The 72,089-nt window shown below is 42.6% G+C and overlaps 2 protein-coding genes, 1 long non-coding RNA gene and 4 other non-coding genes across 7 annotated transcripts in view; 2 read left to right on the plus strand and 5 right to left on the minus strand.

Annotated features, from left to right (window-relative positions):
- Positions 1–12,889: 12,889 nt before the first annotated feature.
- On the minus strand, positions 12,890–14,021 carry LOC129603766 (uncharacterized). Its single transcript, XR_008693970.1, has 2 exons — positions 13,383–14,021; positions 12,890–13,285 (listed from the first exon to the last, which is right to left on the minus strand). It is a non-coding gene; the product is annotated as an uncharacterized LOC129603766 (long non-coding RNA).
- Positions 14,022–30,247: 16,226 nt separating this feature from the next.
- Positions 30,248–30,387, minus strand: LOC114850840 (U4 spliceosomal RNA). Its single transcript, XR_003784908.1, has one exon. It is a non-coding gene; the product is annotated as a U4 spliceosomal RNA (small nuclear RNA).
- Positions 30,388–31,597: 1,210 nt separating this feature from the next.
- On the minus strand, positions 31,598–31,738 carry LOC114850838 (U4 spliceosomal RNA). The gene has a single exon (XR_003784906.1). It is a non-coding gene; the product is annotated as a U4 spliceosomal RNA (small nuclear RNA).
- A 1,278-nt stretch (positions 31,739–33,016) lies between these two features.
- LOC114850839 (U4 spliceosomal RNA) lies at positions 33,017–33,157 on the minus strand. Its single transcript, XR_003784907.1, has one exon. It is a non-coding gene; the product is annotated as a U4 spliceosomal RNA (small nuclear RNA).
- Positions 33,158–46,191: 13,034 nt separating this feature from the next.
- On the plus strand, positions 46,192–52,433 carry LOC129603765 (NACHT, LRR and PYD domains-containing protein 12-like). The gene is made up of 5 exons (XM_055506742.1): positions 46,192–47,196; positions 47,525–47,695; positions 50,628–50,801; positions 51,638–51,791; positions 52,419–52,433. Exons 1-5 carry the CDS (start codon positions 46,241–46,243, stop codon positions 52,431–52,433), a joined length of 1,470 nt encoding a protein of 489 aa, XP_055362717.1. The 5' UTR covers positions 46,192–46,240.
- A 6,747-nt stretch (positions 52,434–59,180) lies between these two features.
- Positions 59,181–59,322, minus strand: LOC114850841 (U4 spliceosomal RNA). The gene has a single exon (XR_003784909.1). It is a non-coding gene; the product is annotated as a U4 spliceosomal RNA (small nuclear RNA).
- A 5,932-nt stretch (positions 59,323–65,254) lies between these two features.
- The window catches only part of LOC114850813 (zinc finger protein OZF-like), a 9,396-nt gene continuing 2,561 nt past the window's right edge, over positions 65,255–72,089 (plus strand). The window contains 2 exon segments of the mRNA XM_055506743.1: positions 65,255–65,771; positions 70,035–72,089. The exon segment at positions 70,035–72,089 is cut by the window's right edge and continues 2,561 nt beyond it. Coding sequence (XP_055362718.1) covers positions 65,505–65,771; positions 70,035–71,189 — 1,422 coding nt within the window. The 5' untranslated portion in view covers positions 65,255–65,504 and the 3' untranslated portion in view covers positions 71,190–72,089.

The following is a 72,089-nucleotide window of genomic DNA, read 5'->3' on the forward strand; positions in this document are numbered from 1 at the left end:
GTCCAGGTCATACACAAAAAGGCTCGGCAAAAGTACAGGCAGGGAACAGGCAAAAACTCACGGTCAGATAGTTAGTCCAGGTTCTTTCACGGGCAGGATACACGGCGCAAGGCAAAACAGGAACAGGCACGAGGAGCACGGACACGGAACACGACAACACGGGAAACACGGGACGCACAGGAAACACGTAACACTCAGGAAACTAGGACTCTCCAGAAACACGAACACTCAGGGAACTCAGGAAACTAGGGGACGCTCAACTCAACAATCTGGCAAGTGACTACGGGAACAGGAGGTGACTAAATACACAGGTGAGTGATTAACTGATTACAGACAGGTGTGGTGAATGAACTAGGGAGTGAGCACTGAACTGGCAACAGGAAGTCTACAAAATAAAACAGGAAGTAGTGTTACAACAGGACATGGCGTGAAACATGACAAGCAGGACATGGCGTGAAACAGGAAACAACTAGAAACAAAAACACAGATCATGACATATTACACATTCATTTATCAGCAAAGGCAGTGATATACAGTACATATATGCCAACAACTTACTTTATGTCCATAAAAGATTAGAAAGCTGTCCTGTAAATAATTAGTTTTCTCAAACAGCTTCAGCAACAAACTTCCAAAAGCCCAAAACAAAACTAAAAGAAAGAACTAGAAAAAATTACCTTTTTGAAGCAAAATTTATTCAAAGACTCTTAATCATTTAACAACAGGTGCTACAGTAAAGGAGATACAATGTGATACAATTTGTTTTCTCGAAAAAATTTCAATTTATTTAATTAGAATTTCTCGAATAATACAATATTATAAAGTATTATAAGAATCTTTAAGCAGCTGCTTTATGTGGCGAGAGAAGGTACTGCATGGAGCTGAACAAATCGTTCACAGAGATGACTCGTTCCTCCCAGGTCATATAAAAGATTAGTTCATATTGAACAAATCGTTTACAAAGGACACATCACTACTACTCGTGGTTGGCTGTGGTGCCCTGCTTTATCAGAAGATTGGGAAATCTGGGGCCGGCTCATTGGCACGTCCACCGGCTGTGGAGTTACAAATGCCCCTGGGTCCAGGGATACTCTGACGGAATTACATCAGAAGACAGCACAGATTGATGGACTGAGCAGTAAGATCTCAGCCCATTCAGAGGAGGACAGGAGTTAAATGAATAACACCTGCAGACAGACTGAACATTGGTTGTATGGTGACAGCCCTGTGTGCCAGGATTGTTAAAAATGTTACTAGAATTTGGTTGTGTATTATTCTGTCCCTTCTCCGCTAGTTCAACAGCTGTACCTCTATCTCCTTTCCCCTATTGTGTCTCCCTTCACTGTTGGACTGACCTGGAAACATCTGGGACACCCTCGGTCATACAGTACTAGAAAACAGATTAGAGCAGACGACAGCAGGAGACAGATAAAACACTGTGATCAAGCTGCTGTCTGCAGAAAGAGAAACATGCTCACATGCTGTGAGGTTGGAGACAGAACAAACTGTTTTATATGAATCACTATAGGAAAAAATTATTTTACAATGAATGGCTTAAAATAAAAATAGAAACACTGTATCTGTCTGATGTTTACACTGTCACTGAAACATTCAGTCCGATCACTGAGGATCCAATCTGCTCAGAACCTGTGAACGAGCCTTTGCTCTGCTCCTCCACCTCCTGGCTCAGTTATCAGGTGATGTCAGTGAGTTCACTTCCTGTCTCAGTCTGTTCATTGTTACTGAGCTGCTCTAACATCAGTCTGCTTCTCACTGATGACGCCCTGATCCAGAGTCCAGTCCTGCCTCACTCGACTCAACCAGCTGCCTTTAAACAACAAACCCAGTTTGAACCCAGTTCCACCTCAGCCGGTCTCTGACTCCACACACATCAATAACACTGCTGCAACATTCAGTGTTATTCACACTGTGAACTGGGTTTTCACAGCTTGTCCTGCTTCCTGCTGGTTCTTACAAACAGCGGTTCTGTTTCCTTCATGCTCAGTTCACCATTGACATTAAAACACTGTTTAAACCATCACTTAATTACTCCAAATCAGACAGTTTCTCTCACTACAATCACTAAAATGTATCTCCAGCAACGAAATCCCAGCTTTCAGTCAATCATGGAAGATGATGTCTCTTATTTTGAAAATCTGCCCCTGTTTTGTTATGGGAAAAAATGTCTCTTCCTTAGTTCTATGCAGTTATTATATGATTTATGACTTATGTCCTGCAATTAATATCTTATGTTTTGTCTTACTGTATGCATTTGACATTTCACCTAGATTGTTTAATGGTTGTCTCTGCCTGAGAGACTCTCAACTCTAGCTCCCAAACCCAAGGTCAGGGAGTTGTGTCTCTGTCTGTTGAGACTTGGTGCTCCTTTCTCACAGATAGTTGGACGTCAGCGATTCAGGTGTGAGAATGTAAATATCTTCACACACACTGCGACAGGGAGGAGATGGTGCATGTAATTTGATTGGGTTAGAAAGACATTCCACCCTAGTCGGACAGAGAAGCTAAAAGGCAGAAGCAACTTGAGGATCGTGGGCTCTTTGCATCACACCTCCGTGATGTGTGCACTGATCTCCCCAGCTGGTTTTTGATTTGTTGATGTGCACGATCAACATCCATGCTTTTTATTTGCTTTCCCCATTATTTTTATTTTCTTTATTATTTCAATAAATCGCACAAAAGGACAACTCTCTCTCATCTACTTCTTTATGGAAAATTTCCACCACAGAAATTGGCGTTGTCGGCAGGATCCGCTGCAGGTCGTCTGGACTAGGGTCGCTCAGCCTCCAAACCTCTACAGCAGTTCTGAGTGGGAGGACTGCTCACCCGTCTGGATCGCCTCTGACGAGATCCAACGAACTCAAAATCCAACCTCTACTCTGCCCGGTGAGAGAGATTCCGTTTTGTTGCGACTTATTGAGGAGGAAAAAAAAAAAGAAAACGGGTTTGAAATTGGTTTCATTACTTGGCTCTGATCATTTGGTTTAGGGAAAGTAAGGCAAAAAACAATTAATTATAAAACATCCCCAACTAGACTGAAACAGCGACAAAAGAAAATATAATAATTAGGACCAAACAAATTTTTTTAAATTAAAAAAAAAATTTAATATTCGGGTAAAAAATGAATTAGGTCAAAGTCTGCCCTGGTGGCCGAGACGGTGGTTGCTAAGGGTTGGCTCGTGGGACCGAGCTTGTTTTGTCTGTACTGAGGATACAGACCAGTGTGCAGATCTGAGCGCAGTCCAAAGGGAGTGGACAAGGAAATAAAAGACGGCTTCTGAAACACGGAGCGCGTTTGCAGGGGGAAGTGGTTTTGAGATACGAGGGACCCGGGTCTTAGAGGGGCCTGACGGTGAGGGACCACTTCCGAGAACCCTGTCGCTGATCTGAGCGGTTCCCTTTCTACGGAGACGTCCGTGGAAGAGAAATTTCGAAAAAAGGTTCCGGCCGGAACACAAAAAGTCTAAGGCAGAAAACCGCCGGGACTCTGAAAGATGGGTTCGGGGCGATCTAAGTCTCCACCACCAGACTGCAGCATTACAAAATTAATGAGACGTAAATATGGTGATGAGTGCGTGTCATGTCTTCACGACTGGACAAAACATTATGGGTTTCAAGAAGGTGGTTCACTCAGTGTGAAGGACATACGCGCTTTAAAAGGAAAATTAGAAGAAAAGGAGAAACAGCTCCGTAAAAGAAAAACAATTAAAGTTAAAACTTTAGAGGAAATTGAATTAAATAATAGATGCCTTGAAATTTGGGTTAAAGAATCCGAACACAGGGAAAGATTAAAATGCCAAAAAGAACTAGGAGGGAGATAAGGATGAGAGTGGTGACGTAGCTGGCAGAAAAGATAACAACTCTGTGGAAGCTTGCACACCGCCACCATACACACATACACACACACAACATGATGAGAAACAGAGCGCTCCCACTGTTTCTGCTTTGTATCCTTTTGCAGAGCTGAGCGCGATCAAGGTGAATCCCGACCTGGACTCCTTCTACGCCAGCAGGAGGGCCGGGCAGGGTGGACAGCAGGACCAACAGCCTGACCAACAACAACAACCTGATCCACAGCAACAGCCTGCCCCATATCAACAGCCTGGCCAACCTCTGTCATCAGGAGCTGCAACATCGGCTGCAGAGCAGTCAGAGCATGTGGAGGACAGTGTAAATGTCACACCAACTCGTGGAATGGATGCACAGACGTTCTGGACCAATTCACCTGTCGGCTTCATTCCTACATCATCCACTGCCACAAGCTGTGCCCCTGCACCAACCACCACTACGAGTGCTGCCTCTGCAACTACCAGCGTTCGTACCTGTTAGGGAAATTGTTAGTTCCCTTTGTAAATCTTAAATAAAGCAGACACAATCAGTTGAGACCTTCTTCAGGATTTTACTTGCAAGGAGTGAGCAGTTTACAGCAAAGGCAACTTCCTCTCACTGAAGAGAAGACAAGGATTCAGCTCATAATATGTATTGCATTCTGGGAGGTGCATCGTCACACAGTACGTAGGAAATATTCTCTGCACAAAGCAAGCATTGGGCTCATCAGATAAGGATGCTACACACTGGTACTCCCTATTTCTTGCAGAGCAGAAGGTAGGAAACTTCAAGGCTATAGCACAGCTAACAAGGCTTCAGCAAAATATGTTTCAATGATTAAATGCAGTACTTTTCCAACATTTCCCTCCTGTTTAACATTGAAACATTCATTAAACAAACATGCATACATCAGAACAGCACAACGTCTTTTGATTTTGAGTGCAGTCATCATAAATCATGAAATAAATGTTAGAACATCGGAGGTAGGGTCAAAAGCACAGAAGCACAATATTTACAGCTTAGCGTCCATTTCCGTCGACATCGTGGAGGTTCACTTTACAGTTATCAAGCTTTAAAGGTGTATAGTGTATTTGTTGAGAGTGCATGACTGCGCACACCCTGAGAAGGCCTTGATTCACCAGCCTGATGATCATGGCCCTCAAACAGGGAATTACGCACAACACAATCAGCATCAGAACCAAAAGAATCAGTAGAATCGGTCCAAAAATCTTCATCAGAATGTCAGTCCATGTGCCAGACCTAAACCAATCAAACCAGGATTTGTCCTTCATTACGTCAGCCGCCTGCACATTGGATATGTGCTGTAGGTCACGGAGTGTCTGTTGAGTCATTCAGTAATTTATGGTTTCAGCTCTTAGCATGTTTGTTCCTACCCCCAACCTTGGAAATAGGGATAGTGCCACTTTCTGGCCTGTAGTCCAGAGCTTTTTGTCTATGGGAACGTCTGATCCCCAGATCCGATCACTTTCCTTCAGGTTGATCTCTCGCTTCCGTAGTCGTCCCTTGGAAGTCGTCTGCTGTGGTGTTATCACGTAGGAGCCATCTGAAACATAAACAGGAGCACAGTATCCTACCCAATTGGGTGGAAGATGCCCATAGATTGTGTGTCCACAAACATAGTTGATATCAGACTGTGGGAGGGCCCCCATGAAATCAGGGCCATCATAATAAGAGACACACTGAACCAGTAAAGTTAAGAGTGCTCTGTCTTGGTAACAATACCACAAATTAGTGTGATACTGGCTAGGAGGTCTCTCCTCATCCTCCATGAGGTCAGGGAGTGGCTTAGCATCAATCAACAGTACAAGGGCAGTTAGTACAACTGCCGTGGCTGGACAGTGTCCCCTCATAGTATCTCCTTATGAGAATGTCCCCCTAAGAGAGAGAAGGTACCGCTGGTTTCTTCACTGCCGTTGAGACGACCAGTGCTCTAAATGCTGCTGACCCCCTTTGTAGGCAGTCTTTTCCCCTCCCTCGGTTGGGTTTTTTCTCACGGACAATACTACTCGGTTGCCTGTACCTGTTGTCTTTTGCAGTGTGTGTTGTTTATCCAGCTAGAGATGCCTTTGACTTTGCAGGCTGTACTGTAGGTGTTGTCAGCGTCACTCTGTGTGGGCCTCCCATCGGGGTGAGGTCCAGTTCTTGCGCTTTATGACTCTGGTGAACACCCAGTCACCAACCTGCAGTGGGCAAGGCACATCTTGAAAAGCATTTTCAGAAAAACATTTCTTGTGATGTTTTAACACCTTTGACATATGGAAGACATTGGAAAGGTTGTTGAATTGGTTTGTCAAATATTTCCTTAAGGGTTATATTTAGCGCATGTGATACATCGGGAACAAAATTTTTTAGAATAATTTGTAAATCCATAAGCAGTATAGTATTTGTTTATTATCCATACCATTCCCCCCGTTGTGACATGGCAAGGCCCATGGCTCAATATTGCTGCTCCTTTATAGAGGGGTGTTGGTAGGACAGGTTCCCCTCGTCAAACATAATAATAACTTTTCAGCAGTTTGTCCTTTGAGTCCATTTTTCTTTTCAATTTTGAGAGTGCAGTGCATCAAATGGCTATTTTTGCTGGTAGTTGTACTGCTTTTAACAAATTTCTTATTAAATCACCTGCATTATAGTCTTTCCCGTTGATGTCATCATGTCTGTACTTTCCCATTGACTGGTAAATAAATGAATAGTTCATTGTGCGTATCTGCTATCAGTATAGATGGTAACTATCTGACCTGAGTTTGCATGTCTCAGTCAGTGCAATTATTCCTGCTGCTTGTGTTCTGTAGTGTGGGGGAAGCGGTTCTGCTTTCAAGGTCTCACTATCAGTCAGAACCACACAGCCACTCTGCGTTTTTCTAGTTTCAGACTTTGTGCTTGGTCCATCCACAAAGACAAATACAGAACCAGGTATTGGGTTGTCCTGTAAATCTGGTCTAGGTTCTCTACTTTTAAAAACTCTATTTTGGTCAATTTTTGTCCACTTTGTTCTAAATATTTAAGTTCTTTCTTCAACAGTTGCAGTTTGTTTTTACTGACCTTGTGACTGTTCTCTGGCCGAAATGAAAGAAGTGCTACAGTATCTTTACTGCATAATTCTTTAGTCTGTGACGCCACCAGAACATCATCTACGTACAGTAATATCTGACTACTGTGTGGGGGTGTAAATTTAGCAAGATTTGCTGGCATACACTGAGAACCTAGTCGGGCTTTTACAATAACCTTATTGTAGCCTGGTGTACGTGCATTGCTGACCTTTGTAAGTAAGTAAGCGCAAACCAAAATTGTGAACCTGGGGGAACTGGGATGCTACAAAAGGCATTACTAACATCTATAACTGAGAAGATCTGCTTATCTGGGTGTAAATTATTCAACAGAATGTAGGGATCAGGTACCACAACTTCTTAACAGGGAGTCTATGACAAGTGCTATTCCTTGTTCTGCATCAGGTCTGAGTGTATTTGTCATGATCTGGCTTTGTGTTTCTAGTTGTTTCCTGCTTTATTTTGGTAGTCTCCTGGTTTCTGTGTCTGCTCAAGCTTCACTTCCGGTGCATGTCCTGTCACAGCTGTCCCTGCTTCACCTGGTCATTACCCACACCTGCACTCTGTTAGTCATCAAGTCACTGTGTATTTAACCACCACCTGTGTCCTTAGTTCCCTGCCAGATTGTCGTGTTTCTTCAGAGTTCCGAGTTCCGTTTGTGTTTCCTGAATATCCCGAGTTTCATTAGTGTCCCGTGTTTCCTGAGAGTCCTGAGTTTCGTTCGTGTTTGTTGTTCCTGTTTTGCCTTGTGTATCCTGCCTGACCCTGGACTAACTACTGACCGTGAGTTTGCCTGATCCCTGCCTGTATTTTTGCCGTGACCCTTCCGTGTATGACCTGGACCGTCTGACCGTGCCTTGGATAATAAATCTCTTTTGCTCATAATCCTGCCTTCGTGCTGTGCATGTGGGTCCGCCGCCTGCCCGAGCCCGTGACAGAACAATCTGGCCAAACTTGGACCCAGCCAGCACTTAGCCTCCGGTCAGGTCAGTGACTGTTTTTCCTTGTTTTTTTACGGCGAATATAACTCTCCCGCGGAAGTATGGAGTTTACCTGCGCCGAGCTACCCAGCGACCTACATGTTTATTTCAAGATCCTCGCGGAGGATTACCGACGGGCTAGTAACCCGGAGGACCAGCGCAGCGCCGTGGAGGTGGCGATATTGACGCTGGAGGACGATGACACCGCGTTAGATCACCCCAGTGTTCATCGCCTCTATGAGCGACTGTGCGCGAAGTCTGACGAGCTAAGCGACGCGCTCTGCACCACGCCAGCGCCGGTCGCACCGCCGATGGTTTCGGTTTCCTCCTCCCCGCCCCGTCGGACCGTCGTGCCTGCACCAACCTGCCCAGCTCCATGGTTGTTCCCCTGGGAGGATTTCCTGCTCTCACGCGGTCCCCAGTCTCCAGTCCAGCCGCGTGCTGTTCAGTCTCCAGTCCAGCCGCGCGCTGTTCAGTCTCCAGTCCAGCCGCGCGCTGTTCAGTCTCCAGTCCAGCCGCGCGCTGTTCAGTCTCCAGTCCAGCCGCGCGCTGCCCAGTCTCCAGTCCAGCCGCGCGCTGCCCAGTCTCCAGCTCAGTCGTGTTTTGCCCAGTCTCCAGCTCAGTCGTGTTTTGCCCAGTCTCCAGCTCAGTCGTGTTTTGCCCAGTCCCCAGCTCAGTCGTGTTTTGCCCAGTCCCCAGCTCAGTCGTGTTTTGCCCAGTCCCCAGCTCAGCCGTGTGTTGCCCAGTCCCCAGTTCAGCCGTGTGTTGCTCAGTCTCCAGTCCAGCCGAGCCCTGTTCAGTCTCCAGTTCAGTCGAGCCCTGTTCGGTCTCCAGTTCAGTCGAGCCCTGTTCGGTCTCCAGTTCAGTCGAGCCCTGTTCGGTCCCCAGTTCAGTCGAGCCCTGTTCGGTCCCCAGTTCAGTCGAGCCCTGTTCGGTCCCCAGTTCAGTCGAGCCCTGTTCGGTCCCCAGTTCAGTCGAGCCCTGTTCGGTCCCCAGTTCAGTCGAGCCCTGTTCGGTCCCCAGTTCAGTCGAGCCCTGTTCAGTCCCCAGTTCAGTCGAGCCCTGTTCGGGTTCCCGTTCAGTCGAGCCCTGTTCAGGTTCCCGTTCAGTCGAGCCCTGTTCAGGTTCCCGTTCAGTCGAGCCCTGTTCAGGTTCCCGTTCAGTCGAGCCCTGTTCAGGTTTCAGCCCAGTCGAGCCCTGTTCAGGTTTCAGCCCAGTCGAGCCCAGTCCAGGTTTCAGCCCAGTCGAGCCCAGTCCAGGTCTCAGTCCAGTCGAGCCCAGTCCAGGTCTCAGTCCAGTCGAGCCCCGCTCCAGTCGAGCCCAGTCCAGGTTTCAGTCCAGCCCAGTCGAGCCCAGTTCAGGCCCCAGCCCAGTCGAGCCCAGTTCAGGCCCCAGCCCAGTCGAGCCCAGTTCAGGCCCCAGTCCAGTCGGGCTCAGCCCAGTCGGGCTCAGCCCAGTCGAGCTCAGCCCAGTCGGGCTCAGCCCAGTCGAGCTCAGCCCAGTCGAGCTCAGCCCAGTCGAGCTCAGCCCAGTCGAGCTCAGCCCAGTCGAGGCCAGCCCAGTCGAGGCCAGCCCAGTCGAGGCCAGCCCAGTCGAGGCCAGTTCAGGCTCCCGTTCAGTCCGGTCACGCTCAGGTCCAGTCGAGTCACGTCCCAGTCCAGTCCAGTCACGCTCAGTCCTTGTCCCAGTCAGAGGGCACCGTCCGTCTGACATCTGTTAGTTCCACCCAATCAGGCCCGACGTCTACTCCGTTGAGCTTGGCAGCTGTAAGCGGTCATGCCGGCTCCGGAGGAGACGCCGTCCCAGTTCCTGTCGACCCATTAGGGGTCGTTCTTGTTCCCGTCGGCGCTAGTAAGGACGCCGTCCCAGTTCCCGTCGGCCATGTTGCGGCCGTCCCAGTTCCCGTCGGCCATGTTGCGGCCGTTCCAGTCCCTGTCGGCCATGTTGCGGCCGTTCCAGTCCCTGTCGGCCCGTTAGGGGTCGTTCTTGTTCCTGTCGACCAAGTAGAGGTCGTTCCTGTTCCTGTCGGCCAAGTAGAGGTCGTTCCCGTCCCTGTCGGCCATGTTGAGGTCGTTCCAGTTCCCGTCCCTGTCGGCCATGTTGAGGTCGTTCCAGTTCCTGTCCCTGTCGGCCAAGTTGAGGTCGTTCCAGTTCCTGTCCCTGTCGGCCAAGTTGAGGTCGTTCCAGTTCCTGTCCCTGTCGGCCAAGTTGAGGTCGTTCCAGTTCCTGTCCCTGTCGGCCAAGTTGAGGTCGTTCCAGTTCCTGTCCCTGTCGGCCAAGTTGAGGTCGTTCCAGTTCCTGTCCCTGTCGGCCAAGTTGAGGTCGTTCCAGTTCCTGTCCCTGTCGGCCAAGTTGAGGGCGTTCCCGTCGGCCAAGTTGAGGGCGTTCCTGTCTCTGGTTCCGTTCCCGTCGGCCAAGTAGAGGTCGCCCCAGGCCCCGTTCCTGTCGGCCCTGTAGCGGTCGTTCCAGTCCCCGTTCCTGTCGGCCCGAGAGAGGTCGTTCCAGTCCCTGTCACCCTCGGAGCCGCAGCGCCCGCCGGCCTCCAGGAGGAGGCAGCGCCTGCTGCAGTTCCTGCGCACCTCCAGGAGGAGGTCGCGTCTGCTGCAGTTCCTGCGCACCTCCAGGAGGAGGTCGCGCCCGTCGCAGTCCCGGCGGACCTCCAGGAGGGGGTCGCGCCCGTCGCAGTCCCGGCGGACCTCCAGGAGGGGGTCGCGCCCGTCGTAGTTCCTGTCGACCCCCAGGAGGGGGTCGTTCCCGTCGTAGTTCCTGTCGACCCCCAGGAGGGGGTCGTTCCTGTCGCAGCTCCGGCCGCACCTGCATCTGTTTCCCGTCGCGGTGGTCCAAGGAGGACGCCGCTGGTTCCTGTCTCTCGCCGCGGTGGTCCAAGGAGGACGCCGCTGGTTCCTGTCTCTCGTCGCGGTGGTCCAAGGAGGACGCCGCTGGTTCATGTTTCTCGTCGCGGTGGTCCAAGGAGGACGCCGCTGGTTCATGTTTCTCGTCGCGGCGGTCCAAGGAGGACGCCGCTGGTTCCTGCCTCGTCCTTGGCTCGGCTGTCGGACTGGTGGCCTCGCCCTCGGCGCATCCTGCTGCTTGGATGGCGCTGCCTCCTGCGGCACCGTCCACCTCGACTCCTCAGCCTCCTGGATCAGCGTCCGCCAGGAGGACATCGCCGTTGGGGGGGATCCCCGTGGACGCTGGCCCAGCCCAAGGGCACTGGGTGTGCCCCTCTGCCTCAGCGGCGGCTGAGCAGGAGCTCGCCGCGCCTTCACCCTCCGTGAGGGAATCCCTGGACTGGTTTTCCTGTTCATGGACTTTTGTGTTGTCGTGTGGACTCTTGTTTTGGCCCTCCTCCGGTCCTCCCTCCACCCACCCTGCTCGTTTGCCTTGAGGGGTTGGGATTCGGTCCCTCCTCCTGGGACCACCCTCCGCCCGCCCTGGTTTGGGGGGGGGGCTTCCGTGGGCGCCGTGGAAGGCGCCATAGGGGGGGGGGGGGGGTACTGTCATGATCTGGCTTTGTGTTTCTAGTTGTTTCCTGCTTTATTTTGGTAGTCTCCTGGTTTCTGTGTCTGCTCAAGCTTCACTTCCGGTTCATGTCCTGTCACAGCTGTCCCTGCTTCACCTGGTCATTACCCACACCTGCACTCTGTTAGTCATCAAGTCACTGTGTATTTAACCACCACCTGTGTCCTTAGTTCCCTGCCAGATTGTCGTGTTTCTTCAGAGTTCCGAGTTCCGTTTGTGTTTCCTGAATATCCCGAGTTTCATTAGTGTCCCGTGTTTCCTGAGAGTCCTGAGTTTCGTTCGTGTTTGTTGTTCCTGTTTTGCCTTGTGTATCCTGCCTGACCCTGGACTAACTACTGACCGTGAGTTTGCCTGATCCCTGCCTGTATTTTTGCCGTGACCCTTCCGTGTATGACCTGGACCGTCTGACCGTGCCTTGGATAATAAATCTCTTTTGCTCATAATCCTGCCTTCGTGCTGTGCATGTGGGTCCGCCGCCTGCCCGAGCCCGTGACAGTATTAGTCTAATATTGTCTCTGACATGACTTATAAAGTTTTTTTTTTTCTACATTGGAAAAACATTGTCAAATCATTTCTGAATCTAAGCGTTACAAGCATTCTTCATTGCAGTTAGCTGTGATCATTTCTGAATCTAAGCATAGCAAGCATTCTTCATTGCTGTTAGCTGTGACATCAGCAGTGAGTGCGTCTGCGTGCGTGTGTGTGTGTATCTTCATTGTGGAGTGTGTGAGTGCATTCACCTCCCTCCTCAGTGTTATCTACACTGGTACTGGAACCCCACCAGCCTCTCTCCCATCACTTTGCCCCATCAGAATCATTCTGTGGACAGTCAGCTGGTCTGTGGCCTAAGCCGTGCAGTGCTGCTTTTGCTTCATTTCATTGATTTGTATTCAATATCTGAACATAGACTGTTAGTTTCATACATCACATAAAGTATTTTAACAATAAGGAATTATAACAGAATGTTAATATTCGTGCACCACTTCCACAACGTTCCATCTAATTAATCAATGAGCTTGTTCTTTCCTATGTTTTAATTGACGCATGCCTTTATATTTATATTTAAGCACATCAATTATATTATTATTGTTCTATTATAGGTTATTTTTTATATTAATATAAAACAGTTATTAAATTATATCTATTATATAGTTTCTATGATATTTCTATCATTTTATTAATATTTTTTATGTCTTCACTTAATTTGTTCCATACTTATACACCCCTTTAGTGTTTATTTTTAATTCAAAATTTTGTTGTGCATATAGCATGAATTTTTATGCTTTATTATATTCCCCATCTCTTTCTTTAAACAGTTTCAGTTATCACAGTTATTTTATCCATCAATTTTTTACACAATTCTACTTTTTTAAATTTCCATCAAATCCAAATTTCTTTTTCCACTGTGGTAAGTTATATATATATTATTATAGTCGACTAAGAATGTCTTTTAGACATGTATTTGGAATCACCTTCAAGGTTTTCACCCTTAGTGTTCTTTAATTTGCTTCACTACGAGGATTGAGATCAACGATCAGTCACAGCGTTCACAGAGATCATCGACTGTGCCAAGCTTCTACAGGAACTAGTTTCCTGCGGACACAGCTGTCTCAGTAAACCAACCTCTCAATTTTGATCTCAATCAGACACACAACACAAAAGGTCTCTGAGACTTCCTCTAAGAAGTTAAAATTCACTTAGAGACTGACAAACAATAACACTTATTTATAGTCTGATTTACTCCAGCTGATCAGAGTTTACGTTGACACCGTCAGGTTTCCACTCTGCCGCTGCTTCAATCAGACAAACTATCATTAATCTATTTTACGAGGACCCCGTCCTCTTTTACCTCGTGACCTCGTCACGGAACTTTTCTGAAGACCCAGTCTTCTTTTACCTCGTGAGCCACTCACGGAATTCTTATGAGGACCCGGTCCTCTTTTACCTCGTGACCTCGTCACGGAACTTTTCTGAAGACCCAGTCTTCTTTTACCTCGTGAGCCACTCACGGAATTTAAGATACCTTAGGATTTACTCTTTTCATACTCGCCTGATCTGTGTCCTGGCCCTGGTTCAGGATCCCGTCACCTCGCCTCGTCGGACCACCAGCCGACGTCTGACCTGGGCAGGAATTCACCTCCCAGGATTTTCTGCAGGTTCCAAACCTGGCTGTGCACAGACTTCAGTCGCCGACTCGATGTCCCTGCAAAGAGAGGATCTTGGGATCCCGGACGAGCCCCCAATTATGTTAGGGAAATTGTTAGTTCCCTTTGTAAATCTTAAATAAAGCAGACACAATCAGTTGAGACCTTCTTCAGGATTTTACTTGCAAGGAGTGAGCAGTTTACAGCAAAGGCAACTTCCTCTCACCGAAGAGAAGACAGGGATTCAGCTCATAATATGTATTGCATTCTGGGAGGTGCATAGTCACACAGTACGTAGGAAATATTCTCTGCACAAAGCAAGCATTGGGCTCATCAGATAAGGATGCTACACACTGGTACTCCCTATTTCTTACAGAGCAGAAGGGAGGAAACTTCAAGGCTATAGCACAGCTAACAAGGCTTCAGCAAAATATGTTTCAATGATTAAATGCAGTACTTTTCCAACAGTACCCTAAGGAGCAACACACCAGTAGCTCCAGAAATCAGCTTGCCCATGGTGGAAGTGGCCGGCCCTGAAGGAAGCATGTTAGTGCACAGACCATGGACTAGCGCTGACATACTGTAGCTGACTTTGCTCAAAATCTCCCAGACATCACTGAATCAGGAAAGACATTCGGTGCCAACCTTCTGGCTTTCTGCCAGGAGTACAGACCCACTGGAGCTGAGATTCGTCGCATCCTGGCCAAACGTCTTGCACCTTGTGAATACCAGAAGCTGGCTAGACAATTGCCTAATGTGACACTTGCTCTCAAACACAAAGACTGGACAAACAACTTAAATGATGGATTCGTTACCGCAGTGAGGACGCTTGTTGCCCACCTCAAAACTGCGTTCCCTGACAAAGTCTGTATGATTAAAGTCACCACATGCAAACAACAACCAGAGGAATCAGTTGATGACTTTGTTCACCGCCTCACCACCGCATACAGCACTCACGGAGGAGTTCATCCTCCCCCTGAAGGAGTGGGAGGACTCATCTGTTCAACATACGAGAGTCACCTGTGTGAACTGGTGATGAAAGGCTTACTCCCTGAAGTTTTTGACGCCGTGAAGCAGTCATACATCGGATGGAAAGAAGAAGCGCGTCTGTCTGACCTCACAAGACACGCACGCCATGCTTATGACACTCTCCAGCAGAGGAAGATGGCAAAGAAGGAAAAACAACAGGGCGAATTGTATCTGCCATCCTTGGAGATGTTCTCTGCAATGCATAACAACAACAGAGGAGCGAGCAGGTTTCGCGGGCGAGGACGATTCCTAACTGCGCCGTCTTGGAGGCTCCGCTTAGAGCTCTGATGCAGACGTCTTCTGCATCCACCACCCGCCTCATGTGGACATCTGAGGCTGAACAGGCGTTCACTGACCTCAAACTTGGATGACAGTGGATGAGAAATCAGGTTGTATGACCTCTGTCCTTTTACAGGATCACGGAGGGCGTCCGCGCCCTGTAGCCTATTTCTCTGCTAAGCTTGATCCAGTCGCTGCGGGGCTCCCACGATGCCTCCGAGCAGTGGCTGCGGCAGAGAAAGCCGTGCTGGCATCATTGTTGGCTATTCTGATGTCACCCTGCTGGTTCCTCATGCCGTGTCTTTGATCCTTTTGGAACAAAAAACATCACATCTTTCTACAGCCCGATGGCTTAGATACAACACCATCTTACTGGAAATGCCAAACATCACTGTCAAAAGGTGCAATGTGCTTAACCCAGCCACTTTGTTTCCAGGCCCTGACGATGGCGAGCCTCACAACTGTGTTTCGGTCTTGAACCAGGTCTGCACTCCGCGCCCAAATCTGTCGGATGTGCCAATTCCTAACTGTGACCTCGTTCTCTTTGTTGATGGCTCCGCCTCTAGACACCCTGCTTCGGGCCACTGTCAGGTTGGATATGCAGTCTGCACCTCTCATACTGTTTTACAGTCTGGCGCTTTGCCAGGACATTACTCTGCGTTGATCGCACTGACCGAAGCCTGTAAATTGGCTGAAGGGAAGTCTGTTACTATCTACACAGACTCCAGATACGCTTTTGGCATCACACATGACTTTGGTGCTCTGCTGGAAATGCACGCGCTGACGCTGCTGCAAAGGCAGCTGCCCGACTTCCCCTTCCCTTTGTTCCCTGCCTCTTATCCTCCACCTCTACCCAACCTCCCTCTCCTCCCTCTGCTCTCCCTGACCGACTTAAATCATATTTTAAAAAATGTCACTGAGTTAAATATTTTGTACAGTGGACCTGACCATTGTAATGATTAATAGTGCACACAAGTGTGATGTTGTTAATTTACATGTACAATGTAGAAAGTGAGGTCATTGTGCTAGTGGGTGGCACTGACGTTCAGCCTGCCAAATTCAGTCTCGCAATACACACAGATTTTTTTAATTATATCAAAATAAATGTTCATCATCATGCAAATTTGACCAATTGCACTATATATAAACCCACTGCAACCAAGCTGAGGATTCAGCTGAGGATTCAGACGACTCCTGCTTGGACCACAACAACAGAACCCAGGAACCCACCACTCACCAACAAGAGCCCCACATTACAGTACGTGTTATTTCTAAACAGTCCTGTTAGACTGGCAGAGAGCCACGCAGCTACACACTGCGCCTTATATACACAGTGTAGTAAAACACAGCAAGAGATTAAGATTCAAATATGTTCAAAGCTATTATTTGTTTTTTTATCTTAATAATTGTCTTGTTTTTATTCAGGAAATCATGAGAATGAAATTTACCTGCCTGCTTCTGATCCTGTTTCTCTCCGAAACTCTCTCTGCTCAGATGATGTCTCGGTTAAGCTTCCGCGAGAAACAACTAATCAGTGGAGGAAAGTTCGGAACATGTGAAAAGCGCATGGGGCCCATCAATCGTGAATTCAGCGGATGTAAACCCACCAATACCTTCATGATGGATCCCTCTAATACAGTCATGAGTCTCTGTCTGCGGCGTGGGGAACAAGATACAATATCACCTGAAGGGTACAATCTGTACAATCTGAAACTCTGTAATAAGCCACAGGGCACTTATCCTGACTGTACCTATGATCTTAAATCAATTTACAATAAGAGAATCGAAGTTGGGTGCCAAAATGGGAAGCCAGATCATTATATAAGACATCTTAATTAGGTCTAAGCTTCTCCTTATGTGTACTAGAGCTGCCTTTTCAATAGATGCAACTCCGTTCCTAGTACAGGTATTTTTTTAGGCTTCCATTATATTTGATTTTCTTTCTTTATATATGTGTAATGATGGTGTATGTGAACATTAATGGATTAATAAGGACAAACAGAGAAAGAAACACGACCAGAAAAACTGAAAAGTCAGATTCGACACTTGGAGAAAAGCTGTGGACCTGTAGGAGAATTCAGGCTGTTTTCTGTACACAGCCACTGTTTGCATCAAAACCTGAGAAGAAATAAATACCTTTTATTGTGACCTATTCTTGTATTGTTATCTTACCATACACTTGTATTACTCTGCTTTGTTCTTCTGCATCAGCTAAATAAAGTTTTCAGGTTTTGATCTTTGATTAACTTTATAAACTCAATAAGTATAAAGTACTGGAAGAGTCAGAGTGTAGTTACAAACATCACAAAGGTAATAGTCACTGTTCGAAGAACAAAGAAGTTTCTGTCATAGCTTTGAATCAGGAATACCTGTGTGTGTGACCCTTCTCTTATCTCTTCCTGTTTCCCCTATTCAACCTGTCCGTCCAGCACTGTTTCTATTCAAACTGGACCAAACACATGTCACCAATCAGGAGGAGTCTACTACACCCTTATTTCACCTACAGTAGATAAAAAGACTCCTCCTGAAAAAGCCAAACTGTCCAACACAACAACACATGGGCAGGACAGAGGAAAACAAAAAAGAGTAGATCTATGTAACATAGACCAATTCTCTGTATCGTCTCTGGGCCTGTGATTTACAGTATATCAGTAGCACTCACACTGTAAACCAAACAAGCAATGATCTGATTATTCAAAACAGCTGTGTTTTATCTGTTTCTGTAGTCCGTTAGCAATAACTGGTATGTGTGTTTATATCCTCAATTAGTGGCTATCAACATGTCAATCAGGAATTTCTAAACAATATATAATAAACAACAGTATCTATATTTAGTGAGTAAAACAAACTAGGCTGAAGCGATAGCTTCTTGTTTTGGCTTCCTGTGTGTTCACACTTAGACATGTACTGTAGGGGTATGAAGCAGAGTGATGTTTTGATAATTAAGGTACTTTTTTAATAACAAATGTGGTTGATAATGCGTACTACTTAAAGTGTCACTGTGCCAAAACAATGTCCATAAAAATACAAGATCAAAAGCAAATATCAAATAAAAGCAAACAACAAAACCAAAACAAGCAAATACAGATATGCAAAAAAAACTTGAAGGGTTTTGTCAGTAGCATAAACTTGGACACAGTCATTAGCCTACAAGATGAACAGGTCTGTCACCTTTGCATGAGGACTGTTTAATTAGTTTTATAGGCCTGCGCAGAAAGAGTTCAAGAAATTACTCAGACTTGTACATAAGCATCATGACATTCATACAATGTTTCTCAGAATAACTTATCTCACACTTCCTTTAGTTAATTAGTTCTTAGAACAGAGAAGTTGGTCTTTGTGTAGAACTAAAAGACAGAAGTCACAGCTGCCTGCTGCATCTGATAAGGCTTTACACAACTTCTTTCATTATGTTACCACATTTTACAGAATCGTGTTCTTGGATTAAATGACATGAGACAGAAACATTCAGGATGTCAACAAACTCCTGAGTTAAGGCTGAAGCTAATGAAGGAATGAACTCTGCCTATGATGCCCCTGGTTGCACTACGGTGGCCCTCGGGTCTATTCTGGGTGTGTGTGTCCAAGGTTGAGTAGAATAGCTGCAGAGCGAGTTGGAATAAGTGAGAATATGTGCATGGTGTGTATGTGGATAGGCTCACACACTGTTTGGTGGATGTTTGTGTGAGTGTAATGGGTATGGGGCTGTCTGTTTTTGTGCGCGTCTGTGGATGTAGTACAGTGGGGGTATGGGTGGCCCTGCTGCCTGGATGGTATCTGACCTATCAACAGCCTGATCTCTGACCCTATGGGTGTTGACTGCAGCTCTCCTTGGAGGGTTAAATAGTGGCCTCTCTGTGATTCACAGCATCAGTGGCTTGCTAGCTCAATAGGCAGAGCCTTATTTTGCAGGTCCCCAGTCCGATCCCCACCCTTTGCATCAAATGTGCCCTTGAGTAAGGGCACCTTTGCTGCCATGTATGTACATTACTTGAAATGACAAAAACAAATTAAAAACACAATGCGATTACTGAATTTCTTCTTGCTTGTCACTGGCACCTGGTCACTACTCAATGTACATGCCACCTGTGAAAGTGATATCATCCCTCTGGTGAATAATGCTGCAATAAAAACTTGTTACTTGTTGTACTTGTTATTTAAAACACAATACGAAACAATAGCTGATTATGTCCAGTGAATTAAATGTTTTTACAGTACAATTAACCAATTGAATGATTACTGTAACTGTTCCCGTGTACATAGTTAGATCAGTGAGCCAGTGGGTGGTAAAGACACTTTCTTTTTTATAATGAAAGTGTTTTGCTTTTTGCATTTGTCAGGATTATTTTGAATCCTCTTTCATAAAATCACACACAGGTCAAAATTCATGTTCTCTTTGATGTGTTGTCCGATGAAATTCTGGCATCTTACGTACTTAGTTTCATTTCCAGAGAGTACAGCAAAACTAAATGTTTTATACAGCACAATTAACCAATTTAATGATTAACTGTAGGCATTCACAGCTGTGGTTAGAAAGTGAGTCACTGAGCCAGTGGGTGGTAAAGACACTGAAGTCCTGCCTACAAGGGCCACTCTTGCAACATACACTTGCAAAGTACTGCACAATATATAAACCCACTGAAACCAAGCTGAAGATTCAGACTTTGACCAACTCCTGCCTCAACCACAACAGCTGAACCAGCAACCAACCACTCACCAACAAGGGCAACACGGTACGTGTTATTTCTAAACGGTTTAGAATTGAGTACTAAAATTATTATTTTTCTTTTTTACTTTTCAGAATCTAAATGTAATCCTTTTGCCACCCGGCTCGTTGTGGAAAAGGGAATAACTAATAGGTGTTATGGCCCCTTAAACATTTAAACATTTAATGGGCGTACCCAGTCAAACATACAAATAATATTTTTAACCACAACAGTTAATCTCACTATGAACTGAGAGTCTCATTCAGGCCTGCGTTGGCACGCGTTGGAGCTCATTCCCATTGAAAATATCTCCTTCTTGTTAGTCTGAATAAGTTGTATTCAGTCTTACCACCCAGAACTCCACTGCCCTGTCGTCCTCCACGCAGGGGGAGCGGTGAATGCACGCCGACAACTCCGTCTGCTTCTTTTCTGCACACAGGAAGGTTGCTCGGACACGAGGATGCTAGTGCTAACATTAGCAAAACTCATTCCGTCGTCCCTAAAAACTCAGCCTAATTCACTCCCTTTCAGCGCGGGTCGTTTTCCCACTTCCCCGGCAAACTTCAACATGAACAAGTCAACATGAAGTGCGGGTACTGGGTTACGAGTACTGACTATGAAATAATGCAACCATTAGCCACCTTCTCTACATAGATGACATACATAGATGACAGTTGTTTGCCAAGAGTGAACAACATATTGACTCGCTAATACATACCACCAGAATATACAGCCAAGACATTGGAATGTCATTGGAACTGAATAAGTGTGGACGGATGGTAACAAGGAGAGGAAGGTCAGGGGATAAAACTACCAGAAGGCACGATACCTTGAAATAACTTGAAATCCCACAGGCAAATGGTAACCATGTAGAGGCCACAAGGCAAACAGCAACCACCAAGTACCTCCAAAAGGGTAAGGCAAATCCTGAGAAGTCAGCTGAATGGGAAGAACAAAGTCCGGCCGACCAATACCTACTACCCCTGAAGGGTTTCCCCCCAAATTCAGCACCCTGAGACTGTACACTAAGGAAGGAAGCCGAGGATTAGTGAGCGTCATATCCACTATCCAGCATGAAACAACTATGATACATCTATAAATCAGGAAGGTGGCTCCAACAAATGATGTGTTCAGTGAATACCTCAGGCAGCAGAAACCAGAGGAGGGGAAGGTAGAGGAGGAACCCTCACGAAAGGACAAATCTGCACGATATGTACCACAGGCAGATAAAAGAAGTGGCTGATATCAAAATATACCAGACGTGGCTAGACAAAGCTGGACTGAAAGACAGCACAGAACAACTAATCCTAGCAGCATAAGGAGAAGGCTCTGAGAACCAGATCAATAGGTGCAGGCCATGCAAAAATGCCCCTGAAACAATTCAGCACATAACAGCAGGATGCAAGATGCTAGCAGACAGGGCATACATGGAACGCGATAACCAAGTGGCCGGTATAGTATACAGGAACATCTGTCCTGAGTACAGGCTGGAAGTCCCAGAGTCAAATGGGACACACCTCCAAAGGTGGTTAAGAATGACAGAGCTAAGATCCTGTGGGACTTTCAGATACAGACTGACAAGCTGGTAATAGCCAACCAATTCGACATGGTAGTGGTGGACAAACAGGAGTACAAGACTGTACTGATGAATGTAGCAATACCAGGTGATTAGGTGAGGAGTGAGGAGCAGCAAATGTTTTCTTATGTTGGTCTGGTCCGTTCATCAAATGTTAAACTGGTTTTACCACCCTTGCTTTAAATAAATGTTTAATGTCATGTAATGTAAACAGATAATCAGGTGTGGCTCATCCACACTATTTAATGAAGTTACAGGGACCAGGCTTCAGCTTCATAGACTTTCCTTCACTGAAGACATCTTCACCATCTCTAACCTCAGACAAAACGCTGTCACCTGAACCAAAGCTGGTGCATTAAAAGACCTTGTTCACATCCTCAGTAAAAGAAGGTAAGAGGACAGACAGTTTAGAGTGGTCTAAATTTTCTGTCTAGATATATGAAAACTGGTAAAATGTGATCAACGTCAAGATGTTCGTTATTAATTTGGTTATATATAAGGCTCATTTGTATTTGAACTTGGAAAGAAACAACATTATGAATTAAACTATTTCTAACTATTTCAGTCACCACTGCTGCTCTAAACTCATATTAAAAATGAATGGTCTTGTTTTTTTTCGTCTTTCAGTTAAAGATGAAGATTCAATTTGCTTTTCTGTTTGTGCTGCTTGTTGCCTTTGAGCCCAGTGATGCTCTGACCTTTAATGACAAGCATGTCATCGACAACCTGGACCCAAAAGATTGTACTACAGTGATGAACAATAGAAAAATCAAAGAATACAATAAATGCAAGGCAATAAACACCTTCATTCTGACAGATTCCACCACTGTCCAGAACCTCTGTACTATGAATGGAAAAGTAACAAGTTATAATACTTTTACAGTTGTTATCTGTAAACACGACAAAATAAGCCCAGCTACTGCATGTGTTTATAAAGGTGAAAAACCAATCAAGCAGAAAATTGTAATTGATTGTAAAGCTGGTAAACCTGCCCACTTGTTTGGTACAGTGTAAATTATCTGTGCTAGTTATATGTACAAACAATCTTATATGTACATTTAGAAGCCTGTTGTCAATCACCAAACACTGAAGTTTGTTAATCCTGCCAAACTCACAATAAACTCAGCATGATCAACTTAGAGCTTCTGAGAATTAATTCCATTTAACTTTTGAAGGAAAAGTACACTGATTATCAATAAGAGTCGGGTAGTTTTTAAGAAAGTCAGGCTGCTGGACCGGTACTTCTAGGTCTTCCATTGTTCTTCCATTGTTTTTCCTTGTTTACCGGCACCTGCAGCAGAGAGCTGGCGTCCAGCAGAAATGCATCATGTCTCTGCGCTGAAAGAAGCACAACTGCATCTAACAGACAAACGCTCACACGTTGCTTTACAGCTCCTGTAAACTGTCCCCTGGTAGGGTCTCCCTGCTGTCGACTGCCTCGCTTCCAACTCATTGCGGGCGCCTTTCGGCTGTGACAGCTTCGTCCACTCTGCGTACTGTAACTCGTCTGGGCTGCACTCTGGATCATACAAGTAACCCTGAATATCAGACTGTTCTAATACTATAGAACTCGCTGTCTTCAAAATAGTCCAGACCAGGTCGGCTGGCCATTAAATATCAGTGCTGTAGGTGTATGCACTGGCGGCCGTTCGGTTTCGTTCCAGCGGGCTGGCTCCGCCCCTCTCAGTCTGACCAATCCTGGGGCAGGTACAGAGGAAACCAGGAAGCACTAGTTGTAGTTTTGGAGCAAACCATTATACAGGTAGAACCTGTGATGGCCTTTTGGTTCATGTAGCTGGTTCACCACCACTATAAGTTCAGTTCAGATAAAACTCCTAGACTTACCCCAAGGACAGTGCACCTTTCAATCCCCACATACACGTTTGTTGATTAAACCAACATTACAAACTAATTTGTAATTATTTAAAAAAAAAAAAGTGTGTTCCCGCTCACCACAGTAAATTATCTTCCATTTCACTCTATCCTGGTTTCTGAGTTTGAGAGTCTGGGTGAGAAAGGCTCGGAGCGAGGCTCTCAAGAGTTATAACTATGTTTAGGTTTAGAGTGAGTGGGTGGCGGCTGTAGAGAACATGCAGAGAGGCGTGTCCTAGGCTCCACTCTTAGTTGTCACGAGATAGGGAAACTAAGCAACAGGTGACAAATGGCAGAATCTGCATTAGATTCATGTGAAATATTACAAATGCTAAGAAGGGTGAACTCTTAACTTCAGAGCTGATAAAAAAGAAAACCAGACCCGAAAACCGGCAGCATAAAGACAACTTAATTAATCTCAATAATCTAACTTGTTTCTTAGCTAAGATACTGGTAAGGGTCGTCCAGGACAGCAGGAGTCTGAGCCTTATACCGCTGTTATCGTACACATTTACATTTATACTTTTCTAAGCAGGAATTCAGCATCAGGAAGTCATCAAGTCAGACTGGTTCACACCAATCTGTCCAATCAACAGCATCATGCAAATTGTGTTCAAAGTATGTCTCTTTACTTTAGTGTGCGTGTGCATGTGTGTGCGTGTGTGTGTTCAATGCAAAGCAATTTGAAAAATGTCACACTTCTCTTAGTTAATGAGTCAGTTCTACTTAGCAGATTACAAGTTTTTAGTTATATTGTATGCCTGATAAACATTAACATTCGAACCCAGTACTACACCTGGGGCCCGTTTCAAGAAGGTGGTTTTGTGGAAACTCTGAGTTTGTTACCCCGAAATGAGGAAAACTCTGAGTTTTCGGTTTTAGAAAGCGGGGTTCCTTAAACCCGTAAAGCGGGGTAAGTTTAAACCCGTTTCAAGAAGCGAGGTAATCGAAACTCAGAGTCAGTTACTATGGCAACTTACTCTGTGAACCTAACCTGGTCGCGAGCAGGTTTTATTCGGGAAACCCAGAGTTTCCTTCCGCCCCTTTTTAAAGTGAACAGTGTTTAAATACCTTGTTTAATCTTTCAGTTCATTCATAGATTTCACCTGTTTCCTTCGCACAGAGACCAAAATGTCCGTTTCTAGAGGATCCTGTAGATGAGGACGATGTATTAATTCACACGGCATTGAATTTACGCCGCGAGAGGATTTTAACGCCACAAGTTAATTTTCTGTGATATCGCCGTGCATATTTATTTTAGCGGTACAGTTTTTCTCTAGACTCCATACATATGTCAATAATCTTATCCACCCATACGTCAAACACATCACCCATCGTGGCCGTGCTTTTACATCCGAACAGATTCTTTGTGTTGCTGTTACGGACGAGGGTCAAACCGGACTGAACAAGATTCTAAAACGCGCTCCTTGAGCGGGGAGGCAAACTACAATGGCCACCAAACTGAACTGGGAGGACCCAAATGCACGACCCAGAGACAGGACTGACGACAAGTGGTTTAATAATAAAAAGAACATATAGACTGAGGACAATACAAACTAAGGACGCTGCGTATGCAGGATAAACCAGAAAACCAAACATGCACACTAACACCTAAAACTCACAGATAAACTAAAAATCGCTGCAGAGCAGGAAACTAAATAACTATCCTAAACACAAAACATGCAAACAACAGTATCAAACGTAATCAGCAAACAAACACACAAACCTGGACAGGACACGATGGCACGGTAACAAGTGACGAGTAACAAGTATGAGTAACACATAACGAGTAGTGAGTAACAAGTACGAGTAATGCACCAACAAAGACTGTGCACAAACTGAAACCTTAAATACAAGACAAGACAGGTGAACCCAATCAAACTATTACAGGAAACACAAGACAGGAAACAAGGACACAAAACCAAAAGGGTGAAGCCAGGCTGCCCCTGGTGGCGTGGAAGCCGAGTCACAACAGAGCCCCCCTCTCAAAGCCGGCTCCCAGACGGCGAACTTGCACGAACCAGACGAGCCGGGCGGGCGGAGGGAGGCAAGGAGGAGGGCCAAACGAAAAGACAAAAACACAGACAGAAACGAGACCCCAACATGACAACCAGACAGTAGACACTCCAAACAAAAATAACCCATAACATCACAAACACTTGTATGATCAAAACACAACCCCACTAACGTAACTCCCAAAAGTAACCAAGTCCAAAACAAACTGAGGAGTCCTCCACCAGTCTCATGGTGGGTGCCAACGAGGCAGGGTCCAACCCAGCAGCCGCTGGGAGTCGACTGGCACTCCTGGTGCCCCTGAACACGGGCCCAGCTCCCTGGGTGGGCGTCGACGGTAGAGGCAGGGCCAGCATTGCAGCGGGAAGTTATGGCGGCAAGGTTACCAGTCTGGTGGCCTAGCCCCCATGAGGCCCAAGGCCACTCGTGGACCACCGCGACGACGAACGGGAACCAGCGGCGTCCTCCTTGGACCACCGCGACGACGAACGGGAACCAGCGGCGTCCTCCTTGGACCACCGCGACGACGAACGGGAACCAGCGGCGTCCTCCTTGGACCACCGCGACGAACGGGAACCAACGGCGTCCCCCTTGGATCACCGCGACGAAACGTGGCCTCCACTGGACCACCAGGAACCTCAAGGGTCAAACGTGGCTTGGCGACAGGAACCGTACGAGGTGCTGCCCTCGGGGAAACAAGAAGCAGCCCCACCCTCAGAGAAGCGCCCTTCTTGGAGGGCAGACGTGGAGCCGGAACCGGAGACGAAACCAGACGTGGAGCCGGAACCGGAGACGAAGCCAGACGTGGAGCCGGAACCGGAGCCAGAGACGAAACCAGACGTGGACGTGGAGCCGGAACCGGAGACGAAGCCAGATGTGGAGCCGGAACCGGAGACGAAGCCAGATGTGGAGCCGGAACCGGAGACAAAGCCAGACGTGGAGCCGGAACCGGAGACGAAACCAGACGTGGAGCCGGAACCGGAGACGAAACCAGACGTGGAGCCGGAACCGGAGACGAAGCTAGACGTGGAGCCGGAACCGGAGACGAAACCAGACGTGGAGCCGGAATAGTGTGTAGTGCATGCAAATTTCAATGCATGCACTACACACTCACAGGAGCACTTCTATGCAGCACTAAAGTAATGAGAACTTTCTTTTAGGAGAGATTGACGACTTTCTGCTGGAGATAGGGGTTAGTGCCAGCCCACACTACTGACCTCTCACTCAGAACCTGAAGCAGGCCCCCAGCAGCGCTTTAACGTGTCACTCAACAAGAGCCCGGGTGGAAATGACCATAGGCCTGTTGAAAGCATGTCTTCAGTGTCTACATCACCTTAGAGGCCTGTGACATTAATGTGGCATGTGTTGTTCTCCGAAATATTGCAATTGTTAAAGGGGAGCAACAGCCTGCCCTACAAATACAAGACCCCGAGGAGACTCCTTCCATTATGGTAATCTGCAGAGTGGATGGACAGTCAGATGTGATTTGCCATAAGATCAGCCATCACCACCACCAATAAAAGAAACTGAATAAAGGCAAATCATAATTTATTTGGTTTTCTTCATTTCCTACAAATACAAAGGCAATTGTAAGATTTTATGATTCTTCCAATAATTCATACAATTCACCTTTAACTATACACTCATCTCCAGCTTGTGTTTGGGAATTTCAATTTCTAGATCTGGCTATTCAATCTTGTGGTACAAGTATAATATTTCCTTGAGATTAAGTTTATACAACTCTGTAACCGGTAACTTAAAATACAGAAGATTTATAGTTACAAGACATAGTTCCTCATTACTCTTACAGAATTGAACTCTGGCATTTACTGAACATCACTGACTGTGTGCATCTGTGCAGCAGAATGTGACGGACCTCCTTCTGCTGTTCTTCCACACTCTGGGGCAGAGGGGAGATAATAAAGTCACTATACTTGGAGATAAAGTTACATCATTTAGGCTACGCAACACAAACATCAGAAATCATGTGCTGTGTATAAACTGTATTAATATTACACTTTATAATACTGCTTATCATAATTTAAGCTTTATTTTGTATGATACTCACAACATCCTGGGTTTCTGTTGTGACAGGAGGATTCATATATTACCATCACAATCTGTTAAGACCAACAAAGAACCCAACCCAGAATCTAAGAAATGCATATATCAAAAGTAGCCTGTGTAAAAAATCAAATACATAGGTAGACCTCTTACATTTTACACATGCACTTGTATCCTGGGGAGTGACTGGTTCTGATGACTCCCTCCAGGAATTCCTTCAGCCTCTGCTTTCCAGTGTTCATGCTGAGGGCCATCTCCTCTGCATGCGTCAGTGATGGAGATGCAGGTCCTCCACCAGTTGTTCTAGTCTCTGCCTTCTTTCTGTTGGCTGAGAAGAAGTCAAATGTTTAACTGTGTGAAAACATTACAGCCATGTTGAAAATGCTGCTGCACTGCTATACTCTGCATGCTATTTAGTTATTTAATAAGTCAAATGTTGTAAAGTCAGGTAGTCTACACCCATGACATGATGGTGCCTTATACCTGTTTGAATTATGTTTTTACATTCTATTTTTAGCCACGTTCTTTTTATACCTATGCACCTACATAAAAATTGAAATTAAATTCTTATATTATTATATGTGTTTTGGGTAACTTTTAAAAACCTAATTAGATTAATGTAATAATTGCTCTCCATAAAACGTATTGGATTATTGAATTATCATTACTTTACAAATCCCACATCAACCTCAACAGGAATTTTAAAAATGCATAGACATAACACTGCACTTTTAATTCATACAAACATTGGTATTTATGCAATTGCTGAAGAAACTTCTTAGATGAGTGAACAATTACTTTACAAGTCCTTACTTTACGAGTTAAATATAACAACAATACTAAAATTATTTAGTAATTAGTTACGCTGAACACTGTATGATTAAAATGTAAACTTACGCATTGACTCGAGCAGCTATTTTCTTCTAAGCTAATTCTTTCTCTTTCGCCGCTGCAGCCGTGTTGCTTTTTCTACGGAATATAGACTCGTAGTCGCTATATGCTTGACGTATCATATCCATTTCCGGACGTCTTTTGTTGTCCTGTTGCCATGGTGACTCGTAATATCTTCGTAATATCACTCCATTGATCAGGGCTTTGTATCGTCGCGGCGCACGCGCCTAACTCTGAGTCAGACAACTCAGAGTTGATTAAACCAACTCTTTTCAGCTGTTCTGGAACCGAAAACTCCAGGTTTGCAAACTCAGAGTAAATCAACTCAGAGTTTCATTTTAACTCAGAGTTTGTTAAACCTCCTTCTTGAAACGGGCCCCTGGTGTTAAGCATGTAGGGGTGACACGTAAAGGTGTATAACTACTATGAGAGAGAACAATGTTGAAAACAATCTAGTTTTAAAAAAACGTTTGTATGTTTTGTTTTTGAATTTAAATCTTCCTTTTTAGGACCAAAGGGGGGAAATGTTGTGTAATAATTCATAGTTTATCAAGTAATTACTACTGATTTTTAAGGAGACAATGTTACAGAATTATATGGCACCTAATGTACTACGACAGCACCCACTCTGGCACGTGTGGATAATAACACTAACTGGGTCACGTCTGTACGGAGGAGACCCTGTTATGCAACAGAAGTGTAGTACCACCAACACCATTAAATCTACAGTGTGTTTTACTGACCTAGAAAAGGCAGGTGGGAGGAGTGCAGCTTCTGCTGCAAGCACCTGACCTACAGTAACCTGACCTTGAGAAAGTGATGGTTTGGAGGGGAGCTGCCCCGCCCTGGGAGAAAAAGACAGAGCAACAAGTGTCTTCACTTTGTCTGGGATTATGATCGGGTAAAAATATAATACAATAATGGCCAAAAACACCCTAAAAGGTCAAGATGATGATCTAATCGTCTAATAGTCCGGGGAGCTGAAGCCCACTCAGCTGATGTTGTTACCAAAAATTCTCAGTCTGTCTTCTGTCACTTTTCTGTGGAATAAACGCTTTGTCAACCCGGGATCTGTAATACATAATTGTATTAATAATAATTAATTAATTATTACATATACATAATACAATACAATACAATAATACAATACATAATTGTATTGTTAATACATTCTGTAATAATTTTGGGATCTTACTTTGGACTTAGTTTATTTTCCACACTTTGGGAGTTTATCTTTTCACCTCTTTGGGAAGTTACAAATTTTCTGGATCCTTACTGTGTATTTTTTGTTCATTTTTCTTCTTTTTGGTATTTATCATTTAATCTCTGGAATTTATATATTTTAGAATTCTATCATCTCAATAAAAAATAATTCACACCTATTGGATTTATAAAAAGCTCAGTCAGATTGGTATACAAAATTTAAAGGCTTTAGTGTCGGACACGACAACTCAAGCATCTGCCCCAAAACGAGCACCGTCACTAAATGGGTTTCAGACAGATTTGTTCAACACTGTTACTTTCCACAACTTGCTTAACACATTTATCAATGCTTGTCTGATATAATCACTTTAGTTGATCGCACATAAAATGGCAGAGTAAAACTCTTGAAATAATGCAGATCAGGGAACAGCCACATCCCAAAGGGGGCGCTGCTGCCTTCCTTTTACACAGGAAACAGACACAAACGGTTTTCAGGTTTCTAAAGAACGCATTAATGACACAATCCTCAATCTTGTAAAGCAAGTTTTGACCTTGAGTGAATCATTGTAAACCTGTAAAACTGATTAAAGCTGAATTTAAAGTTTTAAAAACAACTTAAAAATGTACTGAGGGTCAAACTTGAACATTTACACTTCTCTGTGCTTTTGTTTAGAATCAGTATGAATTGTAAAGAACACATGGAGAGTATTCAGTAGATCAAATTGAGACAACTTCTCTCTTACTGCTATCAAAGAATTGTTCCCCCTAGATCAAATATGTTATTTTGGTTAAGAGAGGAATGGTGATAAAATATGATAGTGATCATCATTGTGCCAAATTAATAGTGAAAAAGACTGTTCAGTCATCATAACTGTAAAAGGTGACTCTGGAGGACCCACCAGCCACAAACCTCACCACATGTCACTGGGCTGACCCTCACTGTGCTTTCAGAAAATCAAAGAAGGTTTCATTCTCTAAAAGGTTTAGAAACAAAGTGGATGATGCACAACGTGTCTTGAACTCACATAGTTTTATGTTAAAACACAAAGACGGGTCTCCGTAGAGACCAACAAAATTGCCATAGCTGACTATATTTCAAGTCATCAAGGCAGGGTATTGGGTAAAGTTTTCAACTAGCAATAATCGCGCCTCGGATAAACCTCATAGGCTACAATACTGCCACTGCGCAAGAATGATGCACAGACGTTAGAGAGGAGGCGCCTCTAACATCTGCACACCCCACTGTCAGGGTTCACAGTGTACCTAGCCACACCTTTTTCAGCTCTACATGCACTTGATAGAAACAATTGTAGTTTGTTCTGAATGTAATAAAATCTGAATTTGTATTACTGCCACACTTTGAATTTGCTAGAACTGTATATAATATTGAAGTAGAATACATGAATTGAGAATGCATGAAATTCCACTTTTATTTAACTCCGCCCACAACAGTGACCTGCCATCAGGGAGGCTGGGCCTCTTCTGCCTGACAAATACAATAATATATCTACAATATCATTCAATAGAAATCCATGTATGTCCAGTGATCAGTATTTTATATGTATTTAATCTACAATATCACTAATTCTTGAGAATTTCTTGAGTACAAATCACTGAATTTGTGCATTTCCTGATTTAATAGAGGGAGAGACCACCAGTGCGTCAATAAAAACTCGAGCCTCTGCCCCACAAACCGTCACTAAATGGGTTTCAGACAGATTTGTTCAACACTGTTACTTTCCACAACTTCCTTAACACATTTATCAATGCTTGTCTGATATAATCACTTTAGTTGATCGCACATAAAATGGCAGAGTAAGACTCTTGAAATAATGCAGATCAGGGACCAGCCACATCCTGCTGCTGCCTTCCTTTTACACAGGAAACAGACACAAACGGTTTTCAGGGTTCTAAAGAACGCATTAATGACACAATCCTCAATCTTGTAAAGCAAGTTTTGACCTTGAGTGAATCATTGTAAACCTGTAAAACTGATTAAAGCTGAATTTAAAGTTTTAAAAACAACTTAAAAATGTACTGAGGGTCAAACTTGAACATTTACACTTTTCTATGCTTTTGTTTAGAATCAGTATGAATTGTGAAGAATTGTTCCCCCTAGATCAAATATGTTATTTTGGTTAAGAGAGGAATGGTGATAAAATATTATAGTGATCATCATTGTGTCAAATTAATAGTGAAAAAGACTGTTCAGTCACCATAACTGTAAAAGGTGACTCTGGAGGACCCACCAGCCACAAACCTCACCACATGTCACTGGGCTGACCCTCACTATGCTATCCGAAAATCAAAGAAGGCTTCATTCTCTGAAAGGTTTAGAAACAAAGTGGGTGATGTACAATGTGTCTTGAACTCACATAGTTTTATGTTAGAACACAAAGTCGGGTCTCCGTAGAGACCAACAAAAATTGCCATAGCTGACTATATTTCAAGTCATCAAGGCGGGGTATTGGGTAAAGTTTTCAACTAGCAATAATCGCGCCTCGGATAAACCTCATAGGCTACAATACTGCCACTGCGCAAGAATGATGCACAGACGTTAGAGAGGAGGGGCCTCTAACATCTGCACACCCCACTGTCAGGGTTCACAGTGCACCTAGCCACACCTTTTTCAGCTCTACATGCACTTGATAGTAACAATTGTAGTTTGTTCTGAATGTAATAAAATCTGAATTTGTATTACTGCCACACTTTGAATTTGCTAGAACTGTATATAATATTGAAGTAGAATACATGAATTGAGAATGCATCAAATTCCACTTTTATTTAACTCCGCCCACAACAGTGACCTGCCATCAGGGAGGCTTGGCCTCTTCTGCCTGACAAATACAATAATATATCTACAATATCATTCAATAGAAATCCATGTATGTCCAGTGATCAGTATTTTATATGTATTTAATCTACAATATCACTAATTCTTGAGAATTTCTTGAGTACAAATCACTGAATTTGTGCATTTCCTGATTTAATAGAGGGAGAAACCACCAGTGCGTCAAGAAAAACTCGAGCCTCTGCCCCACAAACCGTCACTAAATGGGTTTCAGACAGATTCGTTCAACACTGTTACTTTCCACAACTTGCCTAACACATTTATCAATGCTTGTCTGATATAATCACTTCAGTTGATTGCACATAAAATGGCAGAGTAAAACTCTTGAAATAATGCAGATCAGGGACCAGCCACATCCCAAAGGGGGCGCTGCTGCCTTCTTTTTACACAGGAAACAGACACAAACGGTTTTCAGGTTTCTAAAGAACGCATTAATGACACAATCCTCAATCTTGTAAAGCAAGTTTTGACCTTGAGTGAATCATTGTAAACCTGTAAAACTGATTAAAGCTGAATTTAAAGTTTTAAAAACAACTTAAAAATGTACTGAGGGTCAAACTTGAACATTTACACTTCTCTATGCTTTTGTTTAGAATCAGTATGAATTGTGAAGAACACATGGAGTATTCAGTAGATCAAATTGAGACAACTTGTCTCTTACTGCTATGAAAGAATTGTTCCCCCTAGATCAAATATGTTATTTTGGTTAAGAGAGGAATGGTGATAAAATATGATAGTGATCATCATTGTGCCAAATTAATAGTGAAAAAGACTGTTCAGTCATCATAACTGTAAAAGGTGACTCTGGAGGACCCACCAGCCACAAACCTCACCACATCTCACTGGGCTGACCCTCACTGTGCTATCAGAAAATCAAAGAAGGCTTAATTCTCTAAAAGGTTTAGAAACAAAGTGGATGATGCACAATGTATCTTCAACTCACATAGTTTTATGTTAGAACACGAAGACGGGTCTCCGTGGAGTCCAACAAAAATTGCCATAGCTGACTATATTTCAAGTCATCAAGGCGGGGTATTGGGTAAAGTTTTCAATTAGCAATAATCGCGCCTCGGATAAACCTCATAGGCTACAATACTGCCATTGCGCAAGAATGATGCACAGGCGTTAGAGAGGAGGGGCCTCTAACATCTGCACACCCCACTGTCAGGGTTCACAGTGTACCTAGCCACACCTTTTTCAGCTCTACATGCACTTGATAGTAAGAATTGTAGGTTGTTCTGAATGTAATAAAATCTGAATTTGTATTACTGCCACACTTTGAATTTGCTAGAACTGTATATAATAATGAAGTAGAATACATGAATTGAGAATGCATGAAATTCCACTTTTATTTAACTCCACCCACAACAGTGACCGGCCATCAGGGAGGCTGGGCCTCTTCTGCCTGACAAATACAATAATATATCTACAATATCATTCAATAGAAATCCATGTGTGTCCAGTGATCAATGTTATATATCTGCCCCCCCATAGTAGACACCATGTGTAGTGGTTAGGGGTGGGTGGATCCACCCTAATATAGATAATATCGATACCAACGCTAGTATTGATAGCGATCGATATCCAGAGAAAGCATCGATACCTTGGTTGAATTTTTACTCTTCTGCTCTGCAACAGTTTTTTGAAAGACGCGATCTAACTATCTTGCCTGTTTGCGTCTCTAAGTGTTAGTAAGTGACGTGCATGCGCCTGTATGCCAGAGCGAAGCATGACGCACACCAGCAAACACACAGCAAAAAAACAAGGAGGAGGACACAGACAAAGCAGAAGGATGAAAGCAAGAATTTTATATTAGATATTATATAAATATGTTTACTGGTAAATTTTGTCTGGGCTTTATTAAATTAATAACACAATTTAAGACAAAACACAAAACACATAAAAGTCAAAATTTATTTATATTTCATCATGCATCAATTGTCAAAAAGTATCTGACGACACCAAAGCTTGCAGTATCGCCCACCACTTGTAGTGGTTGATTCACGCCGAATGTCGATGCCGACAGCCCCAACCACCACAGCTCCAAGGACCACGGACGTCGCCGCTTCGTGTTCTGGGTTATTGAACCACTTCAATAAAACCTGTGTTCATCAGGGCCTATGTAAAATAAAACATGACATGACTTTGATGTTTGTTTTTCATGTTTATTTATGTTTTTTTACAAATAGATTCAGAACTCAAATGTGGCTGAGGACATTCATTTACATGCATTGAATACAAGGGGGCATCCATTCTGTCACAGAAACACTCAAGATTTTGTGCTGCCTTCTGACAGACCTGGAACTTTTTTTACATTTTTTTGTTACAGTCCGTAACAAAAACTGAAAGTTGTTGTATCTATGTATATATGCAAGTTGTATATATGTATATATGCAAGTTTTTATAGTGTGCAGGTGAGTAGAATAGTAGCATAGTATAGTACTATAGTAGTAGTGAGTGAGTGAGTGTGCTTGTTTTTCATTATTTTTCACATTGGTGTTGCAAGATTTATGATCTTCTTTAGTAGTTTGTTTTGGTTGCCTTTTTGTCTGCTCACACAGACACTGTGTTATTATTGCAATAAATCTGCTCCTTTTGGATACAACATAGACTCACTTGCATTATCAATTTTGGAAATATGAAATATATTATGAAAATGAAATGGCACAGATGGTGGCTGCACTGACCGACACGGCTACTGGACGCGGGTGGTGATGTCACCCTTAGCGGCAGTTGATGAACATAAGTTGTTTAAAGCACATACACAGAAAACATATGTCAGTGAGTTTGAGTAGACGACATGGAAACGCAGACCTTTATCTTGCCTCAAAATGGACATTTACATGAACTTTCTTCATAGAATGTTTAACTTTGCTGAGTCATGTTCATGTTATCTTCATGTCTTTCCAATGTGATGAGGAACGTGTTCAGAATTGACAAACTAAAGATAAAGAGAGTTTTAATGGACATTAGAGTGTCCATTAGGAGGGAATCCTATGTGTATATTCTGTGACGGTGTTCCTGGAACAGATAATTTGTTCTTGGAAACATCTGTTATTGTTAACATATCAAGCTGACCTTGAATAATGTCCACAGAGTTTTTGGGAAATCGAATAGATGATAATATTTTGGCCACCTTTCTTGTATATTGTCTCGTCAAACAGTATTCATTTGAACTGTTAAGCTGTGTCTTTTTGAATTGTCTTGTAAAGGTGATATCCTTGAGCAACTACATCTGGCCTATGAGGGAACTTTCTTGCTGTTTCCAGTCTTTGTGCTAATGTAGTTGCTAGACTGAGATAGACTAGAGAAGAGTGTCAGCTAGAAAACTCCATGGTCTTGTCCTAGATACGAGTCATTTACCAGACTCATCCGTGGGGCTCTGCTCTGCTCTGCTCCCATGTTAAAGCAAAAACTTTTAGACTGTCAAACTACATCAGCTAGACACATGGTTTTCTTACGGTATAACCTCAAGAACCTCAGCAAATACCAACAAATGATTGAGAAGGTCTTGTTTTGACTGTTGTCTTACCTTATGAACTGTACCACAACTTTACAATTTGTCAGTTACAACAGTAACTTTATACTTATTGTTTATTTTAATCCTTTACATTAACAAATTTTTATGATTCACACATTAATACTTTCACTTTTTGAAGGTTTGTCAGACCTCATTTATTGATTAATACAGCTGTTATTATTATTATTATTATTATTATTATTATTATTATTATTATTATTATTATTATTATTATTATTATTATTGTAGTAGTGGTAGTAATAGTAGTAGAAGTAGCAGTAATAGTCATCTTGCATCTTTTTGCATCTTGCAGGTGATGGTTAGAGATCAACTCATACTAAATACACTGGTCGATCTCTTCATGACTCAAACTATGAACTGACTGACCATCAGGCTGCAAAGAGGTGAGATGTGACTCCATCGACTATTATTATTGAGAATTCACACTGAATCATAACCTGAACTAACACTCATTACATCTATAGCATGAGAACAAGAATCATCATCATGATATTTGATTATATTTTTGTCTTTTACTATTTTTACTTGTTTTACTTTTAGATTATTTTAGTTAAGCAGTTCATCAGAAATCAGTCCATTAACTCTGGCAACAGCCAGTTAATGCATCCGTCACCACACTTCACCCCATGATTCGCTCCAGTTCTTTCTGTCAGGTGTAATGGAAAAATTTTTGCGCTATTTCTTATCCAACACAGTCCTCATGTGCTGGTTAGGTTCAGCATTGAACATTCTTACACAAACAACTAATCTCGTGTGCCCAGTCATACATCAAGTTTTAGTGTTAGCACTAGAACTACTGGGTTTTCTAAATATACCCATTCCCACTAGAAGGTGGTCAAATGATCTGCTCGGCTAGCTGAGACCCAGAATCCTGTGTGAACAGCTACTTTTGTTAGGTAAAGAGGGCCATCACTGACGCACTCTAGGTGGTGGGTTGCGTGGGCTCGCTGACCCTGCTCCTGTCTGCAAGGCTGCACAGTTCCTATGAGTCTATGAGTGACATCCACTGTTCCAATGATCAACCGCTATGTGCTTGGAGTTACAATGTGAAAGGACGAGTGTCATTGTTGCGGTCTCACCGAAGGAAGCAATAAGAGACATCAACAATACAGTAAGACAGTTTCAGATCCTTCTCAAATGTGGTGAAGCTTTGTTTATTTACAAAAAAAAATTAGTTCAAATGTTGTTTGCACTGTAACGTCACCAAAAGTTACAGAAAAGATGACGGCACAGCCATCAAGTTTTAACAAATGTGCAATAAAAAATATAAACAGAAAACGCTTGAAAGCGTTTCCGTTTTATATTCCGTTTATTTCGTTATTACTGCTTTCACCTGTACCACATAAAGTCATTGCAGAGCTACAGCCGTGTTCCTACGAAGTTAACCAGCTGTTTATTTCGTTATTCCCACTTTCATATGTGTCTGATAAATTAAAGTGGGCGGGTCCATCCACGTCCTGTAGCAAAGGTAAGCGCTGACTGTGGGGGCTGCGCATCAACATACAGGACAAAGACCTGTGTTCCTCTGCCACAGCCTCCTCTTTCAGCCTGTTGCTTTGGGCCGTTATTCCCCCACTTACTGGTGCCACATGTTGACAAAGTTGACCAGCCGCTTTCATGTAGACACAAAACTCTTCAAAGCATTTTACTTCACATTCCGTTTATTTCGTTATTCAAATACATGTAATTGCAAATGCTGCACTGAGCTCTCTTTTACTTTGACGAGTTTTGTGTCTATATGAAAGCGGGCAGAACAACGTCCATGCGTTTGTCACGCTGAAAGCGGCTGGTGAACCTCTTGGGAACACGGCTGTAGCTCTGCAATGACTTTATGTGGTACAGGTGAAAGGGGAAATAACGAAATAAACGGAAAATAAAACGGAAACGCTTTAAAGCGTTTTCTGTTTATATTTTTTTTGCACATTTGTTAAAACTAGATGGGTGTACTGTCGTTTTTTCATAATTTTTGGTGACGTTACAGTGTAAACCGTATGGGATTTTTTTTTGTAAATAAAAATAATGTTTGCCCTGTTTAAACCTGGGGAATAAAAATGATTCAGATTCTGAAAGCGGCTGATCAAGCGTATATTTTTTATTGCACATTTGTTAAAACTTGAAGGGTGTACTGTCATATTTTCTGTAATTTTTAGCATATGCACTTACATGTTGTATATGAATAACGAAATTAACAAAATCTACGTTTGAAAACACTTTGAAGAGTTCCGTGTCTACATGAAAGCGGGCAGAACAACGTCTGTCTATGACCACTGCCGAAAGCGGCTGGTGAACCTCTTCGGAACATGGCTGTAGCTCTGCAATGACTTTATGTGGTACAGGTGAAAGGGGAAATAACGAAATAAACGGAATATAAAACCGAAACGCTTTCAAGCGTTTTTGGTTTATAATATATTTTTAATTGCTCATTTATTAAAACTAGATGGGTGTACTGTCGTCCTTTTATGTACTTTTTGGTAACGCAGTGCAATAATGTGTGAAATTTATTTAGTTTTGTAAATAAGCAAAGCAGCAAAACTGTCTTATTGTATTGTTGATGTCTTTTATTGCTTCCTTCGGTGAGACCGCAACAATGATACTCCTCCTTTCGGGTCGGTGATGGCCCTCTTTACGTAACAAAAGCGGCTCTTCGCAGGGTGCCAGCTGGAGCGTGCCGGACAAATGAACACCCAGCCGTTCTTAGGGGTATATGTAAAGGTGTACGTCCTTTAGTAGTTCTAGTGCTAAACATAATGTTCCAATTGACTGACTAATAATTCATGATATATGTTTGTCTTTTACACCCGGACTCTGGCTTCATCCTATCTGACTCCCCACCAGACCCAAGGCTGTGAAACCCAAAGCATATTGTCTTGGAAGCTCGGTGTTCCTTCCTTTGGATAACAAGACATGACGATGCAGAAGTGAAAACGTAAACATTCTCACTCACAGCAAGATAAGGTGGCGCAAAAAATTCCATTGCTGCAGAGAGACATTCCACCAGAGCCAGAGAAAGGGGTTCAAAGGAAGAAGCAACTTGAGGATCGTGGGCTCTTTGCATCACACCTTCGTGGTGTGTGCACTGATCTCCCAGCTGGTTTTTGGTTTGTTGATGTGCAGGATCAACATCCATGCTTTTTATTTTCTTTCCCCATTATTTTTATTTTCTTTATTATTTCAATAAATCGCACAAAAGGACAACTCTCTCATCTGCTTCTTTATGGAAAATTTCCACCACACAGGTCACAGTCATAACAAGAGGAAAAGCACTGCAATGCAGAAAGTATGAGAGCCTTAAGAGATTTACATAAACCTACAGTTGGAAATTAGTCAATAGATCAAAACTAAACCATTAGGTAAAATAATTAGTAAAAATGTGTGTTATAGTGATAATTGGATCTTTGGGAGTAGCCCTGAAGGTATACACTGATGGTAAAGACCGACAGCAGTGATTCTTCAGACACTTAGGGTGTAACAGTCTGTAATGCAGAGGGTGGGAGGCAACTTATTCACTCATCAAAAATACTAATTAACAAAACAACTCATTCAACTTTGTTGTTGCAAAATGAATCTATGTCTCTAAATATATTTAGTAGATTGATTTATTTCAATTCAATTTTATTAATTTAGTGCAAATTTACGGCAGAGTTATCTCAAGGCGTCTAACAAGGTTTAAGACTTCACGCAACTAAACCTAACAAATCCCACCTAAAGCTTTGAATTGTAGCCAATCAGTACAATGTGTATATAGATCAAGGTTTTGAAACACATTTTTTTTTAATTTTTTTTTATTTTATAAACCCTTATTAGTCCCTGTGGTGGAAATTTTCCATAAAGAAGCAGATGAGAGAGTTGTCCTTTTGTGTGATTTATTGAAATAATAAAGAAAATAAAAAAAATGGGGAAAGCAAATAAAAAGCATGGATGTTGATCGTGTCCATCAACAAACCAAAAACCAGCTGGGGAGATCAGTGCACACACCACGAAGGTGTGATGCAAAGATCCCACGATCCTCAAGTTGCTTCTGCCTTTTAACCCCTTTCTCTGGCTCTGGTGGAATGTCTCTCTGCAGCAATGGAATTGTTTGCGCCACCTTATCTCGCTGTGAGTGAGAATGCAAACATTCTCACTTCTGCATCGTTATGTCTTGTGATCCAAAGGAAGGAACACCGAGCTTCCAAGACAAGATGCATTCGCTTTAACAGCCTTGGGTCTGGTGGGGAGTCAGATAGGAAGGAGCCAGAGTCATATGTTTGTAAAAGACAAACATATATCATAAATTATTAGTCAGTCAAATGGAACATCAGATGTTTAGACTTGATGTACGTCAGGGCACAAGAGATTATTTGTTTGTGTAAGAATGTTCAGTATTCCATCTAACCAGCACATGACGAGTGTGTTGGATAAGAAATAGCATGAGGCACAAAGGCATTTTTCCATTACACCCAGCTTTCAGTCAGTAATGCAACATGATGTCTTTTATTGTGAAAATCTGCTACTGTTTCCTGCTTCCGGTCCAGGTAACACTTCACCTGTTTCAGGTGTCGAAGTCGTCTTCTTCTACTCTGAGAAACAACTGTAAGTTTGCTTTCTTTGATTCTTTCTTTCCCTTCGTCTGTAGGATCTTTAGTTTTTGTTTCCTGGTTTAGAAGGTTTGTAGCAGTTGTTTGTGTTATATTAACATTTAGTTGTTGACATGTGTATTATATTTATTCATTGAACACGTAATGGAAAAATTGTTTTTTCCTTATTCTATGCGGTTATTATATGATTTATGACTTATGTTCTGCAATTAATATCTTATGTTTTGTCTTACTTCTGTTTTATGTATTTGACATTTCACCTTCATTGTTCAATGGTTGTCTCTGCCTGATAGACTCTGGACTCTAGCTCCCAAACCCAAGCCCGGGGAGTTGTGTCTCTCTGTCTGTTGAGACTTAGTGCTCCGTCCTCTCTGATAGTCAGACGCCTGAGAATGTCAACATCTCCACACACACTGTGACAGGGATGACATGGTGCATCAGTCTGATTGGGCTACACAGACATTCGACCGTAGTTGGACATAGGGGTTAAAAGGCAGAAGCAGCTTGAGGATCGTGGGCTCTTTGCATCACACCTTCGTGGTGTGTGCACTGATCTCCCCAGCTGGTTTTTGGTTTGTTGATGTGCACGATCAACATCCATGTTTTTGATTTGCTTTCCCTATTATTTTTATTTGACTTTACTTTTTAAGTAAACCTTTTACTTTTATTATAAATCACACAAAACACAACTCTCTCATTTGCTTGTTTATGGGAAATTTCCACCAACACATCAGTTATATTTTCTTGTCTTCATGACACTGACAGCAATAAAATCCTGTCAGACATTAACTGACTTTGTCATCTATACGATGTATAGAAAGTTAAACATTTGTGTCATCAGTAGATCTGAATTAAAATCTCAATTATTCATGTTTAACTTTTGAAATCAGGAACACTATTTTATTTATCTTTCAGTCTCACTGAGTTTCTTGTTTTTCCTGTTTATCCATCTTCTCATTATGAATTTATAGATGTGTGTTAAGACACGGTTGTTGGACTCTGACCAGAGTTTCAGAGTCTCAGCTGACACCCTGATTTCAGATCCGATAAAACCTTATTGCTGTACAAAGTTCATCTCTTTGTTACATATTAATCAGCTCATACAACTTTAATAAATTTACCAAGTCCTCTGTCTTACTTAGAGAGCTTGTAGGCAAATTCACCCTTCTTTACTTTATTTTTTATTTATTTATTTCTTCACCTTTATTTATTTATTTATTTATTTATCCTTTATTTCTAAGATTCTTGAAAAATAATTGTGGCTAAATAACTCTCTGACCACCTGAGTGGGAATAACCTGTACGAAGACTTTCAATCAGGATTTAGAAAACATCATAGCACAGAAACAGCTCTGGTTTGAGTCACTAATGATCTCTTCAGACAAGGGTCTAGTTTCTGTCCTTGTCCTGTAAGATCTTAGTGCTGCATTCTATTACAGAGATTAGAACATAGCATCGGAATTAAATGCAGCAACAGCATTGGGATGGTTTAAATCCTATTTGTTGAACAGATTTCAGTTTGTTCATGTCAACAATAAATCCTCTATATGCACAAGGATTGGAGTACCGCAGGGTTCTGTGCTTGGTACAATACTCTAGTATTATAGTCTAGTCTATACATGTCTCCTCTAGGTGATATTATTAGGAAGCATTCTATAAATTGTCATTGTTATGCTAATGATACTCAGCTATATCTGTCTTTGCAGCCAAATGAAACAGATAAACTGGTCAAAGTTGTTTAAATAACATCAAATCCTCGATGTTCCAAAACTTCCAACACTACTATTACACCATTACTTGTGTCAGAAACCTATATAACACTATTGAGTCAGATAGGCACCCTGGATGACATAACATTAGCTTTAGATTGTACTGTGATGAACCTTGGTGTCATCTTTGACCAGGATCTCTCTTTTACGTCATAAATTAAACACATCTCTAGAACCGCCTACTTCCACCTTAGACATATAGTTAAAATCAGAAGCATCCTCTCTCAGAGCGATGCAGAGAAACTGATCCATGCATTTGTTACCTCTAGGCTGGACTACTGTAACTCCTTACTCATAGGATGTCCTAACAGCTCCTTAAAAAGCCTAAAGCTTATTCAAAATGCTGCAGCCAGAGTTCTGACAGGACTTAGAGAGATCACATTTCTCCTACATTAGCTTCTCTGCACTGGCTGCCTGTAAAATGTAGGATAGAATTTAAAATTCTCCTACTCACCTACAAATTACTCAATGATAAAGGTCCTTCTTATCTTAAAGACCTCATAGTTCCTTATGATCCCAGCAGAACACTTCGTTCTCAGAGCGCTGGGCTGCTGGTGGTTCCTAGAGTCTCTAAATGTAGAACGACAGAGCTTTTAGCTACCAAGCTCCTCTCCTCTGGAACCAGCTCCCTGTTCAGGTTCGAGAAGCTGACACACTCTCTACCTTTAAGATTAGGCTTAAAACCTTCCTTTTTGATAAAGCTTATAGTTAGAGATGGTTCAGGTCACTGGCAATGATTGTTAGTCACAGGAACCATCTCTTAGTTAAGCTGCAATAGACATAGACTGCTGGGGGACTTAATTTATACACTGAGCTCCTCTGTTTCTTTCTACCTCTTCTGTTCAATAACATCCCATCATTGTTCTATGTTCAACTAACCTTGTCGTTGTGCTTCTACCCCGCTCTTTCTCTCTCGCTCCCCCACTCTGTCCTCACAGGTATCATCAGACTTAGAGCTACAGTATGTGTCTGTGATGGGCAGCTGCGGATCCAACCATCCTGTGTCCAGTCTCTGGTCCAACCATCCTGCCTGTGCTCTGTTGTTGCTTGTTGTTGTTGCTGTCCTTTTCTCTCTCTCTCTCCCCTCACCTCAACCAGTCGAGGCAGATGGCCGCCCACATCCAGCCTGGTTCTGCTGGAGGTTTCTTCCTCGTTAGAGAGGAAGTTTTTCCTCTCCACTGTTGCTGTCAAATTGTAATTAAAGGCTTGCTGTATGTGGGATCCGTTGGGTTTAGATGTTTAAGGTCTTAAACCATACCTTGTTACATGCCTTGAGATAACTTTGTTAGGATTTGGCGCTATGTATGAATACAATTGAATTGAATTGACCTGATACACACTGATGTTTTGTTATGGATAAAGCTGGGTTTATAACATGATAAAATGAGCTCCATCTTTGGACCAACTGCATAGTGAAGATGAAGCATTAGTAAAGTTAATGCATCAATAAGTAAAAACAGAACCAGAATATGAAGATTTTGCCGTGACTCAGTTATTAGAGTCAGAGTAAAGTCAGAGTCATTGTGTGAGTCAAGTGACATCTCTGTGATTTACTGTTAGTTTATATCAATGTGATCAGACTGGTTGTGGTCCCTGACAGAAGTAGAGCAGCTGGTGCAGCTTCCTCTGCCTCCCACTGTTTGACTGCATCCAGCTGACACTGATATGAACCACAGAAGAAGCTACAATCAGTGGAGGAGCAGCTGATGATGATGAAGGAGGATTTGAGTTGATGTGCAGATGAATGGTTTGTGTTTCTTCTCCGCATGAAAGTAGAAAGTGTGAATCCAGCAGCATGAATCAGTATGAGGACAGAGAGGAGGGAGCCCCTCCCTCTAAAACCAGTCTGTGTGGGGACCATGAGAACCAGAATAAAGCTCAGAGGTGATGATTCTGTCTCCAAGTCACAGACACATCACTGATTTACTGTTACTTCTCATTTAGGACTCAACGCGTGAGAGTCACTGTAGGTGTTTTTCTATCAGGTCCCATCAGAGACGAGGATCTGCTGAACCTGGACCTGGACCTGGACCTGGACCTGGACCTGGACCTGGACCTGGACCCAGCTGTGTGTCCTTCAAGAGCGACTGGTCAAATGACCGTTTTATTGATTTCAAAGACCAATCTGTATCAGAGTCACAGTGAGTTGTTTTGAATCATTGATTTGATGTCAACTTTATCTGATGATAAACATTTGTGTTGTTTCCATTTCGTGTTTGAAATGTTGATGTGAAGGAGAAGATTTCTTTACTCTGATCATTGATCAAATCTCCATCCAGCAGTAGCTAAAGCTCTGATCCTGTAGAGGGTCTCAGGGGCTGCTCCTCTTCTAATGAAGTGCTGACGTCAAAGGAAGCAGCTGATCATCTCTGATCAAATCTGTTTATTGACGTCTCTACATGAAGGTTTTGGTCAAATGTCTTAAAGCTTCTTCACTTCCAGCAGTAGATTGAAGTTACTACTGGAGACTTTAGTTGTGATGTTGTTGCAGTGGCGACTGTTTGTCCCCAGTGTCGACACCAGAGCCGACGTCTACTGTAACAGTGAATGAATGTAGGAAGTAGTTAAATGTTCCTAGTTCATCATATTCAAACTGGGAGCTGCCCAGTACAACCAGTCTGATCCCAGCAGACTCCTTGTTCCAACACTTCAGCCTTGTTCAGTGAGGGAGGCAGAGATAAATGTTGTTCAGAGCTGAGACTGAAGCAACTGACTGACAGTAAACCTTCACCACTACAGTGCTCACATCCAACATCACTTCATGGACCTTTACCTTGTGTGTGTCTCTGTGTGGACTCATTCTTCATGGTTCCTCCACAGAGTGGACCAGCAGAGCTCAGAGGTTCCCAGTGCTCAGTCTGTCCAGCAGCACCAAACACACCTGGACTCCATATTTATGGTCTGTACATGTACAACTACTACTGTTCATCTGTTGTGTTCAATCATCTCCATGCTGCACGTTTTAGACCAGTGGATGTCAGTGTGTCCAACATGGATCTGATGTTTGGCTCCATGGTTTTAGTTGGATCAGGTCATTCATATAGTTTCTGTTCCAGCTGCTGGAGGAAAACATTGTCACGTTTGTGAAGAAGGAGCTGAAGAAGATCCAGAAGGTTCTGAGTCCAGATTACCCAGAATGCTTAGAGAGTCAGAGGGAGGATGAGGAGGAAATGGATGGTGAGGATGAAGAGCAGAGGAAGAGCAGCAGAGACGCGTTTCTGAAGATCACAGTGAACTTCCTGAAGAGGATGAAGCAGGAGGAGCTGGTTGACTGTCTGCAGAGTAAGAGGATTTATCTCAACATTTAACTTCTCTTCACTAGTTCTAGTGTTTCAGGCTGTTTCATTATGTTCATTAACACAAAGACTTGAGTCAGTCAACCAGACATTTCTTTTAACCTCAGACTTTGTCTTCTTTGTGTTTTGTTGGACCCAAATCTGATGGTTCTGGTACCAGAGCAACGGTTCATCACATATTACCAGCAGATGCTTCAATCAAACCTCCAAGACCAGTTTCTCTGTGTGAAACCAGGCTGGTCAGAAGTCGACCAACGTCTGGATGACATCTACACAGAGCTGTACATCACAGCTGGGCCGGATTCACACATCAACACACAGCATGAGGTCCAACAGGTTGAGACGACACAGCAGAAGCAAAGATCAGCAGAGGAGCCAGTGAAGCCCAGTGACCTGTTCAAACATCCCCCTGGTAAATACAGACGCATCAGAACAGTGTTGACCAATGGAATCGCTGGGATTGGAAAAACAGTCCTTGTGAACAAGTTTGTGTTGGACTGGACCCAACAAAGGTCCAATCAAGACGTGCATCTGATTTTCCCCTTCACCTTCCGTCGGCTGAATCCACTGAAGGGACAGAAGTTTAGTTTGTCAGAGCTCATTCATGAATGTATCCCAGAAACTGAGTCCATCAGCCTGGAGGCTCTGAATTACATCTTTACACATCTACAGTCATCAGGAAACAGCAACTATGACAAGAGCAGCTTCAAACTTCTGTTTGTGTTTGATGGACTGGACGAGAGTCGCCTCCAACTGGACTGTAGCACCAGTGAGAAGGAGACGGGTCAACGTGACGTCACAGAGTCCACGTCAGTGGATGAGCTGCTGACAAACCTCATCAGAGGAAAACTACTACGCTCTGCTCGCATCTGGATCACCACACGACCTGCAGCAGGCAATCAGATTCATGGAGACTTTGTTGAGGTGGTGACGGAGGTCAGAGGGTTCACTGACCCACAGAAGGAGGAGTTCTTCAGGAAGTGGTTCACAGATGAGGAGCAGAGCAACACAATCATGTCCCACATCAAGACGGCACGAAGCCTCCACATCATGTGCCACATCCCAGTCTTCTGCTGGATCACTGCTACGGTTCTGGAGGATCTGCTGGAAACCAGAGAGGGAGGAGAGCTGCCCAAGACCCTGACGGAGATGTACGCAGAGTTCCTGGGGTTTCAGATGGATCGGACTAAAGACAAGTACGGACCAGAACAGAGCAGCAACTACATCAAGTCATTGGCTAAACTGGCTTTTAAGCAGCTGCTAAAGGGAAACTTGATCTTCTATGAGGAAGATCTGAAAGAGAGCGGCATCGATGTCAGAGGAGCCTCAGTGTGTTCAGGAGTGTTCACAGAGATCTTTAAACAGGAGCGAGGGAGGAAAACCAAGGACAAGATCTTCAGCTTTGTTCATCTGAGCGTTCAGGAGTTTCTGGCTGCTGTTCACATGATGCTCTGTTACACCAACGGGAAAATGGAGGAACTGGAGGAGTTTCTGAAAGACTCCAATGCTGCTCTGGATGTTGTCCTGAGTAGAACCATGTTTAAATCCCTCCTCAGTCCAAGTGGCCACCTGGACCTGTTTGTTCGCTTCCTTCATGGCCTCTGTCTGGAGTCCAACCAGAGAATCTTAGGAGGTTTGCTGGGTCACACAGAGAACAGTCCAGAAACCATCCAGAGAATCATCAACAACCTGAAGATGAACAGTTACAGTATCTGTCCAGACAGAAGCATCAACATCTTCCACTGTCTGATGGAGATGAACGACCACTCAGTCCATCAGCAGATCCAAGAGTTCCTGAAGTCAGAGAACAGATCAGAGAAGGAACTCTCCTTGATCCAGTGCTCAGCTCTGGCCTACATGCTGCAGATGTCAGAGGAGGTTCTGGATGAGTTGGACCTGGACAAGTACAACACATCAGTGGAGGGACGACAGAGACTGATCCCAGCTGTGAGGAACTGCAGAAAGGCTCAGTAAGTCCAACGTTAATGTGATCATTAATATTCTACAGCAACATGAAGCTGAAGCCTCAGTGTTAAAGAGAAACACTTCACACAGAATCTAAAAGTTCACAGAGTGAAAACATCAACTACTGGTTCCTAGAAAACGTCTTTGTTGAGGATCAGATCAAAGCAGCTGTAAAGTTACTGAACATCAGGATCTTCTGTCTTTCTTTGCTCGATGGAGCTTTAAGTCAAAACCAACAACTGAGATACAGCTGCTTCAGCATTAACATCCATTAAGTCAGTTTGTTACACAGACACTTCACATTTATAGACTTTATATTTTCTGTCATCACAGACTTTCTAGATGTGGACTCACAGAGACTCACTGTGAAGTTGTGGCCTCAGCTCTGAAGTCCAACCCGTCACATCTGACACATCTGGACCTGAGTAACAACAACCTGCAGGACTCAGTGAAGGTTCTGTGTGCTGGACTGGAGAGTCCTCACTGTCGACTGGAGACTCTGAGGTCAGTGTTTTTCCTGGTTCATGTCTCAGCAGCAGTTTTTCAGCTCGTCACTTCAAACGTCTCCACTTGAATCTAGAATGAAAAGAGACTTGTGTCAGAAACCTGCAGGAATGATTGACAGTTTGTTGTGACTCTATAAAGCTCATGAACAGAAGTTTGTCACACTTTAAATGTGACACAGCAGCAGAGACTCAGAGTAAATCATGTCTCCACATGTTTGAAGGATCTTTAGTGGCGTCTGTTGTGACTCGGCCTCCACGCCACCAGGGGGAACCATGGTTTTACCCTTTTGGATTTGTGTCCTTGTTTCTGTTTTGTGTTTCCTGTATTAGTTTGATTGGGTTCACCTGTCTTGTCTTGTATTTAAGGTCTCAGTTTGTGCACAGTCTTTGTTGGTGCATTATGTGTTACAGTATCACAATGTCATCGTGCTCCCGTGCTCCGTCCGTGATTGTTCACTGATTGTGTTACGTACTGTTGTTTGCATGTTTGGTGTTCTTAGTATGGTTTATTTAGTTTCCTGCTCGGCAGTGATCTTCAGTTGACCAGTGAGTACTTCTGTTAGTTTTGTGCTATTTAGGTTTTGAGCTTAGGTACAGTTTGCATGTTTTGTGTTTTAGGATGGTAATTTAGTTTCCTGCTCTGCAGTGATCTTTAGTTTACCTGTGAGTTATGTGTTAGTTTGCATTGTTTATTTCTGGCCTATCCTGCATACGCAGCATCCTTAGTTTGTATTGTCCTCTGTCTGTATGTTTTATTTATTAAATCATTTATTATCAGTCCTTTCTGTGGGTTGTGCATTTGGGTCCTCCCTCTCAGTTCAGTTTGTAGGCCATTGTAGCCTGTCTCCCCGCTCAGGGAGCGTGTTCTTAGAATACTGTTCAGTCCAGTTCGACCCTCGGTTGTAACAGTAGTATACTGTTATGAGTCTAGTTTGACCCTCGCCGGTAACAGCGTCTGATTCGTCTCCATCAACAGGCGACACTTCAACCTGTGTGTGATGCTTCCTGTCAGACAATGATGTCACTTTGTAGAGACACAAGCAGGAAACAGGAGCACGAATATGAGGCTGCAGACATGTTGCTACAGAAGGTTCTATGTTCCATGCAGAACCCGAGGAGAGAACATTGTGGTGGAAATTTTCCATAAAGAGGCAGATGAGAGAGTTGTCTTTTGTGTGATTTATTATAAAAATAAAGGAAAATAAAAATAACGGGGAAAGCAAATTAAAAGCATGGATGTTGATCGTGCACATCAACAAACCAAAAACCAGCTGTGGAGATCAGTGCACACACCACGGAGGAGTGATGCAAAGAGCCCACGATCCTCAAGTTGCTTCTGCCTTTTAACCCCTTTCTCTGTCTGACTAGGGTGGAACGTCTGTGTAGCCCAATCAAAATACATGCACCCTGTCTTCCCTGTCACAGTGTGTGTAAAGATGTTTAAATTCTCACACTTGCATTGCTGACGTCCAACAATCTGTGAGAAAAGAGCACCAAGTCTCAACAGACAGAGACACAACTCCCTGGCCTTGGGTTTGGGAGTTGAGAGTCTATCAGGCAGAGACAACCATTGAACAATCTAGGTGAAATGTCAAATACATACAGTAGGACAAAACATGAGCTGGAGGGTTAGGGTTAAAGCATTAAATCATATAATAACTGCATAGAATAAGGAAGAAACAATGTTTCCCATAACAACATCCATCTGACTGGGATCAGTTCTAAAGATGATTCACTTCATCAATAATGGTCAGTTTGGAGTTTGATCCAAACATTAGTCTGAACATTTTCCATCAGATGACACAGAATAGTTCAGATTTAGAGAGAAGACGATGAATGAATGAAAGGAACCAGATGAAGTCTTTGATCCAACACGTCTGGTTTTCTACTGGTTCCAGCAGCAGCTTGTGAATCAGTGCTGACATCAACAGGTGTATGAACGTTGCGTTGACATGTGGATGATGTGTAGAAGCTGAGATCATGACGACACAACAACACAAGCACAAAGTCACTCTGCTCATTTTAGACTAAACATCAGTGATGAGGACAAATCTGACTCATTATTAATGCTTTGATCCATATCTTTGATTCTTTATTTAGTTTGACTGACTGCAGTTTGTCAGAGATCAGCTGTGATTCTCTGGTCTCATCTCTGAAGTCCAACCCATCACATCTGACAGAACTGGACCTGAGCCACAACAAGCTGCAGGATTCAGGAGTGAAGCATCTGTGTGGTTTTCTGGAGAGTCGTCACTGTCGACTGGAGACTCTGAGGTCAGACTCCATGTTTTACTTCTGTGTGAGTTAATGTGATGTGACCTGTAGCAGGTTCATCATGAGGTCAAATCACCTTCAGGACTGATCACATTCAACTGTTCAATGACTAAAAGGAAGTAAAAAAGTCAGTAAACGTTGATGATGGTTTAAAAGAGAAAATGTGAACACAGAATTAAATAGTTGAGTAAAGCTCATTAATGATCATCAAACACCACAGACAGTGAATGATGTTTGATTGGAGGAGGAGCAGAGAAGAGGAAATGAATCCTAGCAGCATCACAGAACCACCATCACCTGCAGCAGGAAGCACAGCTGTTCCAGAGGAGTGGAGAAGGTCAAAGGTCACTGACAGCTTGGATCCTATGGAGACACTTTGGTCCTAAAGAATGTGTGGAGTCAGTGTCTCTGTTCTCTGTGGTGACGAAGCCTAAAGTTCACTGGTTTTTATCAGAGTTTAGACAGGAACATTTCAGTCAGGATCATGTTGTTGGTTCTGTCTCCATCAAGACAACATGGAACAAACCAATGAATCACAATAAAGACACAAAGATGTTGTTGAAGAATCAGAGAAAATCATAACGACACCATGAGACACTGAATGGTTTCAACTGACTCTTTGTTTTCTACTGTTTCATCTTTGATTCTTTATTCAGATTGAGTTGCTGCAGGTTGTCAGAGATCAGCTGTGATTCTCTGGTCTCAGCTCTGAAGTCCAACCCGTCACATCTGACACAACTCGACCTGAGCTACAACAAGCTGCAGGATTCAGGAGTGAAGCATCTTTGTGTTTTTCTGGAGAGTCGTCACTGTCGACTGGAGACTCTGAGGTCAGTTCACTGACTGTTACTGTTCTAGGTTCTAGGTTCTGACTGTGGTTCTGCTTCAGGGAACCAGCAGGTTTCACACCTGACAGTTAATGGTTTGGTTTTTGTTTAATTACTATATAGTTTGATCACTTTGGTTCCACTGAAGGAACACTAAACATTAAAACACACACAACAATATGAAACAATATTCTTTAAATGTTGAACCCAAATTGTTTCTTAGGAATAAAAATCCAAAAGTTCACAGTCAGTTCACATCAACACAAAGTCCAGTACATCAGAACCCAATCACTGCACAGAAACACAAGGTGGCACCAAACAGGAACCAGTCAGTGAGTGTGTGTTTGTTCCCAGTGGAACCAGTCAGGTCCATCCTGGTTGGAAACTCATTAATCACATTCTTCTAACGCAGTTTTACTTCATTTCAGTGAGTTGTCATCAAAGTGTTTGTTGACTGAGATGAACCCTTCACAAGTTACACACTTGCATTTCTCATGTTTGTAAAGCAGCTGTAGAAAATGTCCAGTGTTGGTTGGTTTTCAATTCATCACTTTATCAGAAAATCATCACAACTAATATTTGGCTTCAGTCGAGTTTGAGTCCATCAGCCTCTCTACTGATTTCAGATGTGACTGAGGTCAACAGCAGCTTGTGAATCAGTGCTGACATCAACAGGTGTATGAATGTTGTGCTGACAAGTGGATGATGTGTAGAAGCTGAGATCATGACGACACAACAACACAAGCATAAAGTCACTCATTTTAGACTAAACATCAGTGATCAGGACAAATCTGACTCATTATTAATGCTTTGATCCACATCTTTGATTCTTTATTCAGATTGAGTTGCTGCAGTTTGTCAGAGATCAGCTGTGATTCTCTGGTCTCAGCTCTGAAGTCCAACCCGTCACATCTGACACAACTGGACCTGAGCTTCAACAAGCTGCACGATTCATCTGTGAAGCCTCTTCGTGACCTGAGTCCAGACTTTCGAGTAAAGTTTCTGAGGTTAGTAGAGGTTGGAGTCAGTCTGTGCTGCTTTCAGCAGTATTGGACTAAACTCAGTTAGTGTCACAGCAGAGATCCAGTGTTTCCTGTAAAGCTCCAGTCACTCATCAAAGTGTCGTAGCATCAACACTAACTACGGATCAGGTTCATGTGTGTCACAGCTCTGAGATCAGTCTGGCTGATAGAACCATGGTTCCATGTAGTAACCATGTGGTGCTGGTCCAGAGCAGAACCTCTGCTGAAGTCCAGTCATCACATCTGTGTCTGTGTCCTTCTGTCATTAGTTTGCTCCAAAGCTTCTCATGTTTCTGTGTCAGCTGATGTTTCAAAGCAGAGAAGATGTTGGTCACCACACAGCGACTCTGTCTGTGATGGACCAACAGGAAGTCGTCTCTAAAGCCATGACTCAGCAGTTTGTTTTACTGTGAGTGAAATGTGCAGAGTCAGCAAATCTGATGCTTCAGTCCAAGACATTAAGATGAGCTGAAAGGAAGCTGCTCCACTTCTGCTGTGAACACGACTAAAGTCCTGCTGCTCTTTGTCCTGGATGTGACAGATGATGAAGGGAGTCTCTGTAGACACTCACTGATCTGCTCCCTTGTTCTCTCTGCAGCTGGAGAGGTTCTGACAGGTCCATGTTACCGGGAGCAGAGCGTCCTACACAACAGGCTGAAACAGGAACCAGAACAATAATAAAATAAGCGTGTGGTGCAGTAGTTAGATATCGAGGACAGTGTTGACTGTAGTTCTTCTTCAGGCTCCTCTAGAGGTCAGTGACTGAGGACTTACTACCAGCTGGAGCTTTGTTGTTTTCTAACCATCCTGGGCTCAAAGAGCTACAGGACAACAAATGGGCTTTAGCTTCTAGAACCATTGGCCCAACCAGATCAGAGAGAGACCAGACTGACGGATCTGCTTCTCTAATGGAAACCCTGGTCAGAGAACGTTGGCTGTGTCTCTATCAGAGACCATGGATCAGTCTGCAGGTTCACTACTTCCATGTTCACTACAGTCAGTGAAGACCTGTTAACATTTAACAGCAGCTAAGGTTTTGCTTCATTGTGTCCAACTACTATTGTTTTGTGTTCTAGTGTTATAAACAGTGTCAGGAGTAAATACTCCATCAGGCCACTAGATGGCGCTCATCTCTAGAAAGGAGCCCTAAAACCCTACAGAGATTCTAGTAGTACTGACCCACTGGGTCCTCATCCAGACCCACCTACACCTGTGCTGTGTTCACCTGTGGAGTTGGATTCCTCACCAAATGTATTTAGCTCCGTCATGAATTTTAACTATAACCTCCAAATGTTTCCTGTGTATTAAAAGAGATTTCTGTCACACGGTTTTAGTCCAAATTAAAGACCTGGAACCAAGAGGAACCTTTTTATTGTTCAGAGTTTTCACTTGTATAAAACCAGTAGAACTAGAATCACAACCTGCTTCATTCTAAACTGATGTGTAGTGTTTAAATACAACTTGAATCTTTCTGCTTTTTAACATCCTTCATTTATGATCAAGGATAAAAAGCCGTTGTTTCATATATTGAACTAATTTCCAGACCAATGTGTCAGAAACCAGAACGTGAGCTGGTTCTGGGTGGACTCTTCCAACCACTGGTTCAGTTTCCTCGTCTCCTTGGTCTCATCTCTCCTCAGTGTTCCAGTCGTGTAGCTGCTTATGCCTCCTCTATAGTGGCTGTTATGTTGGACCAGTAGGAGGCAGCAGCGTGTTTCCAGACCAGTGATGCTGGGAGCAGTGAAGCAGCTTCTCACCTGGAGACAAACATGGAGAAACCCACTGACTGTTCAATGAACAGGATGAGCTGCAAGAACTGAGGATGTGGTTCCAGGAAAACCAAGGCACCAAACAAGCTCTGCTGCTTCTACTTCTGACAAAAATATGTGCTGAGATCTGAAGGTTGCCAGAGGGGAGGGGGGGTGCTGGAGCCTATCCCAGCTGGTATGGGCAACCGTTCACACACGATTAAGAGTGACCAATCAACCTAATGCATGTCTTTGGACTGTGGGAGGAAGCCGGAGGACCCACGCAAACACAGGGAGAACATGCAAACACCACACAGAAAGGCACCTGGGCTGGGAATCGAACCCAGAACCACTGTGGGCGACCACGCTACCCCACTGCACCACCGTGCCGCCCTGAAATGATCAGTATCTGTTTATTGCATGCAGTGTGTATGTGTGTGTGTGATCTCACATTAGGGAAATTATTCTCTGCATTTTTACCCATACCGTGATGGGAGCAGTGGGCAACCACAGTGCGGCGCCCGGGGAGCGAAGTGTCTTGCTCAAGGACACACTTGCTTCAGTGGGCTTTGAACCTGGGGCCTTCCGCTCCCCAATGCTCTACCAGTTGAGCCACCAAATAAACTGAAAGACGTGGATGAAATTTTTAATATTTTATAAGAGAAAAATATATAGGTAAATGTCCTTGTATGAAGAGATGTATCCAGTCAGATATAATGATTTTCTTGAGAAAAATCTGTAGCATATTGTAAGGGGAAAAATTGTGTCTTTGTGCTTTTTCTTATGCAACACAGTCATCACGTGCTGTTTTTTTTTCTTTTTTTTATAAACCCTTTTTAGTCCCACAGTGGGGAAATTTGTTCTCTGCATTTGACCCATCCCCCTTGGGGGAGCAGTGAGCTGCCACATGAGCAGCGCTCGGGGACGCGGAACATTCTAACACAAACAACTAATCTCTTGTGCCCTGACGTACATCAAGTTTAAAACATCTGATTTTCTGTTTGACTGACTAATAGTTTATGATAAATGTTAGTGTGACAGGGCGGCGTTGGCCCGTCAGAAAGAGAAGATTACCAGGGGTCAAAAGATAAAAAAAAATGTTTTAAAATAATATATTTTATCACACAATTTAATTTATTCGCCAGCGATAAAAAACAACTAAAATAATACAGTAAAATAGGCAATGATCAAAAGAAAAATAAATCACATGAATGCAAACCACACTATGCACAGGAAAACAAATATCAAAAACCAAACCACGATAAACCAAACAGAGCGGCCCAAGTGTAAAAAACAGCAAGAGTCAAGATTATTAAAACCAGCAAAGCCGCCTCGACACCGTAGAACAGTTCGAATCATTTGACCACAATATGCCGTGATCAGCACGCAGCCCTATCCACTCCATCCTCCTTGCAGCCAACAAGTATGTAAAGTAGTGATGTGTCGTTCGTGAATAATTCGTTCAATATGAACTAATCTTATATGACTCGGGAGGAACGAGTCCTCTCAGTGAACGACTCGTTCAGTACGTGCAGTACCTTCTCTCGCCACATGGCAGCACTTGCTTAAGATCAGTCAGCAGGACAGGAAACAGAAATGATTCCTTCAGGGGCCCGTTTCAAGAAGGTGGTTTTGTGGAAACTCTGAGTTTGTTAACCCCGAAATGAGGAAAACTCAGAGTTTTCGGTTTCAGAAAGCGAGGTTACTTAAACCCGTAAAGCAGGGTAAGTTTAAGCCCGTTTCAAGAAGCGAGGTAACTGAAACTCAGAGTCAGTTACTACTCGTTACTAGTCAGGCAACTTACTCTGTGAACCAAACCTGGTCGCGAGCAGGTTTTATTCGGGAAACCCAGAGTTTCCTTCGGTCTCCGCCCCTTTTTAAAGTGAACACTGTTTAAATGCCTCGTTTATTCTTTCAGTACATTCATAGATTTCACCTGTTTTCGTCGCACAGAGACCAAAATGTCCGTTTCTAGAGGATCCTGTAGATGAGGACGATGTATTAATTCACACAGCATTGAATTTACGCCGCGCGAGGATTTTGACGCCACGAGTTAATTTTCTGTCATATCGCCGTGCATATTTATTTTAGCGTTACCGTTTTTCTCGAGACTCCATACATACATTAATAATCTTATCCACCCATTCATCAAACACATCACCCATCGTGGCCGTGCTTTTACCTACGAACAGATTCTTTGTGTTGCGTTACGTTTTTTTTGCAAACGGTAGTTTTCTTTATAACGTTGGAGATGCTGAGCACATTAGTGAAGCCACTGTTTGTAGAATACTTCGATCTCAAGCGCTTTCCTTGACACAAACTCCTTAAAGCCACCAAAGAGGAGTTTCACAGGATTGCAGTTATTTATTTATGGTATTTAATTCGTTTCATTGAGGCTAATCTGAAAAATGATCAGTTAATAATATCTTGCTGTGATCTGAAATAAACTGATAAATGTGCAGGTACACTGACTACTCTTTCTAATGGTCACTGTAACTGACATCACATTGTTTACATCACCAAGATCATATGGGATGCTGCACATATCATTAACGTGAACTCATGAATATATTGTGAGTCAACCCTAAATAACAGGCTGCACTGTGGTAAGTACATGTATGTCCTATACACTTATTTCAATGCATGCACTCACACTCACAGGAACACTTCTATGCAGCACTAAAGTAATCTAAACTTTCTTCTAGGAGAGATTGACGGCTTTCTGCTGGAGATATGGGTTAATGCCAGCCCACACTACTGACCCCTGACCCAGAACCTGAAGCAGCGCCCCCAGCAGCACTTTAATGTGGCCCTGCAGAACAAGAGCCCGGGTGAAAATGACCATAGGCCTGTTGAAAGCACGTCTTCAGTGTCTACGTCACCTCAGGGAAACACCTGAGAGGCCTGTGACATTAATGTGACATGTGTTGTTCTCCACATTATTGCAATTATTAGAGAGGAGCAACACCCTGCCCTACAAATACAAGACCCTGAGGAGACTCCTTCCATCATGGTAATCTGCAGAGTGGATGGACAGTCAGATGTGATTTGCTGTAATGTCTTAATCAACCATCACCACCACCAATAAAAGAAACTGAATAGATGCAAACCATAATTTTTTTTTTCATTTCCTACAAATACAAAGGCAATTGTTAGATTTTATGATACTTCCAATAATTCATACAATTCACCTTTAACTATACACTCATCTCCAGCTTGTGTTTGGGAATAGTTCCTTATTACTCTTACAGAATTGAACTCTGGCATTTACTGAACATCACTGACTGTGTGCATCTGTGCAGCAGACGGACCCTCCTCCTGCTGTTCTTCCACACTCTGGGGCAGAGTGGAGATAATAAAGTCACTATACTTGGAGATCAAGTTACATCCTTTAGGCTACGCAACACAAACATCAGAAATCATGTGATGTGTATAAACTGTATTAATATTACACTTTATAATACTGCTTATCATAATTTAAGCTTTATTTAGTAGTATACTTACAACATCCTGAGTTTCTGTTGTGACAGGAGGATTCATATATTACCATCACAATCTGTTAAGACCAACAAAGAACCCAACCCAGACTCTAAGAAATGGATATGTCAAAAGTAGCCTATGTAAAAAATCAAATATATAGGTAGACCTCTTACATTTTACACATGCACTTGTATCCTGGGGAGTGACTGGTTCTGATGACTCCCTCCAGGAATTCCTTCAGCCTCTGCTTTCCAGTGTTCAGGCTGAGGGCCTTCTCCTCTGCATGCGTCAGAGGTGGAGGTGCAGTGTAGATTAATGTAATAATTGCTCTCCATAAAACGTATTGGATTATTGAATTATCATTACTTTACAAATCCCACATCAACCTCAACAGGAATTTTAAAAATGCATAGACAATGCATAGACAGTGCACTTTTAATTGATACAAACATCGGTATTTATGCAATTGCTGAAGAAACTTTTTAGATGAGTGAACAATTACTTTACAAGTCCTTAGTTTACGAGTGAAATATAACAACAATACTAAAATTATTTAGTAATTAGTTACGCTGAACACTGTATGATTAAAATGTAAACTTACGCATTGACTCGAGCAGCTATTTTCTTCCAAGCTAATTCTTTCTCTTTCGCCGCTGCAGCCGTGTTGCTTTTTCTACGGATTATAGACTCGTAGTCGCTATATGCTTGACGTATCATATCCATTTCCGGACGTCTTTTGTTGTCCTGTTGCCATGGTGACTCGTAATATCTTCACTCCATTGATCAGGGCTTTGTATCGTCGCGGCGCACGCGCTTAACTCTGAGTCAGTCAACTCAGAGTTGATTAAACCAACTCTTTTCAGCTGTTCTGGAACCGAAAACTCCAGGTTTGCAAACTCAGAGTAAATCAACTCAGAGTTTCGTTTTAACTCAGAGTTTGTTAAACCTCCTTCTTGAAACGGGCCCCTGGTGTTAAGCATGTAGGGGTGACACGTAAAGGTGTATAACTACTATGAGAGAGAACAATGTTGAAAACAATCTAGTTTTAAAAAAACGTTTGTATGTTTTGTTTTTGAATTTAAATCTTCCTTTTTAGGACCAAATGGGGGAAATGTTGTGTAATAATTCATAGTTTATCAAGTAATTACTACTGATTTTTAAGGAGACAATGTTACAGAATTATACGGCACCTAATGTACTACGACAGCACCCACTGTGGCACGTGTGGATAATAACACTAACTGGGTCACGTCTGTACGGAGGAGACCCTGTTATGCAACAGAAGTGTAGTACCACCAACACCATTAAATCTACAGTGTGTTTTACTGACCTAGATAAGGCAGGTGGGAGGAGTGCAGCTTCTGCTGCAAGCACCTGACCTACAGTAACCTGACCTTGAGAAAGTGATGGTTTGGAGGGGAGCTGCCCCGCCCTGGGAGAAAAAGACAGAGCAACAAGTGTCTTCACTTTGTCTGGGATTATGATTGGGTAAAAATATAATAAAATAATGGCCAAATACACCCTAAAAGGTCAAGATGATGATCTAATCGTCTAATAGTCCGGGGTGCTGAATCCCACTCAGCTGATGTTGTTACCAAAAATTCTCAGTCTGTCTTCTGTCACTTTTCTGTGGAATAAACGCTTTGTCAACCCTGGATCTGTAATACATAATTGTATTAATAATAATTAATTATTACATATACATAATACAATACAATACAATACAATACAATAATACAATACATAATTGTATTGTTAATACATTCTGTAATAATTTTGGGATCTGGCTGCTTGGACTTAGAATAATTTTGGGATCTTACTTTGGACTTAGTTTATTTTCCACACTTTGGGAGATCTTTTCACCTCTTTGGGAAGTTTCAAATTTTCTGGATCCTTACTGTGCATTTTTTGTTCATTTTTCTTCTTTTTGGTATTTATCATTTAATCTCTGGAATTTATATATTTTAGACTTCTATCATCTCAATAAAAGTTTATTCACACCTATTGGATTCATAAAAAGCTCAGTCAGATTGGTATACAAAATTTAAAGGCTTTAGTGTCGGACACGACAAATCGAGCCTCTGCCCCAAAACTTACACCATCACTAAATGGGTGTCAGACAGATTTTTTTCAGCACTGTTACTTTCCACAACTTGCTTAACACGTTTATCAATGCTTGTCTGATAAGCAGGGATATTGGGTAAAGTTTTCAACTAGCAATAATCGCGCCTCGGATAAACCTCATAGGCTACAATACTGCCACTGCGCAAGAATGATGCACAGACGTTAGAGAGGAGGGGCCTCTAACATCTGCACACCCCACTGTCAGGGTTCACAGTGTACCTAGCCACACCTTTTTCAGCTCTACATGCACTTGATAGTAACAATTGTAGGTTGTTCTGAATGTAATAAAATCTGAATTTGTATTACTGCCACACTTTGAATTTGCTAGAACTGTATATAATAATGAAGTAGAATACATGAATTGAGAATGCATGAAATTCCACTTTTATTTAACTCCGCCCACAACAGTGACCTGCCACAAACCGTCTACAATATCACTAATTCTTGAGAATTTCTTGAGTACAAATCACTGAATTTGTGCATTTCCTGATTTAATAGAGGGAGAAACCACCAGTGCGTCAAGAAAAACTCGAGCCTCTGCCCCACAAACTGGGTTTCAGACAGATTTGTTCAACACTGTTACTTTCCACAACTTGCCTAACACATTTATCAATGCTTGTCTGATATAATCACTTAAGTGGATCGCACATAAAATGGCAGAGTAAAACTCTTGAAGTGATGCAGAACAGGGACCAGCCACATCCCAAAGGGGGCGCTGCTGCCTTCCTTTTACACAGGAAACAGACACAAACGGTTTTCAGGTTTCTAAAGAACGCATTAATGACACAATCCACAATCTTGTAAAGCAAGTTTTGACCTTGAGTGAATCATTGTAAACCTCCAAAACTGATTAAAGCTGAATTTAAAGTTTTAAAAATAACTTAAACATGTACTGAGGGTCAAACTTGAACATTTACACTTCTCTATGCTTTTGTTTAGAATCAGTATGAATTGTGAAGAATTGTTCCCCCTAGATCAAATATGTTATTTTGGTTAAGAGAGGAATGGTGATAAAATATGAAACGTGATCATCATTGTGTCAAATTAATAGCGAAAAAGACTGTTCAGTCATCATAACTGTAAAAGGTGACTCTGGAGGACCCACCAGCCACAAACCTCACCACATGTCACTGGGCTGACCCTCACTGTGCTATCAGAAAATCAAAGAAGGCTTCATTCTCTAAAAGGTTTAGAAACAAAGTGGATGATGCATAATGTGTCTTGACGCTTGGCGCTTGACCCCGAGTGAATCATTGTAAACCTGTAAAACTGATTAAAGCTAAATTTAAAGTTTTAAAAACAACTTAAAAATGTACTGAGATAAACCTCATAGGCTACAATATCATCCAATAGAAATCCATGTATGTCCAGTGACCAATGTTATATATCTGCCCCCCCCATAGCAGACACCATGTGTAGTGGTTAGGGGTGGGTGGATCGACCCTAATATAGATAATATCGATACCAACGCTAGTACTATTGATAGCGATCGATACCCAGAGAAAGTATCGATACCTTGGTTGAATTTTTACTCTTCTGCTCTGCAACAGTTTTTTGAAAGACGCGATCTAACTATCTTGCCTGTCTGCGTCTCTAAGTGTCAGTACATACAGGTATGCGCCTGTATGCCAGAGCGAAGCATGACACACACCAGCAAACACACAGCAAAAAAACAAGGAGGAAGACACAGACAAAGCAGAAGGATGAAAGCAAGAATTTTATATTAGATATTATAGAAATATGTTTACTGGTAAACTTTGTCTGGGCTTTATTAAATTAATAACACAATTTAAGTCAAAACACATAAAAGTCAAAATTTATTTATATTTCATCATGCATCAATTGTCAAAAAGTATCTGACGACACCAAAGCTTGCAGTATCGCCCACCACTAGTAGTGGTTGATTCACGCCGAATGTCGATGCCGACAGCCCCAACCACCACAGCTCCAAGGACCACGGACGTCTCCGCTTCGTGTTCCGGGTTATTGAACCACTTCAATAAAACCTGTGTTCATCAGGGCCTATGTAAAATAAAAAGTCCCAGGTCTGTCAGAAGTCAGCAAAAAATCTTTGGTGTTTCTGTGACATGACTTTCATGTTTGTTTTTAATGTTTATTTATGTTTTTTTACAGATAGATTCAGAACTCAAATGTGGCTGAGGACATTCATTTACATGCATTGAATACAAGGGGGGCATCCATTCTGTCACAGAAACACACAAGATTTTGTGCAGCCTTCTGACAGACCTGGGACTTTTTTAAAATTTTATATTTAACACACACCTACATTCCTGAACATATTGTGCCCCACAGAACCAATGTTGGTACTGTGTTTTCATGTCTGCATTAAAGGGGTTTGGATGACCACAGCACAGCCTGTGACAGGCCTGATGAACACAGGTTCACACAGGTTTTGTTGAAGTGGCTCAGCATGCCTCCCCCCTGTGGTGCAGGTAACAGCCCCATTAATAGAACAAAGGCAGACGTTCACAGGATGTCATCTACAGCAAGCAAGTCAGTCGACAGAGTTTTCCATATGACTTCTAGATAGAAGATGTAGCACAACCGATTCCAAAGCATCATGTTGTCACTTCATCTAAGTGACCCCGATGAGGACGACGAAAACAACAAAAGAAGCTGTGGTGAAGCATGACAGGCTTTTCAAAATAAAGCCACTCTACACTGAGATGATGAATGCCTGCAAGGCTCACTTTCAGCCAGCACAAAATATTTTCATTGATGGGAGGATGGTGGCAACTAAGGCACGAATCAGCATGAAGCAGTACATGAAGGACAAGCCCACCACAGGGGGCTACAAACTGTTTGTTTTGGCTGATTCCTCCACAGGCTATACCTGGAACTTTTTTGTTGATGAAGGCACAAGCCAGTCCTTTACCACCACCACCACCCATGGCTTAAGTTATTCATCATCATTATGGAATTGATGTCGCTTCCCACCCTTGGCACTGGCTATAGACTGTTGACAATGTTTATATAAGCCGTACTCTTTTCACAGACTTGTATAGGGAGAAGATTGGCTGCTGTGGGACAATTAGGACAAGCTACATTGGCTACCCACAAATTAAGATAAGTTACCTGCCCAAAAAGGCAAAGAGGGGGGACATTCGCTGGATAAGACAGTGAACTGTTGTTTGTCAACTGGAAGGACACCAGAAAAGGGATTATGTGTTCCACAATTCATCAGGCCTACAGCAATCAGACAGTTAGGAGGAAGGTGAAAGAGGCAGATGTCTGGACAAATAAAAACATACCTATCCGTGACTCCATCATGGACTATAATAAGAACATTGGTGGTGTGGATTTGTCAGATGCACAGCTCGGCTTTTACACCGTACGCCATATGAATACAAAATGGAATAAGACATTTTTCTTCCACTTTGTTGACATTGCTGTGGTGAACAGCTACCTTTTACAAAAGGAGCTGTTCAAGTACAGACAGGACCCCAGCCAGGCAAAGTCCCTGTTCCACAAAGCATTCAGGGAGCAGCTTGTCCAGGAGATGTTGCAGTTTGCTGACTCTGTAGTCGACACCCCACCCCCTGCAACACCAGGTGCTACTTGCGTGCCTATGATTTATGAAAGTAGTGACACTGTATTGCAAAGAAGAAGGTTTTGCAAGCTGCCATGATGCTGGGCAGCCACGAATCAGAACTGCAGTTTACTGCAGAAAATGTCAGGTTCCTCTCTGCTTCAGTTCCAAATAAAACTGCTTTCAGTTATACCACGATAGACTGTGAAATAATGTCAAAAACTGAAAGTTGTTGTATCTATGTATATATGCAAGTTGTATATATGTATATATGCAAGTTGTATCTATGTATATATGCAAGTTGTATATATGTATATATGCAAGGTGTATATATGTATATATGCAAGTTTTTATAGTGTGCAGGTGACTAGAATAGTAGCATAGTATAGTACTATAGTAGTAGTGAGTGAGTGAGTGTGCTTGTTTTTCATTATTTTTCACATTGGTGTGGCAAGATTTTTGATCTTGTTTAGTAGTTTGTTTTGGTTGCCTTTTTGTCTGCTCACACAGAGAGTGTGTTATTATTGCAACAAATCTGCTCTGTTTGATACAACATAGACTCACTTGCATTATCAATTTTGGAAATATGAAATATATTATGAAAATGAAATGGCACAGATGGTGGCCGCACTGACCGACACGGCTACTGGACGCGGGTGGTGTTGCCACCGTTAGCGGCAGTTGATGAACATAAGTTGTTTAAAGCACATACACAGAAAACATATGTGAGTGAGTTTGAGTAGACGACATGGAAACGCAGACCTTTATCTTGCCTCAAAATGGACATTTACATGAACTTTCTTCATAGAATGTTTAACTTTGCTGAGTCACGTTCATGTTATCTTCATGTCTTTCCAATGTGATGAGGAACGTGTTCAGAATTGACAAACTAAAGATAAAGAGAGTTTTAATGGACATTAGAGTGTCCATTAGGAGGGAATCCTATGTGTATATTCTGTGACGGTGTTCCTGGAACAGATAATTTGTTCTTGGAAATATCTGTTATTGTTAACATATCAAGCTGACCTTGAATAATGTCCACAGAGTTTTTGGGAAATCGAATAGATGATAATATTTTGGCCACCTTTCTTGTATATTGTCACGTCAAAAAGTATTCATTTGAACTGTTAAGCTGTGTCTTTTTGAATTGTCTTGAAAAGGTGATATCCTTGAGCAACTACATCTGGCCTATGCTAGAACTTTCTTGCTGCTTCCAGTCTTTGTGCTAATGTAGTTGCTAGACTGAGATAGACTAGAGAAGAGTGTCAGCTAGAAAACTCCATGGTCTTGTCCTAGATACGAGTCATTTACCAGACTGATCTGTGGGGCTCTGCTCTGCTCTGCTCCCATGTTAAAGCAAAAACTTTTAGACTGTCAAACTACATCAGCTAGACATATGGTTTTCTTACGGTATAACCTCAAGAACCTCAGCAAATACCAACAAATGATTGAGAAGGTTTTGTTTTGACTGTTGTCTTACCTTATGAACTGTACCACAACTTTACAATTTGTCAGTTACAACAGTAACTTTATACTTATTGTTTATTTTTTCATTCATTCATTCATTAATACTTTCACTTTTTGAAGGTTTGTCAGACCTCATTTATTGATTAATACAGCTGTTACTATTATTATTATTATTATTAGTAGTAGTTTATTATTATTGTTGTTATTATTATTATTATTAGTAGTAGTAGTAGTGGTAGTAATAGTAGTAGAAGTAGCAGTAATAGTCATCTTGCATCTTTCTGCATCTTGCAGGTGATGGTTAGAGATAAACTCATACTAAATACACTGGTCGATCTCTTCATTACTCAAACTATGAACTGACTGACCATCAGGCTGCAAAGAGGTGAGATGTGACTCCATCGACTATTATTATTGAGAATTCACACTGAACTCATTACATCTATAGCATGAGAACAAGAATCATGATCATGATATTTGATTATATTTTTGTCTTTTACTATTTTTACTTGTTTTACTTTTAGATTATTTTAGTTAAGCAGTTCAAACAGAAACCAGTCCATTAACTCTGGCAGCAGCCAGTTAATGCATCTGTCACCACACTTCACCCCATGATTCGCTCCAGTTCTTTCTGTCAGGTGTAATGGAAAAATTTTGCCTTTGTGCTATTTCTTATCCAACACAGTCATCATGTCCTGGCTAGGTTCAACACTGAACATTCTTACACAAACATCTAATCTCTTGTGCCCTGTCGTACATCAAGTTCTAGTGTTAGGAAGGCCAGTGATGTAAACACCACTTAATGTGGCAGGGTTGGAGCATGTGAGAAATGTGAGAAGTACAGGAGGGAAAGGGAAGTAATGGTGAGGCGCATTAGGGAAGCATGAACAAATTCATAATTCTGTACAAGTACAGTACTGCATGCATAAGCTGTAAATATGTACATATGTTTTTATGTCCATTTTTTCTTGCAGACATATACAATTTATTTGCTGTTTGCCTGTGGCTCCAGCAGTTAAATATTCCTGCTGTGGGATCAATAATCACATCATGAAAGATGTGCGTTTGAGGAGTGTGTTTGGAAGCTGGAGCATCAGGGAAAGGGTTGAATTCTCTGTTTAAATGTGTATGTTACTGGCTTAGGTAAGAGTATGAGGAACTTAGGATTCGGTAGACGGCGGTACTGCAACGTTAAGGATGTATAACACTAAAGAAGTAGAAGAAGAAGACCACCACCGAAGAAGATGAAAGCAGTGTCTTTGTTCTGTCATCGTAGAGGCCACAGAGCTGCTAGATTATAGCGACCAAGGCCGAGATGGATCAGTACAAATTCGAAATGAAAGAAGAGGACGTGGACGATTATCACGATCAGAACAATAACGATATGAAGGAGCAGGACCGGTTCATTAGCGGAATAAAGGAGGAGCAGCAGCAGGACCCGAGTTTAACCGAGCAGGACCGCACCACTAGCGGAATAAAGGAGGAGCAGCAGGAACCTAGTTTAACCGAGCAGAACCGGTTCACTAGCGGAATAAAGGAGGGGCAGCAGGACCCCGACCACCGTGGTTCTACAGATCAACAGGTCGGTGCTGATGAGTGTCGCTGTGAGCCGCTAAAAGCTTTAGATGAATCTAAGTATGTAAGAGTGTGATCATTTGGGGCAAGCGGAAAGAGCGTTCATTATTAAACCTCTAAGCAAAATAAGGATCACTAATGAATTCGGATAGGCTCACTTTCAGCGCTAAACACCAGCGTTCGGAGTAAAATCAACATATTTTTTATCTTGCCTGTTTTGAAGCAGTGGGGAGCTTTTAGCATACGTTGGTACCGATTCTGATTAAGCAGGAACGTCTGCTGGATCCAGGAGCTAATACTTCTGTATCCAGTTCGTCGTCCTGACAACTTGAATGTTTGGTTCCAGCGAGGTTCTAGCTACACAGGCCTGAGTCTCTGTTCAGGTTCTGATTCCGCTGTTGTGCTGTTGCTGCTGCGCTTCTGACATTGCCAAAGAAGAAGACTCGGCTGGAGCCAACGGTTTTGAATTGAACCAAGTTAACTGAGACAATTATTAAAAATAATGATTTAAAATCACCGTTTTTTTTTGGAGCTCTAATTTAAAACAAGTTAGAAAAAAATAAGAGCATAATATAAAGAAACTTGATGCATTTTAAGAATAAAAGAGAGAAAGTTAAGTAATTCAGAAGAAGATGGAATTTGACTGGGGCAAAGTTTGTCCCTCACTAAATACCTTGGGGTTTAAAAGGGGGAAACTGTGCTCAGCCAATGGCTTAACTTTTAACAATTTTAACAATGTGTTTGAATAAAGACATACTTCAAAGTGCAAGCTAAACCATCCCTGGTATGCTGAAGCTAGGATCGACTGCTACGTTGTTTCCATGTAGCACAAAATTAATGACACACACGTTCCTCTGTCAGCAGTAGAATCCACAACAAAACCAATGTTGCCCACAAAATAAAGTAGTCTTATTGAATTAGTTGCTGCCAGCCACACAGAGTTAATACACAAGCTAGCATTAGCAACATAAGCTAATGTTACTGCTAACAGTTCAAAACACAACGAGCAGCTCATTCCTTTACTTAAGCTTCACAGCGCAAGCTAAAACAATAAACGGTCAAATATATTATTTGCTCAGTGCTCCTTCGACTGTTCTGTCCCGGCTATTTTTCCAGTTTCTTCTCAGTATCCTGAAGCTAGTTTCCAGCTTCTCTATCCACATGTGTCCACTGAATTGCAAATCTGCAATTTCATCCAAGCAAAACCGGCAACAATAAAATTCAGCACAGGGACATTTGGTTGTTCTGATTGGTGGTCTTAGATCACCAGCTGTCTATTACACACAGCTCCTGTACGCTGCACTGCTGTCGGCTCTCCCCGCTGTTTGCTGCCTCACTGCCAACTGATTGCAGGTGCCTTTCGGCTGTGACGGCTTTGCCCACATTGGTGTAATTTGTCTGGGCTGCACCCTGGCACATACACGTAACCCTGATTATCAAACTGTTCTAACACTATAGAACTCACCATCTTCTAAATAATCCAGAGCGGGTCCTCTGGCCATTAAATATTAGTACTGTCAGTGTATGCGAGGATAAACAATGGTGGAGACAATGGCGCCCACATCTCTGCCTCACCATTGCTGGCGCAGGTACAAATAAAACCAGGAGGCGCTAGTTGTAGTCTGTGAACCCATGACTCCAGTAAGACACGCCACTGTGTTTTATTGGGGGCATAAATGATAAATAAAATGTTTTTGGTCACCCCCCATTGAAAGTTGGTAAAGTATTGCTTCAAGGTCTTTCCACTCTTAATTAGTTCACATACCAGTTTTGCAACTGTTATTTCTTGGTGCTGGCCTCGGGATCCTGGAAAGAACTCTCAGGTGATATATGTGGCAGTTCCAAGTTTCAAGTAATGATAAAGAGGCGAAATCCTGTTGAGTTCATCCATGGGTTTTTGATGTTGCAGATAGAATCCTGGCACCATATGGGCGATGTTCATGTTAGACTCAGTCCTTTTTTAGTGTCTGGTTTCCCTATTTTTGGGAGAGTAGCGGGAGGTAGAGTGTCTTGAAAAGGGAGTTAGGATTCACACCCATGTTTTAGGTTAACCCTGTCACTCTGTGATTGTGGACGCTACAATAGATATATTCATCCCGAAAGTGCTTTTTTTGTCTGACTTACAATTTTTAGCTTGTGTTATTCATAACCTTTCATCTGTAACACATACACATCTCACGGGTGTCTCCTACATTATTACGTTAAATGCATACCAATAGGCCTTGTGGTTGCAGAGATATACTCATACTTAATATATATATATAACTTAATATGGCTATATCATAACTAGAAAATCAGCCTGGGATCTAAGACGTTAAAAAAGCTCAGAGTCTCTGCAAAGCATTGGGTGATTTTCACCACATGGTCAACATCAGTGCAATTCCCTTTACCAGAACTTTATCTTACTGATAAGGATGCTTTCTATTGCACTCTATTGCATTTGCACTCTATTGCATTATTATTATTTTTTCCTCTTCTGTATTGTATTGATAGTGTGTTTTATACACATACTACCAGTAGGTGGCAGTACAGGTTAATAGAGAGTGATGGAGAAACAACTAGGAATAAAGAAGACATTCAAGCAGCAATTTATGCGGCTATCGGGGTGGAACGAAGGGCAGATTAGCGGAAACTATAGCGAAAAATAAATTTCACTCGCAAATGCAGCAGCAGGGAGAATCCTTTGATAACTTTCTTAAAGACCTAAAGGCTAAAATCACAGTCATGCAACTTTGGTGACCTCAGGGACTTTACGATAAGGGACCAGATAATGTTTGCGGTGACAGAAAAAAAGCTAAGAGAGAAGCTACTGAGAGAAAGAGAAATCACGTTGGAAGGTGCTTTCAAAATATGTCATGCCAGTGACATGCAACAAGCAAGCAACATTTCCTGACATTTGATGAAGCCACGCGTGGCTCACTAAACCAGAGAAGAGAGGCAGTGGACATAAAGTCTCTACGGCACCAACAACAAAATAAAGAAAAAGGAAAAGATGTATACACCTGTAAGAGGTGTGGTGAAAAACACAGAGACTGTCCAGCATATGGAAAAACATGCTCAAAATGCAAAGGAAGTTACCACTTTGCTAAAATGTGTTTTTCAAAAGACAGAAAAAAGGAACATAAAGTATACAATGTAGAAGAGACAGATGACCGTGATGATTTGAGTGACACATTTTTTATAAAGATGGTGTCACGGGAGGATTACCACATCCATGGGTCCCTGTTAGTAAATAAGGCTTCTGAAGATCTGGGATTAATCAAGCGTATGTACCAGAATGGGGAACATGTACCACTGAACAAGCCAAGTCAGGACACAAGCCAGGCAAAATGTGGGACTGCATATGGCATTGGTAGAAAGTTTCCTTCAGTCTTTATAGGACAGGGCACATTACCATACACCTACAAGATTCAGCTGAAAGACGGAGCCAAGCCTGTGGTTGATGCCCCACGCAGAGTACCAGCACCGCTCCGCAAAAACTTGAAAAAGGAAATGGACCGGATGACAAAGATGGGAGTCATAGAGCGCGTGGAGGAGCCCACAGACTGGGTGAATTTAATCACGTGTGTAAAGAAGACAAATGGAAATTTGAGAGTATGCTTTGATCCTACGGATCTCAATAAAACATCAAAAGAGACCACTAACAAATTCCAAAAAGAGAAGAAATAACCAGTGAAATGGCAGGTGCAAAGTTTTTCAGCAAACTTCACGCATCGCATGGATTTTGGCACCTGAAGCTTGATGCTGACAGCAGCAAGTACTCAACACAACATTTAGGAGATATTGTTTGTTAAGGCTTCCCTTTGGCATCATATCAGCGCCAGAGACATTCCACAGAGCCATGGAGTCCATCATTGAAGGTCTGGAAGGCACAAGAGTGTACATTGATGATTTGATTGTTTAATATATAAAGTATCTGTATTATGTTCTGTATTAGGCTATGGATATACAGATTTTGTTGTAAAGTTAAACAAATGTTTGTTATGCAGTCACTGTGTTTAGGAAGTAATAAGGAAAAGAAAAACCTTACATGTTATGTAGTTCAATGAGTTGCGATTGATATTATCCTGTCTGGAAAGGATGATTTATTGATAGTGTGTTTTATACAGATACTACCAGTAGGTGGCAGTACAGGTTAATAGGGAGTGATGGAGAAACAACTAGGAATAAAGAAGTGGTCAAGAACTAGACGGCTTCAGACTTAAGGAGATAAAGCCTTGTGTCTGGTTGATTGTGGGTTCTAAAACATTACATGTACCTCTCACTTTAGGAACACAAAGGAAGAGGAGCTTCAAAGCTGTATCTCTGTCAGCAATGTAGCCAGGCCTTCCCCAGACCATCAAACCTAAAGAATCATCAGAAGATTCACTCTGGAGAGAAACCATATATCTGTGACCAGTGTGGCAAAACCTTCCCTGCAAAGATGAAGTTAAGGACCCATCATCAAATGTATACAGGAGAAAGACCATACACCTGCACACAATGTGGCGCAGCTTTGCACACTTCAAAGGATTTGAAAATCCACTGTTGTGTTCACACTGGAGAAAAACCACACTCATGTAAACAGTGTGGAAAATCGTTCTCTCAGCTTAGTCATTTATGGGTGCACCAACATATTCACACTGGAGAGAAACCTCACTCATGTGAACAGTGTGGAAAAGCATTCTCTCACAGTCATTCTTTACTAAAACACAAACTTGTGCACACTGGGGAGAAACCGCACTCGTGTGAACAGTGTGGAAAATTGTTCTGTCAGCTCAGTCAGTTACGGGTGCACCAACGTATTCACACTGGAGAGAAACCTCACTCCTGTAAACAATGCAAAAAAGCGTTCTTTGTGCTCAGTAACTTACTGGCACACTGACATATTCACACTGGAGAGAAACCTCATTCATGTAAACTTTGTGGAAAAGCTTTTTCTCACCTCAGTAGTTTACTGGCACACCAACGTGTTCACACTGGGGAGAAACCTCACTCATGTGAAGAGTGTGGAAAGGCTTTCTCTCGCAGCAGCAGTTTATTGGCACACAAACGTGTTCACACTGGAGAGAAACCTCACTCATGTGGACAGTGTGGAAAAGCGTTCTCTGAGCATCGTAGCTTACTGGCACACCAACATATTCATACTGGCGAGAAACCTCATTTATGTAAACAGTGCGGAAAAGCTTTTTCTCACAGCAATACTTTACTGGCACACAAACGTGTGCACACTGGAGAGAGACCACACTCATGTGAACAGTGTGGAAAATCATTCTCTCAGCGCAGTCACTTAGTGGCACACCAACGCGTTCACACTGGAGAGAAGCCTCATTCATGTGAACAGTGTGGAAAAGCTTTTTCTCGCAGCAGTAGTTTATTGGCACACAAACGTGTACACAATGGAGAGAAAACTCATTCATGTGAAAACTATGGAAAAGCGTTCTGAGCGCCGTAGTTTACTGGCACACCAACATATTCATACTGGCAAGAAATCTCATTTATGTGGAAAAAAAAATTTCTTATTTGCCCAACTTGACAAAGTATCAGTGAATTCATCAAATTAACATGTTCATATGTCATATAAATGTTCCAGTATGTCTAAAAACTGACAATGATAAGTGGTCTTATTTAAATGATTTCAGTTTTTTTACTGTGTCTGTTGCTTTACAAAGTCTCACTTTGTAGAAACCTGTGGTAGAACAAAAGTGTTGATCTCTTCTCACACTCCCCACAACCAGGTATCAAAAGGAGACCAACAGGACAGCCATAAACATGCATGATAGTCCAAAAGGAAAGACTTTTAGTTTGGACCCAGATTCCAAATCAAATGCATTGGAATCATCAACATTCATAGAATGAACACCAACAAGATTTCCTGTTTACCTACAAAGGGGAAAAAAGAAGAGACATGAAGCAACGCTGCCATCCTTTGGCGGGAAAGAAAAGTGTCCACTCTGTGTTACTGATAAATACATGTCTAAAAGCTAAAATCCAGTGTGTTGCCTCCCAGTCTTAGTAAAGGTGTGTTCCCCATCTGTCATCCATCGCTCCCACACCGCTCTCAACTTCACTTTGAACGCCCTGTTTACACCAGGGTTGGAGTTCTTTTGTTAATCCTTCCGGGAATGATGGCAAGCCCTGAATTAATTTGCTTCACTTGGTTTTTCGCAGTGGCGGAGATGGGCGCGCATGGAGTCGCAGAATAACAGGGACAGTGATGCATGAAAAAAAACATCTGGTGCCTTTACATACACCCCTCTCAGCCACTCTCCCATTTTCCTCCAGTCCACACAACCTTTTTGATTGGCCTGATGATGATTCCGGTGTGACTTCCTCTTAAAAATGG

This window comes from Betta splendens, unplaced genomic scaffold (assembly GCF_900634795.4).
Source record: "Betta splendens unplaced genomic scaffold, fBetSpl5.4 scaffold_30, whole genome shotgun sequence".
Lineage (NCBI taxonomy): Eukaryota > Metazoa > Chordata > Actinopteri > Anabantiformes > Osphronemidae > Betta > Betta splendens.

Coding starts and splice junctions, on each gene's coding strand:
- LOC129603765 (XM_055506742.1), top strand. CDS start 46,241: ATGTCCCACATCAAGACGGCACGAAGCCTCCACATCATGTGCCACATC. Junction 47,696..50,627: donor TGTCGACTGGAGACTCTGAG/GTCAGTGTTTTT, acceptor TTCTTTATTCAG/ATTGAGTTGCTGCAGGTTGT. Junction 50,802..51,637: donor TGTCGACTGGAGACTCTGAG/GTCAGTTCACTG, acceptor TTCTTTATTCAG/ATTGAGTTGCTGCAGTTTGT.